A 60242-nucleotide genomic window follows, 5' to 3' on the forward strand; every position below is an offset into this window, starting at 1 on the left:
CTTGTTAGCAGACTCACTAGAAAGTCCTCTACCTCTCTTTACTGGCTGTGTTGAGATGTCTAAGCGGGCTCTAGGAGCTGAGGGTAGCCCCCAGCTGCTAGCCAACAAAAAAAGGGAGCTCTTGTAGATAGCTGCTATGAACCAAATGACAAATGTTGGAGATGGAGAGTTTTTTCCCTGATTAAGCCTCCAAAAGAGAACCCAGCATGGCCTACACTTTGATTGTAGCCTGTGATATGCTAAGCAGATGATCTGGCTAAGCCATGGCTCAAAACTTAACCCACAGAAACTGAGAGATAATAAATGTATGTTGTTTTAAGCCTCCAAATTTGTGGTAATTTGTTATGCAGCAGTAGATAAATAATGCACTACCTGATTTTAAGACTTATTATAGGGAGTTCCTGTGGTGGCACAGTGGTTAACGAATCCGACTAGGAACCATGAGGTTGTGGGTTCGGTCCCTGCCCTTGCTCAGTGGGTTAACGATCCGGTGTTGCCGTGAGCTGTGGTGTACTTCAAAGACATGGCTTGGATTCCATGTTTCTGTGGCTCTGGCATAGGCCGGTGGCTACAGCTCTGACTAAACCCTTAGCCTGGGAACCTCCATATGCCGTCGGAGTGGCCCTAGAAAAGGCAAAAAAGACCAAAAAAAAAAAAAAAAAAAAAAAAGGAAAAAAGAAAATGAAGAGGCAAGCCATAATCTGAAAAAATATTTTCAAAATGTACATCTGGTAAAGAACTTTATCTAGACTAGACTATATGAAGAATTCCTACAACTTAAGAGGGTAAATAGCACAATTTAAAAATGATTGACAGATATGACTAGACATTTCACCTAAGAAACTACACAAATGGCAAATAAACACTTGAAAAGATACTTAACATCATTTATCATTAGGAAAGTGTAATTGAAACCATGATGAGATACCACCATCCTCCCACTGGAAGGACTAAAATTAAAAAGACTGTGGGTACCAACTGTTCAGGAGGATGTGGAACAAATGAATTTCTCATACACTTATGGTGAGAATGAGGCAATCACTTTGGAAAACAGTTTGGCTACTTTTTTGAAAGTTCCTTAAGGAGTTGTCATTATGCCTCAGTGGGTTAAGAACACAACTAGTATCCATAAGGATGCAGGTACCATCCCTGGCCTTACTCAGTGGCTTAAGGATCCAGCGTTGCCACAAGCTGCGGTGTAGGTTGTGGATGCAGCTCAGGATCTGGCAATGCAGTGGCTGTAGCATAGGCCAGCTGGAACTCCTATTAGACCCCTAGCCTGGGAACTTCCATATGCCACAGGTGTAGCCGTAAAAAGACAAAACAAAACAAAACAATAAAAAGTTCCTTAAGTTATTTAAAAGTTATGCACACCTACTATAAGTCCCAGCCATTTGACTGCTGGATGTTTACCCAAACAACTGGCCAAAAGATTTGTAAACAAATGTTCATAGCAACTTTATTTATAATGGCCTCAAAACTGAAAGCAACCAAATGCCCACCAACATGTGAGTGAATAAACATATATCCACCTAATAGACACATAATAGACTACGATGCACCACTGACACATACAGCAACATGGGTGACTCTCAGTATATTTATGGTGAGATAAAGAAACAGCAAAAAAAAAAAAAGAATTTATTCTGGTTATATAAAATATTAAGAAATGAAACTAACCTATGGCAACAGAAAGCAGATTTGTGGTTGCAGGAGGGGACGGCAAGAAGAGACAAAAGGCAGTATTACCAAGGGGCAGGAGGAAAATTTTGAGGGTGAAAGATGTTAAGGGTCTGGATTGCGATGATACAAAACTTATGTGTATATATAAAAGTATATACACTATACTTATGTCAAAACTCATCATATTACCCACTTGCAATTTATCGAATGTCAATTAAACCTCACTAGAATGGGGAGGGAGTGGTTGGCAAGAAGGCAAGCTCTCTGCAGCCCTCGGGACCTGAAATTAGGGGTGATGGGAGGGGCTCGGCTGCGCATGTTCAGTCCTACCTCCACGCTCACCAATCAGAGTGGAGACCCGAGCGGCCGCCATGGTGAGATGGAGCCCCTTGAAGCACGTGCGGCGGGGCTGCCCGAGGCCTTCCAGAACTCGGTGGCCTTTGATCTGGAGGTCGCAGAGGCGCCATGGAAGGACTTTAAACAGGTAAGTGATTTAAGCCTGTGTTCACTTTGAAATAATATTTTGAAGATGTGTGGAAAATGGGCTCGAGAGGGTGGGGAACGACCCGTGGGTGAGTGAGTGGGGGGGGCTGTGGTAATTTTTTTTTCCCTCATTGGTCTCCTGATTCAACTATGAACTCTTGGAGGGATAGGAATATTTCGTACTTATCACCAAATTACCCCTTTCCCACATGATCCCCTGCCACATGGCCGGTGGTCAGTAGTTTTTGTTGGAGGTATTGGGTAATGTCAGGTCACACAGTTTGTTAAGAGGTCTAGCGCTTTTGGACTAAAACCCTGAGGCCTTAACTGCTAATGTAAAAAAAAAAAAAAAGGATTGGTACTCACTTTGGGGTTCTGTAGTCTAATCCATGCAGTGACTTTGCCAGCCCGGAAATGTCTGCCATCAATAATGAGGGATTTTAAGAGTTCCTGAGGTGGCTCAGAGGAAGCCACGAATCTGACTAGCATCCATAAGGACGGAGGTTCGATCCCTGGCCTTACTCAGTGGATTAAGGATCTGGCGTGCTGTGAGCTGTCGTGTAGGTTGCAGACACCACTGGGATCCTGCGTAGGCCGGCAGCTACAGCTCTGATTCCACCCCTAGCCTGGGAACCTCCATGTGCCATGGGTGCAGCCCTTAAAAAAAGAAAACAACAACGAATTTTCTAGAGTGAGTGGAGGGGGATTGTGTATTTTCAAAAATTCTGCAAGATGGGGGAGTTCCCGTCCTGGCACAGCGGAACCGAATCCAACTAGGAACCATGAGATTGAGGGTTTGATCCCTGGCCTCACTCAGTGGGTTAAGGATCTGGCATTTCAGTGACCTGTGGTGTAGGTCACAGAAGCGGCTCCGATCATGCTTTGCTGTGGCTGTGGTGTAGGCTGGCAGAAGTAGCTCCAATTTGACCCCTAGCCTGGGAACCTCCATATGCTGTGGGAGCAGCCCTAGAAAAGGCAAAAAGACAAAAAAAAAAAAAAAAAAAAAAAAGAGAACAAGAATATTACTTTTACCTTTGTGGAGGTTTTTTGTTTTTGTTTTTGTTTTTGTTTTCAATGGCCGCACCCAAGGCATATGGAAGTTCTCTGGCTAGGAGTTGAATCAGAGCTGTAGCTGCAAGCCTATGCCATAACCACAGCCATGCCAGCTCCAAGCTGCGTCTGTGACCTATGCGGCTTGCAGCAACACCTGATCCTTAACCCCTTGAGCGAGACCAGGGGTCAAACTCAAATCCTCACGGACGCTGTGTTGGGTTTTTCACCCACTGAGCCACAATGGGAAACTCTGTTTTTTGTTTTTTTTTTCTTTTTTACCTTTACCTTTTGAGTTGTGTTCCTTTACGTTCCAGTCCCATTATTTTCCCTCTCAGATGTAACTACCTTCTTGAACTTTGGATTTACTGTCCCTTTGCTTTTCTGTATTGTTTAATACATATATTTTTATCTTTAAATCATACAGTTTACTTTTTATTTGTTTTTTTGTCTTTTTAGGGCTGCACCCATGGCATATGGAGGTTCCCAGGCTAGGGGTCTAATCGGAACCGTAGACGCTGGCCTGTGCCACAGCCACAGCAATGTGGAATCTGTGCTGCGTCTGCGCTACACCATAGCTCACAGCAACGCCGGATCCTTAACCCACTGAGCAAGGCCAGGGATCGAACCCTCGTCCTCACGGGTGCTGGTGGGGTACGTTAACTGCTGAGCCATAATGGGAACTCCACTTCTGCATATTTTTCAATTTTATATAATTAGAGCCACATTGTATGCATTCATTTGCACCTTGTTTTGTCACTCAGTGTCATGTTTCTGAGATTGTATCAATTCTATTATCAGTTCTATTATGGACAGTGTTAGTATTGTTTTCAATATTTTGCTATTACAAACAGTGCTATTAAGAACACTCTTATGCATATCTCCTCTTGCCAGAAGCAGAAGTTTCTCTGGACCTAAATAGCTGGGTTGTATTTACATTTTCACTTTACAAAATAGTATGTTTGTTTTATCACTTTACACTCTTTCACCAACAATATCAGTATCATGAGTTCTTGTTATTCTACGCCCTTAATTTTTACCATCTTTTTTTTTTTTTTTTTTTTTTTGTCTTTTTAGGGCCACACCCATGGCATATGGAAGTTCCCAGGCTAGGGGTTGAATCAGAGCTATAGTTGTGGCTGGCCTACACTACAGCCACAGCAATGCCAGATTCGAGCTGTGTCTGTGACCTACACCACAGCCCATGTCAACGCTGGATCCTTAACCCACTGAGTGAGGACAAGGATTGAACCCAAGTCCTCATAGATGCTAGTCGGGTTCATTAACCACTAAGCCAATTTTTACCATCTTTGGTGGGTGAAATTCATGTCTCACCACAGTCCTACTTTGTATTTTCCTAATAAATAATGAAATTGAACTTTTTTTTTTTTTTTTTGGTCTTTTTGTTATTTCTTCGGGCCACTCCCGCGGCATATGGAGGTTCCCAGGCTAGGGGTCAAATCGGAGCTGTAGTCACTGGCCTACGCCAGAGCCATAGCAACACGGGATCCGAGCCGCGTCTGCAACCTACACCACAGCTCACAGCAACGCCGGATCGTTAACCCACTGAGCAAGGACAGGGACCGAACCCGCAACCTCATGGTTCCCAGTCGGATTCGTTAACCACTGCGCCACGACGGGAACTCCTGAACTTTTAAAATATGATTTTTCATTCTTCCTGTTCCCTCTTCTATGATATGGCTGTTCATTACTTTTGCCTTTAAAAATGTCTGTTTTTCTTATTGATTTGTAGGAGTTCTTAATATGTTGGATACTTACGTAATTTAATGATTATACATATTATGTATGTTTTGCCTTGTCTTCACTCTCTTTATATTGTGTTTTGATGAACTTGAGTTCTTAATTTTATATATTTTTTATTTTTTTGTTATTTTAGGGCCACAACCATGGCATATGGAGGTTCCCAGGCTAGGGGTCCAGTTGGAGCTATAGCTGCTGGCCTACGTCACAACCACAGCAATGCAGGTCCAAGCCACATCTGTGACCTACACCACAGCTCACAACAATGCCAGATCCTTAATCCATTGAACCGGTGTCCTCATGGATGCTAGTCAGATTCGTTGACTGCTGAGCCATGAAGGGAATTCCATGTTCTTAATTTTAATCTAGTTAAATTTGTAGTCTTTTTTGGCTGCCCTGCAGCATAGAGATCCTCAGCATGGGATCAGATCCGAGCTGCAGTTGTGACCTAAGTTGCAGCTGCAGCAATGTTGGATCCTTAACCCACTGTGCCGGGCCAGGGATTGAACTTTTGTCCCACCGTTTCCAAGATGTGGCCGATCCCGTTGTGCCACAGCAGGGACTCCAAATTAGTAGTCTTTTTTTTTTGTCTTTTTGCTATTTCTTTGGGCCGCTCCCACGGCATATGGAGGTTCCCAGGCGAGGGGTCGAATCGGAGCTGTAGCCCCTGGCCGATGCCAGAGCCACAGCAACGCGGGATCCGAGCTGCGTCTGCAACCTACACCACAGCTCACGGCAACGCCGGATGGTTAACCCACTGAGCAAGGGCAGAGATGGAACCCGCAACCTCATGGTTCTTAGTCGGATTCGTTAACCACTGCGCCACGACGGGAACTCCTAATAGTCTTTTTTTAATGGTTAATATATTTTTGGTTAGAATGTTGCACTTAAGAAATTCTTCTCCATCTCAAGTTGCTTATATTTTTTCCTTCAAGGCTTACTTTTCACAGGAATTGATTTTACAAAGTGAGGAAGGTTTTCAGTTTTATCTTTTCCTCTATAGATAATCAGTTGTCCCAGTTCTTTTTTTTTTTTTTTTTTTTTTTGTAATTTTATGGTTACGTGCATAGCATATGGAAGTTCCCAGGCCAGGGGTTGAATCTGACCCAAAGCTGTGACCTACTTCACAGCTGCAGCAACCACCTGATCCTTTAACCCACTCTTCTGGGCTGGGGATCGAACCTTCACCTCCGAAGCAACCCCAGCCACACAAGTCCTTAACCCATGGGGCCACAACAGGAACTCCTCAGTTCCATTATTGATTAGTTTATTCTTTGCCCAGTGATCTGCAATGCTACCTCTATCATACCAGCATTGTTTCCATGCGTGTACAGGTCTGTTTCCAGACTCTGTATTCTGTTATACCAGCTGATTTATTTAACCCGAGGCCACCACCTTACTGTCTTAATTACCACAGTTGTGTAATGAGATTTGATATCTGATAGGACAAATTCCTCCACCTTATTATTTTTCTTCATAAGTGTCTTTGTTATTCTTTGGGCTTTTGTTCATCTATAAACACTTTAAAATGGGCTTATCAAGTTATTTACACACAAATTCACACAAACCTGTTGGAACTTTTATTATGATTGCATTTAATTTGTAGATGAATTTGAGGACTTCCCATGTGGCTCACAACATAACTAATTTGTAGATGAATTTGAAAGTACATTTATATCTGCTCCTGTCCAATAAATATATCTGTTGCTATCTAGGGACAGTTTTTCTCTCCTTTCCATTTTACGTCTTTTTAAATGTTTTTCAATAGAATTTTTATAACTTTTTTCCGTGTAGGTCTCGCATAGCTTTTTTCAGATTTATCTTTCTGTGACTTGTTATTTCTATTATTATTGTAAATTATATTTTTAACTTGGTGGATTTTAAAGATTATTAATCTCTTATTCATCAGTCTTGCTCTTATTTTATATACAATAATTTGTCTATAGGTTATTTGGGGTTTTCACTTTAGGTAGTCATATCATCTGTGAATAACAACCTTGTTTTTTCTTCTTTTCTAGTCTTTTGGTTTTTTTTTTTTTCCCTCACTGTGCTGGCTAGAGTTTTGGTTTTTTTTAAATCGTAAATAGGTGCTGGAGTTCTCTTGTAGTGCAGCGGGTTAAGGATCTGGTGTTGTCACTGCTGTGGCTCTGGTTGCCACTGTGGCACGGGTTTGATCCCTGGCCCAGGAACTTTCACATGCTGTAGGTGAAGCCAACAAAACAAAACAAAAAAACACCCAATACGTAGGTGTTGAATTTCATTAGGTGATTTTTTTTCTGCATCTGTTAGCTGGTCATACTGTTTTTTTGTTCTTTAACCTGACATTTACGGATTTTCTGATGTTAAACACTTTGCTTTCTTGAAGTAAGTTCAACTTGGTCAGGATATATAACTGTATCTATATAGTATATACAGATATTAAGCAGTACGTATTACATTTAGCTTCCTATTATTTTGTTTATTTTTTACATCCTTATTCATGCATGAGACTAGCTTGTAATAGTCCTTTTTTTTTTTTTTGGTCTTTTTAGGGCCATACCTGTGGCATATGGAGATTCCCAGGCTAGGGGTCGAATTGGAGCTGTAGACAGTGACATATGCCAAAGCCACAGAAATGTCAGATCTGAGCCGTGTTCTCAGTCTACACCAGACCTCATAGCAATGCCAGATCCTTAACCCACCATGTGAGGCGAGGGATTGAACCTGCATCCTCTTGGATACTAGTCAGATTCTTTTCCGCTGAGCCACGATGGGAACTCCTAGTCCTTGTTTGTTTTGGAATCAAGATTGTACTGACTTGGGGAGTATTCTATATTCTGTTCTCTGGAAAATTTTGCATAAGATTGAAATGTTATTCCTTGAATGTTTGGCAGAACTCCTCTGTAAACCATTTGATATATTTTTCTTTTGTGGGAAGATTTTTAATTACTGACTCAATTTCTTTAATTATTCTAGAGATATTCAGCTAATGGCTTGAAAGTTGTTTCTATTCTTTTCTAATCTATTTCTACTCTTTTAATAGCTTTTTGAAGTTTTATGTATGTTTATCAAAGTCTAAAGTGAGGGAGTTCCCGTCGTGGCTCAGTGGTTAACAAATCCACTGAGCCACCATGAGGTTGCAGCTTCGATCCCTGGCCTTGATCAGTGGGTTAACGATCTGGCGTTGCCGTGAGCTGTGGCGTAGGTCGAAGATGCGGCTCAGATCCCGAGTTGCTGTGGCTGTGGCATAGGCCGGCAGCTAGAGCCCATTCAACCCCTAGCCTGGGAATCTCCACATGCCAAGGGAGCGGCTCTAGAAAAAAAAAAAAAAAAGTCTAAAGTAAGCCAACACCTTTATCCCTGTCCTAAACAATACAAGGATCTTTACAACACTTTAACTCTGATCACCCCACCTCCCAACTTATGTGTTGATGATCAGTGTTTTAGTTCTGTCCTACTAGTGAAATACCTCCATCTTCCTGACAACTGATATCAAATAGTTATCATCTGCAGATGTTCTCTTATTCTATGTTACAGCAGTCTTTTCTTTTCCTTCAGAGCACTTACTTTGAAATAAATGATCTTTTTCTTTCTTTTTTTGTTCTTTTTAGTGCTGCACCTGTGGCATATGGAAGTTCCCAGGCTAGGGGTCAAATCAGAGCCACAGCTGCCTGTCACAGCCACAGCCACAGCAACACCAGATCTGTGATCCACACCACAGCTCACAGCAACACTGTATTGTTGCCCACTGAGCGAGGCCAGGGATCGAACCCACATTCTCATGGATACTAGTTGTATTTGTTTACACTGAACCATAAGGGTTTTTTTTTTTTTTTATTGTCTGTGTCACTGTAATCTTCGTGAGGATAAGGAACATATATGCCTGCTTTGTTCACTGCTTTGTAGGCATTTAGTAAACATTGAATGAATGTATATATATTTTTATTTGGGAAGATCACTCTAGATGCAATTAGAGAAGGCATCTGAGAGTGCAAGACTAGATGTTGGGAGTTAGGAGGATGTTGCAGTTATCCAGGTAAGATTAGTGGTTACTGGACTATATAAGAGTAAGAGGATTGAAAGAGGTAGAATACACTTGATTTTATTACCATCTTGATGGGAGGACATGAGTTAAGTGTTATTTCTTAGGGTTTTGTCTTTGCTGTTTACTCTCCATGCAACACACCTTTGAGAGTTCTCATTGATGCTCATGGCTTCAGATACTCAGTATGCTTGTTAACTTTCACATATGGATTTTTAGAAAAAATGTCATGGCCACAACCTTGGCATATGGAAGTTCCCAGGCTGGGGATTAAGCGTGAGCCACAGCTGAGACCTATGCAGCAATTGCGGCAACTGAAGATCCGTTAACCCAACTTCTGGGCTGGGTATTGAACCCACACCTCCACAGCAACCTGAGCTATTACAGTCGGATTCTTAACCCACTGTGCCACAGTGGGAACTTCTCAAATATGGAAGTGTAACATCTTTTTTTGGTTCCATACCATGTATGAGAAATCTGTACTAGGATATCTTGCAGGCACTCAAGCTCAATATTTTGAAAATCACACTCATTGTCTTTCTTGCTAAACCTGCTTCTCTAGTGTTTTCAATCCTCTGACGATTCAGGATATGACACCACCAACCTCCTATTTGCTCAAGCCAGATACCTGTCAGGGGTTGGCTCCTGGAGTCCAACCTAGGAGGGAATAGGGATATAAGTATCTGTCTTTTAAAGGGTGTGGCTAATTTGCTTTCTTCTGAATTTTTAATTTTTATTTACTATTTTTATTTTTATTTTTTTGTCTTTTTAGGACCATACCCGCAGCATATGGAGGTTCCCTTGCTAGGGGTCTAATTGGAGCTGTAGCTGCCAGCCTACACCATAGCCACAGCAACATGGGATCCAAGCCGCATCTGTGACCTACACCACAGCTCACAGCAATGCTGGATCCTTAACCCACTGAGCAAGACCAGGGATCGAACCTGTGTCCTCATGGATACAAGTCAGATTCATTTCCACTGAGCCACAACAAGAACTCCTTTATTTACTGTTTTTAAAAGAATAAAGGAAGGTAAAGCCATAAAAATTAGTGAGATGATATGGAAAGAAAAGGAATCAGGGACCTGCCCCAGTGGCAGAGCAGAGGGTAATGGGAATTATTCAGCACTTATAAATGCTAAGCTTTGTGCTTGGCTTTTGCAGTTCATTAATTTATTTAATCCTCCTACAGCTCTGAGATTCTTACAGATGGGGAAATTACAATTAATAATGGGACTCTGCCTTGTGCATATCACTTGTTAACATGTGGTAGAGTTGAGATTTGACCTAGGTTTGGTTGCAAGTGTTTCAGTATGTAACTGGGTGGAATATTATAAGTCAAAGAGCAGAAACATTGTTATGGCTGTTGATAAAAATTGCCAAATTGCTTTCCAACATATCATACGTGTATAAATGCTAGTGTTCCAGTTCCATCACAGTATTTTGATCAAGTATGTAATAAAAATTTTTAATTAATAGATATAGAATTATTATTCTACATTAACTTTCTTATGAATGAATGATAACTACGTGGTCCTACTTGTGCAGATTCTCCTTTTCCTTGGTGCATTAATATTTGTTATAAATATTTTTCCAATGAGCTCCATTGTGCGTTAATAAGATAGTAAGAGTTTCTTCTGCCCCATTGCACTAATCAGTAGCTTGGTAACATCTGCACAGATAGATTCTAGGTTGAAAGCTGAGTTGTTAGTTTACATTAAGTGGTCAAGATAGGACATCACAGGTTGACTGCCATCTTTGGGGTTCATTTGGTATAATAGATCTACATCTACTTTTATTTTATTTTATTTTATTTTATTTATTTATTTATTTATTTTTGTCGTTTTGCTATTTCTTTGGGCCGCTCCCGCGGCATATGGAGGTTCCCAGGCTAGGGGTCGAATCGGAGCTGTAGCTGCTGGCCCATGCCAGAGCCACAGCAACGCGGGATCGATCCGAGCCGAGTCTGCGACCTACACCACAGCTCACAGCAACGCCGGATTGTTAACCCACTGAGCAAGGGCAGGGACCGAACCCACAACCTCATGGTTCCTAGTCGGATTCGTTAACCACTGCGCCACAATGGGAGCTCCTCTACTTTTATTTTAAAGAGGATGTCTTTCCTAGGCATACTTGGGTATACTTCAGTATCTTAGAGTTGTGTTCCTAGATGTGGATGTTCCTAAAATTCTCTAACACGCTCAGGGCCAGCCTGTTCAAAGGACTCTCCCATTCTTTGAGCTGAAGTCTAGGGTTTTGGAGCTTCCATGTGTGCTGCAAAAGACCCAAGGAAATAAGCTTGATTTGGGTCAGGTCCAGCTTGGGGGGAACTACACTGAAATTCTGCCTTGGATGTCAGAACCAGGGACAGCTCCTCCCATCTCTCCCCCTGCTGCCCCTCCCCTGGTGTAGGCTGGGGAGAGCGTGTGCAGATTTGTGAATGGTATACTTTCTCTAGCTCCTTCTCAAAGTTTCTTGCTTCATTCTTTACGATAGGATAGTACTACCGATAGTTCTTGATGTAAGTGCGGTTTCTCACCTTCATGCTCTCAGCTAATGCTGCTTAGTATGCCTTTCTCCTATCCTTCCTTTGCCTGGCTAATTCCTGCTCATCCTCCCGGGCCTGTTTAAGTAGGTATCTCTGCTAGGAAACCTACCCTGATTACCCCAGACTGGGTTAGACTTATCTCCTCTTAGTTCCCATGGCACCCATGCTTGCCTTTGTCATACTCAAAATTGCATGGAAATGATTGTTTGTGCTGTCCACTACAGCTCCGATTAGACCCCTAACCTGGGAACCTCCATATGCTGCAGGAGCGGCCCAAGAAATGGCAAAAAGACAAAAAAAAAATAATAATAATAATAAAATACTTAGAAATAGGAGTTTCCATCATGGTGGAGTGGAAATGAACCTGACTTGGAACCATGAGGTTGCGGGTTCAATCCCTGGCCTCACTCAGTGGGTTAAGGATCTGGCATTGCCATGTGGTGTAGGTCACAGACGCAGCTCAGATTCCGCATTGCCATGGCTGTGGCTGGCGGCTACAGCTCTGATTTGACCCCTAGCCTGGGAACCACCATATGCCACAGGTATGGCCCTGAAAAGCAAAAAAATAAAATAAAATAAAATACTTAGAAATAAATATAACGAGGGATGCTTGTCATCTACGAGAAAATCTGTAAAAATCAATAAGACATATAAAAAGGCTTGAGCTGGAGTTCCCTGGTGGCTCAGTGGGTTAAGGATCTAGCATTGTCACTGCTGTGGCTCTGGTTACTGCTATGGTGCAAGTTTGAGCCTTGGCCCAGGAACTTCTGCATGCCATGGGCATTGCCAAAAAGAAAAGAAAAGAAAAGAAATCGGAGCTGTAGCTGCCAGCCTACACCAGAGCCACAGCAACGCAGGATCTGAGCCACATCTGCAACCTACACCACAGCTCACAGCAACGCTGGACCCTTAACCCACTGAGCAAGGGCAGGGATCGAACCCGCAACCTCATGGTTCCTAGTCGGATTCGCTAACAACTGTGCCACGATGGGAACTCCCTATTCCTCTTTTTAAAAGGAAAATAACTTGGAGTTCCCGTTGTGGTGCAGCGGAAACGAATCCTACTAATATCCATAAGGATGCGGGTTCTATCTCTGGCCTTGCTCAGTGGGTTAAGGATCCTGCGTTGCTGTGAGCTGTGGTGTAGGTCGAAGATGTGGCTCACATCTGGTGTTGCTGTGGCTGTGGTGTAAGCTGGCAGCTGTAGCTCTGATTCGACCCCTAGCCTGGGAACTTCCATATGCCGCAGGTGCGGCCCTAAAAAGCCAAAAAAAAAGGGAAAATATCTGCTGCTTCTCTACTAGCTAAACATAGGTATTCTGTTTTTTAGTTAAAGATGATTGATTTTAATTTATTAAGAATGGGAATTAAAATTTATCAAAAACTTTATTACAATTATCATGTTTATTTTTATAAACCTACATATATGGTATATTATACTAATATATTTATTTTTGAACCATCCCTGAGTTACCCTTATGCGTGTAACATGCTATTCTTTTTTTTTAATTAAAAAGATTTATTTTTTAGCTTTTTAGAGCTGCACCCACGGCACATGGAAGTTCCTAGACCAGGGGTTGAATCAGAGCCAAAGCTGCTGGCCTATGCCACAGCCACAGCAATGCTGGATCCTTTAACCTAGGGCACCAGGCTGGGGATCGAACCTGTGCCTCCACACTTACCCATGCCACTGCAGTCAGATTCATAACCCTCATGGACACTAGTCGGACTTGCCACCACTGCGCCAACATGGGAACTCACATGCTGTTCTTTTAATAATAGTGTCATATAGTGTTTTGCTTAAAAGTGTTGACCTTGGAACCATCGGCCTGGGTTCATGTTCTCCCTCTGCTTGTTGCAAGCTGTGTGATCTTGGGAAAGTTACTTATCCTCTCTGTGTTTTCTTTCTTTTTCTTTTTTTTGTCTTTTTGCCTTTTCTAGGGCCACTCCCGAGGCATATGGAGGCTCCCAGGCTAGGGGTCTAATCGGAGCTGTAGCCACCGGCCTAAGCCACAACCACAGCAATGCGGGATCTGAGCCGTGTCTGCGACCTACACCACAGCTCACGGCAATGCCAGATCCTTAACCCAGTGAGCAAGGCCAGAGATCGAACCCGCTACCTCATGGGTCCTAGTCGGATTTGTTAACCACTGAGCCATGACAGGAACTCCTGTGTTTTCATTTTTAATAATAATACCTACCTGTGCTGGTTATTTACCTATTGCTTTATTAAGTAAATTCTTAATAATGTTAGTTGTTACTATCATGACTTTTTTTTTGCTTTTTAGGGCCACATCCGTAGCATATGGAAGTTCTCAGGCTAGGAGTAGAATCGGAACTGTAGCCACTGGCCTACAACATAGCCACAGCAATGCGGGATCTGAGCAGCGTCTTTGACCTACACCACAGCTCAAGGCAATACAGGATCCTTTAACCCACTGAGTGAGGCCAGGGATCGAACCCTCAACCCCATGGTTCCTAGTCGGATTCGTTTCCACTACACCACTATGGGAATTCCTACTATCATAATTTTAATCTCTTAGGGAATTCTGTAGTCTAGTATTTGAGTTTTGATTTCTGCATCCATATTCCTGAGATCTATTCTTATAACATCATATGATGAAATAAGTGGGTGTCTATCTGCTATTGTGAACGAATTGGGAAATTTTCCCTTTCTCTCATTTTTTTTTTCTGTTTTTTTCTTTTTAGGGCCATATGTGTGGCATGTGGAAGTTCCCAGGCTAAGGGCTGAATCAGAGCTGCAGGTGCTGGCGTACGCCACAGCCACAGCAATGCCAGATCTGAGCTGTGTCTGTGACTTACACTACAGCTTACAGCAACACCGGATTCTTACCCCACTAAGCAAGGCCAGGGATGGAACTTGCATCTTCATAGATACAAGTTGGGTTCGTTACCCCTGAGGCACGATTGGAACTCCGCTCTCACATTCTTGAACCATTTATATAACATAGAACAGAATTAATCTCTTTTAGGAATGGTTAGGAATATTAGACAGTAAACCTTTTGAGTCAGATATTCTTTGGTATTTTTTTTTTTTTTTATGGCTGCACCCACAGCATATGGAAGTTCCCAGGCCAGGGATTGAATCTGAGCCGCATCTGCCGCTTACACCACAGCTATGACAACGCCGGATCCTTTAACTCACTGCACCAGGCGTCCACAGCTACCCATGTCACTGCAGTCGGATTCCTAACCCATTGTGTCACAGTAGGAACTCTTCTTTGGTAATTTTTAATAACTGTCTCAGTGTCCTCCTTAATTGTTGCTCAGTTCTAATTTTTTATTCCTTGTTTTGTATTTTTTAATGAAAAAAGTATGAAACAAAATTTTACTGGGTATCAAATTCACTAGTCTATAGTTACATAAAAAATTCCCTTATATTTATTAAATCTCTGTGATGAGTTTTAAAATCGGGGGTGATAAATAGGTTCACTGCCTTGATTGTGATAATGGTTTCACAGGTTGATATATGTTAGACTTGATTACTTAAACATTTTATATATGTGCACTTTGTGTATGTCAGTGATATAATTTTTAAAAGTCTACCAATTTTCAAAAATTTTTTAAAAATACTGACATTTATTAATTCCATTGTTCATGATTTCTGATTTTTAAAATTGTGTCCTGAAATATATCAGAAATACATTTTAGGAGTTCCCATCGTGGTGCAGTGGAAGCGAATCCGACTAGGAACCATGAGGTTGTGGGTTCGATCCCTGGCCTTGCTCGGTGGGTTAAGGATCTGGCATTGCTGTGAGCTGTGGTGTAGGTCACAGATGCAGCTCAGGTCTGATGTTGCTGCGGCTGTGGCGTAGGTTGGCAGCTGTAGCTCCAATTCAACCCCTAATCTTTTTAGGTGTGGCCCTGAAAAGCAAAAGCAAAACAAAACATTTTATCATAGATAAAAAGAAATGGTACATGCAGGAGGTGTTGTGATTCATTTCTTTACAGCAGGGTATACAATTTATTTTATGTCTAATATACTATCTTGATTTCATTGTTTCTAGGCTGTTTTAAATATATTTTTTTAAAGGAAAATATAGATTGAGATAGTTTTTTTCCCTAGGCCATTCCTATTGTTTTCAGGCCAGGAAGCTCTGAGGTTTAGAGAAGGTATATGAGTGGTGAGACCTAGGCTCTGTTCCCACACAGCAGAGGCTCTTGGATGTGAATTAGCTATGGATTGAGATGCAAGGATTGAACTGGAAACAGAAGGAGCCATTAGCTTTCTGGGAAGGTACATCAAGAGTTACTGAAAGAAGCTTGCATGAAAAAACAAAATGTGAAGTTTCTGTTGTGGCTTACCAGGTTAAGGACCTAACCTAGTGTCAGTGAGGATGTGGGTTTGATCCCTAGGCTTGCTCAGTGGGTTAAGGATTCGGTGTTGATGCCTGATAAGGCATAGGTTGCAGATGGAGCTCAGATCCGGTGTTGATATGGTGTAGCTCTGATTCAACCTCTGGCCGGGGAACTTCCCTATGCCACAGGTGCGGCCATAAAACAAACAAACACAAAAACAAATGTTATCTGGAATTCCTTTATATGCTACCACTTTACCTAGCCAAGAGTGAAATCCCTGGTGATAGAGACACTCCACAGAGAGGCCAGGGTCAGGCTTGACTCCAGCAGCCACCTTGGAGGTAGATCAGAATAGTGATCTGTGCCTTTCCACAAACTTAACTGTGAGGCTTGGTATTTAGAACAGGGGATTCAGACTCTTCTTGAGGAATGCTGAGCTTCCATCTTAGTTGTACTAAGGCACTGGTCTTGGTTTTCTGAGAATGTTTTGATGCCATCTGTTTGATTCAGATGAACCCAGATTTACTGATCAACCTAGGCACATCTTGTGTCAGGCACTAAAGGGGGACAGAAATGTATGTGATATGGTCTTTGTTCTTAAAGAATTTAGAATGTAGTACGAGAGGCAGACAGTAATTATGGTAGCAGCCAATACTTTGCTTGCATTCTTTTAGGTACTGTTCTAAGTTTTTCCTTTTATATGTATTAATAACAGCCCAGTGAGGTAGGTACTATTTTCACCCTTTGAAACGGGGGAGGAGAAAATTAAGACACAGAAAAATTAAGTCATTTGCTCGGTGTTAACACAGCTAGTAAATGGCAGCACCTGGGTTGAAACCAGAACAGTGTGATTCTAGAGCCTTTGTTCTTAACTTTATATTGTTGGAGCACTAGTTCTCAAAATGTCCCCAGATCAGCAGCATCAGCCTCATCTGAAAACATATTAGAAATCCATATTCTTTGTGTCCCACCTAAGACCTCCTGAATCATAAATTCTGGAGGTGGTGCTCAGCATTCAGTGTTTTAACAAAGCTGATGCCTGCTGTTTGTGAAACTCTTCAGAGAAAAGCAAAGGATACTATGAAAAGTGTCAGAAATTAATCTCCTCCAATGGATAGTGACTGGTATGGTCTCTGTTAAGTTTCTAGCCTTCTGCACAGCATCTAGTGGAAAGTAGGTGTCAAACAATACATGCGGATGAATGCATATGAATGAAAATATGGAAAAGTTATGTTTGAACTGGGTCTCTTGCCACCTATCAGTTGAAGGGGACTGAATGGGAGTAATGTTCCCAGAATCTGTGAAACTAGCAAGGTAACGTACTTTTGGCAAGACATGATAAGGGTCTGCACCAGCACAAGGAACCATCAGAATGGCAAGGACGACATATGAGAGCAGTTCAGGAAGTAAACAAGTCAGGTCTTGGTAAACAGCTGGCTGTGTGGGTGAAGAAGCAAGGATCATTTCTGGGGTGAAGGTGCCCTTTGCAGAGACAGGAGGTACAGGACAGGCACATTTGTAGGGGAAAGAGAGTTTGGTTTGGGACTCTAAATTTGAAGGGCTGGTTTATCCAGGTGGAGCTGTCCAGCAGACATTTGGAAATATGAGTCTGAGACATGGTTGGAAATAGAGATTTGGAAGGATAGTTGAGCCATAAGAGTGAATGACACTTTTAAGGGGAAAGTGGAAAGTGGAATGAGAAGGAAGAGCTGGGTGTGGAACCATGGTGAACACTGTTATTTAATGCGTTGAAAGCAGGGGGGAAGGGTCCTTGAAGAAGACTGAAGAGGACATAAACAATAGAAGACCTCAGAAAATGCTGAAGCCAAGTGGAAGGCTCAGAAAGGAAGGAGAGGCACAGTGTCACATGCCGCAGAGAAATAGGGACTGAAAATTATCCTTTGAATTTAGACACAAAAAGTGTTTTAAGTGGCGTGGTGAGGGGCAGAAGCGGATTGACTGAGTTCAGGCGTGAGCTGTAGATGAGAAAGTGGAGACAGGTGCTTCCCAGGTCCCGCAGGTAGTGCTCGGTAGCTGCACTTAAGTTTGAGAATGTGACATCTTCCAGGGTAGGCAAGGTCTCTTTCACATCTGTGGTCTCAGCGCCCAGCACTTGGCCTGGAAGAGAGGGTGGCGTCAGTGAGTTCAGTGACTGGGGACGGAGAAAGGCTTCGCGGAGGCAGTCGCTTTGCAGCCGAAGCTTGAAGGATGAGGGTGATTGGGAGGAGAGGTGGGAGGCAGGGCCCCTGGGTGATGGGTCTCTCAGAGTGTGTGAGGGTGGCCCGGGAACGTGGTGGATATGCACGCGTGGCTCTGTGCGAAGGGGGAAGGCTGTGTATGGGCTTGGAGGGACCCATTTGGGGAAAAGACAGGGCCGGAGGCTGCTGCAGGGGTGTCCTCCCGCCCCGCCCCACTTAACGCTACCGCGCGGTGCCGCGGCGCCTCCACCGGAGCCCTCCCGCCGGGCTGCATGGCGACGGGTGACCGCCAGGGGCCGCTGCCTCCGGTCCCCGGTGCCCCCGCCCCTCTCCATTGGCCTTTGTTGCCGTCGGAGCGCCCCGTTTGACTCGTTCCCGTCCGCCCCCTGGGCCTGGCGGTCGCGCCTGCGCACTGGCAGCTGGCCGGGCGCTCGCAGGGGGAGCTGCTGCAGGCTCCGCGGCGGCGGCGGCAACGGAGGCTGCGGGGGTGGCGGCGCGAGCGGCCGGGCTTGGGGGGGGGAGCCGAGCCCGGCCCGGGAGCCTGAGCAGCTAGAGTGCGGGGTATCTAGACCCCTCACACTGGACTCCACAGTCTCTGGGCCGCCTGACCTCCGCACGGGTATATGGGATGGAAGCGGGACCCTCGGGAGCAGGTAAGGGCCCCCGGGAAGGGGGGACGGTGCATGCTCCAAGGACCAGGGTACTTCCGCGTAAAGGGCAGGATTTCCGAGTGAGGAAAGGTTTCCTGAGTGAAGAAAGGGGCTCTTAAGAGATGGGGGGCCCAGTTTGAAGGGGGCTGTGTGCAGTTCCGGGGGAAACCTTGTGAAGGGAGCTCTGAGACGAGGGCCATTTATCAGAGACTGTATGCACTCCTGGAGGTGGGAAGTGATCTGAGAGAAGGGCCTGAACACGCGTAAGGAGTCCTAGAGATCCCGGGAGGCCTAGGGAGAGGCACGGCAGGTGGCAGGGGGCGGGCTCCAGGTGTCCAGGAGAGGAGGGGGTCGACACAGATGGGCCCTGAGCTGCCGCATGCCGGGGGCGGGGGTTCATCCCGGCTAGGCTGGGTTGGGTTTGTGTCTTTTCGGGAGAAGGCGCCAGATCTGGGCTGTGAGCTCCGCCCCAGCCGGGCCTAACGCGGGGGCGAGGGTCAGGGGGCGGTGGGTGGGGATCCAGCCCCGGGATTCCCCCCCTTGAGTCTGGGGAGCTGGAGAAGAGGCGCCGGAGCATGCGCGGAGGTGGCAGCTGGAAGGGGCTGCCTGATGTGGTGGGGGCGTGGCCGCCCGAACCCCCCCACCCCCAATCGTGCCAGGTTTGGCTTGGAAAAAGGAGCGCGAGGATGGGGTGTATTCTCTCTTAGGTCATGCTGGCTTAGCGCAAATGGAAATGGGCCCCTTCCCCATCTTGAGGCTCTTGCACTTGGCCCTGAAAACCTTCAGTCACAGTTTGCCAAGAATGGATTGAAGGAAACTGCCAAAGTGCCTTATTCTGCTACTGGGATGAGGAAAGACTGAGATAGAAGCAATGTTTTAGGTTAGAGACGGGTCCTTCCTGAAGACAGGCCTTAGAAAATGTATTGGTTACTTAGGAACCGAAGTCAGGGCCAGGTTTGCCTAGAAGGGGTTGTCTTTCCGGTTTGCATGTTTCTGGTCCAGTAGTGAACAGAGTTGGGATCTTTTAATCCAAGTATAATGACCTCTCTATTGAAATGTCTCCAGAGGTGACAGCCTAATCTTTCTATACCTTAATGTTTTTATGGCTGCTATCCCCCACTGGGTATCTTTTCTTTTTCCTCTCTCTACTCCCCAGAAACTCCTAGGGCCATGTTATTACAGGTTGCCAAGCTAGCCTTTTGCCGCAAATAAGTTGTTTGGAGTAGGGGGAAGTTTATAGCCTTCACCCTGATGAGTCTCAGATCATAGCTTTAATGTCTCGTTACTCACAACCAGGAGAAAAGTAGGTAAGAGTAGAAGAGAAACTGAGGCAGAGCTGCCCCAAGAAGACCAGAGTCCTTGGATGGGCTGTAGGGTGGAGACACCTCCTGTGTCCTAGATAGGAGACCTTTGATGGGAGGAGTATGGACCTTTAGGTCTTGTCTCACCACTTCCTTCCATTTGATCTGGGGGTGGGAATAGGATTTCCACTGGGGACATGAATTTCATTTCTGGTTGAAGAATCATTGTCTTTTATACCACAGCTATTCCCCTCAAGGAAATAGCTCCTACCAGCACATTCAAGTCATCTATTCAGTGACTTCTAAGTACTTAGTGACTACTTTCCCCAAGACAAAAACAAAGCTGGAATGCTGGGAGCAACTGACTTGAGAAAACTACTTCCTTCTTCCCTTAGGCCCCTTTCTCCGTTCAGGGAACTCTCCTAGTTTTCTGGGCTGGAGACAACTTGCGACAACCTATGGACTAGGGTAGGAATGGGTCACAGAGGTCCAGATGGATTGCTGGGAGCTGGCACTCATTTCAGACTGTGAATGATCTTGTTGATCATTTATCTAATGATGAATGCCTAATGGACTCTGGAGTGATGAAAAATTTGACTTTGTTGTTGTAAATAAATAAGCTTATAGGGAAGAAACTGGAGCCTGGTATCTGGAGTTGGCTGTACCTTAATGGGGCAGGCTTTACTTGCCTGGTAATTGGAATTTATTCTGAAAGCTGTGAGTGGAGGGATTTCCATAACTGCCTCCTTCCTAGGCCCAGATGATTTTCTTGGAGGTCGGAGGATATGATACACAAAGCAAAGTATTGTTGCTGGCTTCATTGGGCTTATGTCCAGATGTGCCTTCTGTGCTTAAGTGTGTTTTAAGCACATATACTGGACTGGGAACTCCCAGGGTAGAGGTGGTGTCTGATTTATCTGTGGAGGCCCTGACAGAAGTACATGTTTATTTTTTGAATTAAATCAAATTCTAGTGTGAACGTAAATGGTTAACACATATGTGAATGTTTAATAATTTGATGTACTCAGTGTGTGATACTTTTTGGTGAGATTGGCCTCTTAGTCTTTGCTTATCAGACAGCTAACCTAGCCTTGAGTTTGTCTTTTGAATGGACAGTCTAGCTCCTTGGGAGGTATGTGGGCCTCAGAACTGCAGGGAAGGAATCCCTGAGCCAAGCCTTTCAGCTCTGATACTTTTCCTTCTCCCGGCTGGTTGGGGATGGGGGAGGGGGAGTGTCCTTTTCATAGCCCCTCCCTCCTTGCTTTTGTCTGCAGGGAAGGGCCCCGCCCCTTTCCCCCAAGGCCCAAGCTTTGTCCTCTGTGCTGGGGCCCTCATCTGCATCACAAAGTGGCCGTCTGTCCCTGTCTGGGTCTGAAGGGAAGTGTCTCCCTTTCTCAGACTAAAAGCTGGGGGCAGGGTGGGGTTAGAGGGGAACTTTGAAAGCCTTGCAGGGGGATCTGGTGAGGAAGGGGTTCTCTATTCCTCCTGCCTTCCCTATTTTGGGGATGAAGGTGAAGGTGGGGGCTCCCTGTTTTCCCCAAGCCTTCTAGGAGTAGAGGGTGCCTAAGGCTAAGTCTGGTGTGTAGTTCTGGGGAAGAGAAGGCTTTGAGACTTGAGTGTCTGTCCCATCCCCCATCATTTCTACCCAGCCCCTAGCTCTAGGGGATGAGTTTCTCCCAAGGCTCCAAACAATTATTCAGCCTGGGAGGCTATGGAGGTGAATGGAATATTAGAACATAGGGAGGGGAAGGGTGTCTCTTACCCGCTACTTCCACCAGGGTCAGGTTTGTCCTGTGCAGGATTTGTAATTGTTTCTGAGCAGTTTGCAGGTGTTTGTGTGCTGTGCATGCGTGTGTGTTCTTTGTGATGTGTCTTTGGATCTGTTTGTTAATTCATTTGATATCTGTATATTGGACCCCTCCTATATGCCTGGCACTGGAAATTCAGCAGTGACCAAGGCAGATACAGCCTTTATATCTTTGAAGAAATCAAAATCTAGGGTGGTGAGGGATATGTGTATGAAGGTAATCTATCCAGGCCTAAGTGTGTGTTTGGGTGTGTATTAAGTGTGTTTCTCTATGTGTGTATGTCTGTCTGTGGCTTGTGTACAATTTCCCTCCAGCTCTTCCTGGGGTAGGCTGCCAGGTGCTAGTCATTAGACTTTCACTTCCCCAGGTAGCTGATTCCTGTAGGCCTCTTCCCCCTAGGCTGGGCCTCCATTTCCCTGTCTGCAGAGTGGGGTAGACTTGACAGGTGGTTAGGAGATACAGCAGCTTAGCTCTGGGAAGCCTGCCCCTCCCATGAATGGTTCTGACCTCTTCCTGACCCCCCAGCTGAGGATATGCCCCATCCCCCCAGCCTGGCTGACTGTGAAAGCAGATCTCTGGTGATGGGAGCTTCTGGGCTGGTTTATCCCTCTCTCCTCCCACCTGGGCTGGTCCTCTACTGGCAAGAACAATAGTAGATGTGGACAAAGGGTTCTCTTGGGCAGTTTTTCTCCTCCCCCCTTTCCTCTCAAGCTAGAAAATAAAACCAGGGGCAGCAGTCTGGCTGGTGGCAAGAGAGGACAAAGTGGTGGGAGCTGGCTCTGCTCCAACCCTTTCCCAAGGACCTCCTCTCTCTTAAAATTGACCCCTTTTGCTACTCTCTGGGCCCTCTATGTGAAGGAACTGTGGACTTGGAGAGAATCTTGTATTCTTCTTCTCAGAGCCAGTAATCTCTTTCTTCTCCAGCATGCTAATGACTGCCCCTCCTTCCCAAGTCGTCTGCTCTGGCCTACTCTTGCCTCAGTCTCCTATATTTAGCCTGTCTTCATTCTCTTGCTTTTTCTTCTTTTGAACTTTTTCTTTATTGTCTCCCCAATGTTTCTTGCCCAGGCTCCCAACTCTTACTTTACCTTGCCTCAGCCCCTAACCTCAGCCTTTCCTTCTTCCCAATTCAAACATTTTTCTCCAGGTCCAGCCTCTTCACCAGCTCCCTGTTTCAGTTTCTCTCCTTTTCTTAGTCTCCAAACCCTGTACTTTTAGACTGTTCTGTTTCTTCAACCTCAGCCACTCTGTTACCTTAATTCTTTCTCAGACACTGCCCTCTTCCTTGCCCCTGCCCCAGTTGCTCCCCCCAGCTTGGCCTTCTTTGGCTCTTCCTCCTGCTTACAGTGCAGAGGAGCATTAAAATGCTGCTATTTCATGTTCAGGATGGTGACAAGTGAAGTAAGCATATGGCTGACAGATAATGGACTTTCTTGGTCTGTTAGATATCTGGTAGAGGCAGATGTCTTAATCTAGTAGGAAGAGTTTTGTTACTAGAACCAGATTTAGCCCCTGTACTTAATATGTGATCAAAATTATTACATATTCACTTGATGAATTTAATATAGACAACAAGGGTAATTTTCTTAACTGGAAAGAGTTTTTAAAAAGATGAGCCTGGGATTTCTCTTGTTGCTCAGCAGGTTAAGGATCTGGTGTTGTCACTGCAATAGCTCTGGTTGCTGCTGTGGTGCAGGTTCTATCCCTGGCCCAGGAACTTCCATGTGTTGTAGGCACAGCCAAAAAAGAAAAAAGAAAGAAAAAAAAAGATGAGCCTGGATTATTTCAGCCAGAGGAAGCCCTCAGTTGGGTTGGGCAGGGAGGAAAGAGGCTTCCTCTACACTCTGCTGCTCCCATTCTAGGAGGCCTTGTGCCTTCTCTGATCAGAGTGGTAAGGAGATTACCAGACTCTACCCTCATCAACCTCTCTATCTTGTAGCTGCGGGCGCCTACCTGCCCCCCCTGCAGCAGGTGTTCCAGGCACCTCGCCGGCCTGGTATTGGCACTGTGGGGAAACCAATCAAGCTCCTGGCCAATTACTTTGAAGTGGACATCCCTAAGATTGACGTCTACCACTACGAGGTGGATATCAAGCCGGATAAGTGTCCTCGCAGAGTCAACCGGTAAGTGATGCTCATTTAAGCCACCACGTCCAGGAATCCTTATATTCCTGAGTTTCAGAACCTTGAAAGAGAATCCAGAGAGATAAAAGAAAAACTAGTAGAGTGTGGTATCACCAAATTCAAGAAAGTTTTTGAGAAAGAGATTCTGAATAAGGTAAATGTTGAAAAATATCACTAGATTTGGCTCTAAGGAAATAATTAGTACCTTTTGCCCCAGCAGTTTCAGCAGAGGAGTTGGGCTAGTAATCTAATAGTGAGTTAAGGAATAGGTGGAAGGTAATGTGGTAGGGATAATGAGAATGATAGCTTTTTTCCTAAATAGCTTAACAGTGAAGCATGAAGAGGGGAATATGTTGGCTACAGAGTATTATAGAGGTCAGGTATAGTGCCTCCTGCATTTCAATATTTATTGAAATGAATAAATGAAAAAATTTTAAGAATGAGACATGGATATGTTTATAAACTTAAAGGAGCTAGTGTAGGAGAGGTTAAAGGTACAGGACAGAGAGGAAAGGAATGAGTGGAATGTCCTTGCAGAGGCAAGAAGGATATATAGAGTACACAGAGAGGTTAGCCTTAGAAGAAGCTATAGTTCTTAAAATTAATTTATTATTATTTGAAAACTATATATGTACAGCATAAAAAAATTAAATATTACAGAAAGTGTAGCAGCGAAAAATATCTCCTGTTACTCTGGTCTTTAGTCTCCAGTCCCATTCCCCAGATGCACTCATTATTACCATTTTTTGGGTGGTGGTGGAATCTATGGTATCCAGAAGTTCCCAGGTCACAGTAGTGACAATGCCAGATTCTTAACCTGCCGGGCCACCAGGGAACACCCTCATTATTACCGTTGTTGGGTATACTTCCAGATATTTTTCTATGCATATGCAGGCATATATGTGTATAGACCATCTTTTTAAATGCACAGAATATAGATTCTTATATACCTTATTCTGTACTTTTTTCCACTGAGCAATATTTTTTGGAAAATAATACATAGCAATACCTACATATGTGCCTCATTCTTTTGCATAGCTCCATAGGCATTCTACTGAATGGATGTATTTCAAGCTATTTATAAACCTATTCAGGAACATTAGCTTGAATCTAAACTTTTGCTACAATTGAAACTGTGTAGAATATTAATATCGATACATTTTTGCACTCAAATATCAGTATGTCTGTAGGGTAAATTCCTAGCACTGGGAATTGGTGGCACGATATGTTCTAAATTCTTGAGATAATGAACAAATAAAAATCATTTAAAAATAAAATAAATAAATTTTTGAGATACTGTTAGTTTTTTTAAGGTAAGTTGTACCAACTTATACTTCCATAAGCAAGGTATCAGAGTGCCTCTTCCCCATATCTGCAGCAGTTCAGCATATTGGCTTTTTAAATTGTTGGTGTTCTGATAAGCAGAAAATTATATCTTGGCCTAATTTGTTTTTTCTTTTTTCGGCTGCCCCACTGCGTATGGAGTTCCCAGGCTAGGGATCACATCCGAGCTATAGTTGTGACATAAACGGTAGCTGCGGCAATGCTGGATTCTTAACTCACTGTCCCCGGCTGGTGGTTGAACCTGTGTCATAGCACTCCCAAGACACTGCCAATCCCTTTGCACCGCAGTGGGAACTCCTATCTTGGTCTAATTTTAAATTGTGTTTCTCTGATGAGTGAAGTTGGGGTATATCAAGTGTGAGAGGGAAGGAAGAGGAAGAGATTTATATATATGTAAATGTGTTTGTTTACATACAGAAGGGGTATATCAAGTGTGAGAGGGAAGGAAGAGGAAGAGATGTATATATATGTAAATGTGTTTGTTTATATGTCTGGAAACTTGAGGGTGGCTTTGCCTACTATGCTCTACTCCTTTCAGAATTGTTAGACATGTTTTTTTGATACAAGATAGGAATGGATTTTGAGGTTAGAGGGTAGTGGAGAAGGTTTGACATAATCTTTGAGGATGAAGGTGATCAGGGATATGAAAAAGATTGCTGGGCAGTACTGAGGCCTAACTGGCATTGAAACCAACATTGGGAGTTCCTGTCATGGCTTAGTGGTAATGAACCTGACTAGTATCCATGAGGATGAGGGTTCAATCCCTGGCCTTGCTCACTGGCTTAAGGATCCAGCAATGCCATGAGCTGTGGTATAGGTTGCAGACGTAGCCCGGATCCCATGTTGCTGTGGTTGTGGTGTAGGCCGGCATCTATAACTCTGATTCGACCCCTAGCATGGGAACTTCCATATGCTGCAGGTATGGCCCTAAAAGACAAAAAGAACTAAATAAATTAATAAATTCCACCTTGTTGGTTTTGGTTCATCTTTCCAGTTTGAGATATTTTTGAACTATGATCCAATTATACTAGCTGTGAATTTGGTAAGGACCCATGGTTTACTAGTGACTCTTAGATCAATTTTGCAAGTTACTTCTGAACTTTGAAATAAGATTTTTGTGGGCCCTAAATAAAAAAAAAAAAAGAAGAAGCCAAGTGTTTACAGTTGCTTCCTGTGTACATTTTTAGTTTTTATTCAGTAATATTTGAGAGCTTTTGTTTAGAAAGTGAAGGGGTCAGTTAGTTGGATGGGCTGGAATTCTGAAGGACAGATAGATGCTCTGGAATCTAAGTGGCACAGGACAGAAAGTGAAATCTCGAAAGGGATGTTAATGGAAAGGAAATGAGTGGCAAAACTAAGGACTTCAGAGAGGTAGAAGAAACAAGGTTCTTTTCCACAGTTTATTCCTATTGCAATTCAGAGCTCTTGCCCATCTACTTTTTTGGTAATCACCTTGGGAATTGGAACAGCCTGGATTTTGTTCCTGATTCTGGACAGAGCCCTTCTCCCCTCAGACTTCCCCTCTGCCCAGAAGACACTCATACCCACTCTTTGAGGTCCTTCAGAGCCTTTTTGATCTGAGGACCAAAAAATATCACCTGGGAGGATGTTATAGATACACAATTTCAGACTTTGCTCTAAACCTACTGAATCAGAATCTGCATTTTAGATTTCCAGGTGATTTATATGAATGTTGAATCTTGAGAAGTATTGTCATAGGGTAGAGATTAGTAGCTGTTAGGAGAGAATATGGCACATTCCCTGGACTTTGAATTACTTGCAAAAGCTTGAAATGGTGGTCTTTCAGCTTCCACTGGCCTTTCCCATTCCCCACAGGGAAGTGGTGGAATACATGGTCCAGCATTTCAAGCCTCAGATCTTTGGTGATCGCAAGCCCGTATATGATGGAAAGAAGAATATTTACACTGTCACAGCGCTGCCCATTGGCAATGAACGGGTAAGGTTGGGAGTCAGGCTGGACCTGTGTCAGGAGTCTGGGGAAGGACAGAACTTAGGTAAGCCTGTTTGGAGCCTGGCAATCCAGAGATCCTTTTCATCTTTTGTGCTGAGAAAAGTGTATTATAGGGTGAGGGATGGGAAGGTGCTGATGTTTATTTAGCCTACTGTGTATCTGTCCCTGTCCCAAACAGACTGGGATTAGACTTAAAATTGACCTAAAGGACTTCCTGATAAGTGTGGTTGAGAGGAACAGACACACTGAGCCAAGTAGCTGGAGACAAAGGGGGCTGGATTTATTCTGAAGACCTCATTGTGAGCCCCTATCAGCTTAAAAAGCAGATTCTTGGCAAATCTGTGGGGTGAGGGGCAGTAGGGGAAGGGCAAGGAGTGTTGGATTGTGGGAAAGCATTGGCAATCCATTACCCTTTTCTCTTTCCTGAAGGTTGACTTTGAGGTGACAATCCCTGGGGAAGGGAAGGATCGAATCTTCAAGGTCTCCATCAAGTGGCTAGCCATTGTGAGCTGGCGCATGCTGCATGAGGCCTTGGTCAGTGGCCAGATCCCTGTTCCCCTGGAGTCTGTGCAAGCCCTGGATGTGGCCATGAGGCACCTGGCATCCATGAGGTACTGGGTGTAGTTAGAATCTGGGCTCCTAGTGGTGGCAGAAGTGCTGTGGGGGGAGGAGAGGAATGAGCTTATGTTAAGGACCCAAAGTGTACCTTTCAAATAAAAAATTCTTTGAAGCCCTGTCATATACCAGGCAAGTGTACATATACATTTAGATGGTTTAAAGCTTCAGCCCTGTCCCTTTTAGATATCTTTGGACCTCATCCCCTCTGTCCTTGCAGGGCAGAAAAAAGGGTAGAGACTTGCACATGGTCAGTCACACAACTAATAAAGGATCAGAGCTGGAATTAAAGCCCTGGTGTCCTGCCTTCCAGGCCAGGGCTCCTCCGTGCCCAGGATGCCTCACAGGGTGGGGGCCTGTGCCCGAGGGACCAGTTCTCTGCCTGTCCCTGCCAGGTACACCCCTGTGGGCCGCTCCTTCTTCTCACCGCCTGAGGGCTACTACCACCCGCTGGGGGGTGGGCGCGAGGTCTGGTTCGGCTTTCACCAGTCTGTGCGCCCTGCCATGTGGAAGATGATGCTCAACATTGATGGTGAGTGGGGAGAGCTATGGAGCCAGGGGCACCCTCAGTCCAGTGACCACACTCCCAGCCTCATCCCTCCCAGCTCTGTAACCACACTCCTAGTCTAATCCCTACGGCCCTGGGACCCCTCCCCCATCCCAATACCCTATAAGGAAGAGGGTGTAAAGAGCAGTGCCTCCATTTATTCTGAAAGACAGAAGCTGAGCTGAACTGTACCTACCCTGTCCCCACAGTCTCAGCCACTGCCTTCTACAAGGCGCAGCCAGTGATTGAGTTCATGTGTGAGGTGCTGGACATCAGGAACATAGATGAGCAGCCCAAGCCCCTCACGGACTCTCAGCGTGTACGCTTCACCAAGGAGATCAAGGGTGAGGACCCAAGCAGGTGGGGAGGGGAATCAGTGCTACTTTCTTTTTGGTCCTAAAAGGAAATCCCGCTGGGATATGTTCGGGGGAAAGGCCAAGCCCAGGCACATGAGCAACCTTTTCCAATCCTGACAATGAGTGTATGTATCCCAGGCCTGAAGGTGGAAGTGACCCACTGTGGACAGATGAAGAGGAAATACCGTGTGTGTAATGTTACCCGCCGCCCTGCCAGCCATCAGACGTAAGTTAACGGGACTGCAAGCTGTATCATTAGTGGAAGAGGGCGGGTATTTCAGCACCTTCCATTCACTGTCTCCACCCCTCCCCCCCTTCCCTGAGAATGAGCCTTATTTTGGAAAGTAAGCTGTGGGAATTTGGCAGCCCTTCCTTAACCTTCTCAGATCCATTGATACTTTCCCTACCATTTTTACCTTCTTGGTCTCCACCTTTCCTCCTTGGGCTCTGACTATAGAGCAGGTATCGTCCCCTAACTTCTGTCTCAGTTCTATAAATGTTAGAATCTCTCTCAACTTACTCTTCCTCTAGAAAACGCTGAGATCCTGGGCTAGCTGTTAGGGAAGTTGTCACCGATTCTGTCTACCTTCTTCACCTCAGACGGTACTGGACTATAAGTGCCTACTGTGTGTGAGGCTTCATGCTTGACACTAGAAATACAGATAAGATCCTGACCATTGTGGAACTTGTCTTGCAAATATTTGTCTTCACTCCTGGAACCCTATACTGCCTCTGCTTTCCCATGAGTGGCGGGAGTGCTCAAAGAAGCTGGATAGGGATGAAGTCAAGACTTGACACTTCCCATGGTTTTAGGTCTAGAAAGATGTTATTGAATGCTGGCCTGTGACACCTCTTTCCTTTCCCCCAAACAGGTTTCCCTTGCAGCTGGAGAGTGGACAGACTGTGGAGTGCACAGTGGCACAGTATTTCAAGCAGAAATATAACCTTCAGCTCAAATATCCCCACCTGCCCTGTCTGCAGGTTGGCCAGGAACAAAAGCATACCTACCTTCCCTTAGAGGTGAGGCTGCCAAGTAATGGCCAGGCTGGGGAATAAGCAATGCATCTGCACACTGATCATCAGATCGTCTGTTCTTCCATTGGGAGTCTCTCATCCTCCCTTTGAAGTTTGGAAAATTAACATTGTGAGAGGTCATTCTGTGAAATGTAGACCTCATTCATACCTGCCGAATTTTCTTCCTTACCCCCCCATCCTGCTCTCATGTTCTTTCAGGACTGCCAGGCAGAGGTGAAAGCTGTATTTACTGTTTAATAAGTAATTAGAGAGATCCCATTGTGGCTCAGGGGTGACGAACCCAACTAGTATCCATGAGGACGCGGGTTCGATCCCTGACCTTGCTCAGTGGGTTAAGGATCCAGCGTTGATGTGAGCTGTGGTGTAGGTCGCAGACTCAGCTCTGATCCTGCTGTGGCTCTGGCGTAGGCCAGCAGCTCCAGCTCCAGTTTGACCTCTAGCCTGGGAACCTCCATATGCCACAGGTGTGGCCCTAAAAAAAAAGTAATTGGTTCATTTAGGACAGAAATTTCTGATACCTACACTCATATCCTCTTAGTTTCTTTCCTTGTCTGGAGCTGGGGATCATAAATGACCTAAAGTGACTTTATTTTACAGAAACTGGAGATGAATGTTACCAGTAATGTGAATCCTACTTCTCCAATGATCAACTTTTTTGAAAAAATTTTAGCCCCAAGATTTGTCATATTTTTATGCTTCAGCAGACCTTTGAAATCCTGCAATTAAAGAAAGAATAATAACACTCTTTAAGTCATAGAATGCAAATGGAGAACCACTGGGTTGTGTTTGGTTTTTTATACACCAGCCAAAATATCTGAGAAACTATGCTGGTTGCTTCACTGTCTAGTCCAGTGCTGCTCAAAGTCTGGTCAGTGGACCAAGAGCACAGGTATTTACCTAAGAGCTTGTTCAGGGTTTTGGGATTTTTGGGGGGTGTTTTTTGGCTGCAGTGTGCAGCAGCTTGATGTGGAATCTCAGTTCCTAGACCAGGGATCAAACTCAGGCCACAGCAGTGAAAGTACAAATTTCCAACCACTAGACCACCAGAGAACTTCCACCTGAGAGCTTGTTTGAAACGCAAAATCTTGGGTTCCATCTAGACAAACTGAATCAGAATCTCTCTCTCTCTCTTTTATTTTATTTTATTTTATTTTTGGCTTTTTAGGGACCACACCTGCAGCGTATGGAAGTTCCCAGGCTAGGGGTCGAATCAGAAGTGCCTACACCACAGCTGCAACAATGCAGGATCCAAGCCTCAACTCTGACATACACCACAGCTCACAGCAACGATGGATCCTTAACCCACTGAGCAAGGCTAACGATCAAACCTGCATTCTCATGGCCTAGTTGTGTTCATTACCACTGAGCCACTACGGGATCTCCGTGTTGCTTGTTTATTTAACAAATATTTATTGAGCTCCTACCATGTGTCATATACTCTTAGGTGCTGAGAATTTAGAGATTAACAAGACAGACCAGGTCCCTGCTGTCATGGAGCTTACAATCTCGAAGGGGGAAATAGATATTAAATTAACAAATCAGATAGTTTCAGATGGTGGTAAGTGTTATAAGAATTATAAAACAGGATTCCCTGATGGCCTAGTAGTTAAGGATCCTGTGTTGTCACTGCTGTGGTGTGGGTTTGATCCCTGGCTGGGGAATTTGCACATCCTGTGGGCGTGGCCAAAAAAAAAAGAAAGAATAGAAGAAGAAGAAAACAGGTTGGGGGATAGATGTAAAGGTGGGGTTGTAGAGGCACTTTAATTACTGTGGTCAGGGAGGTCCTCTTTTAGGAGACACTTGTGCTGAATCCCAAATTATGAGATAGAACCAACCTTACTACAGCCTGAAGGAAGAGCCTTCCATGGAAGAGTTAAATAGCAAGTACAAAGGTGCTAAAGCAGCAGGGAGTTTGGCTCTTCTTGAGAGACTGAAGGACGCAGTGGCTGGCATGTAGTGTATGAGGGGAAAAGTAATACATGATTTTGGAGAGAGATCACATCACATAGACTATTGTAGGTAATAATTTTTTTTTCAAGAATAGCTTTACTGAGATATAATTCACATACCATAAAATTCACCACCTTGAAATGTGTAATTCAGTGGTTTTTAGTATATTCACAGAGTTGCACAACTATTAGCATTGTCAATTTTTTTTTTTGCCTTTTTTTTTTAAGGGCCGTGCTGCGGCATATGTAATTTCCCAGGCTAGGGGTCCAGTCAGAGCTGCAGGTGCCAGCCTGTGCTACAGCCACAGCAGTGCAGGATCCAAGCTGTGTCTGTGACGTATACCACAGCTGGATCCCTAACCCACTGAGCAAGGCCAGGGATGGAACCTGAGTCTTCATAGATTTGTTACTGCTGAGCCGCAACAGGAACTCCCCATTGTCAGATTTTGAAACATTGTCATTATCTCTATAAGAAAGCCCATAGCCAGTAATGGTCACTTACCGTTCCTTCTGCCCTCTTCATAGCCCCTGCTAATCACTAATCTGCTTCTGTCTCTGTGGTTTGTGTATTCTGGACATTTCATATGAACGGAATTATATAATATATGCCTTTTTTTTTTTAAATTTTTTTTTTTGTCTTTTTTTGCTATTTCTTGGGCCGCTCCCGCGGCATGTGGAGGTTCCCATGCTAGGTGTCCAATCGGAGCTGTAGCCACTGGCCTACGCCAGAGCCACAGCAATGCGGGATCCGAGCCGCGTCTGCAACCTACACCACAGCTCACGGCAACGCTGCCGGATGTTAACCCACTGAGCAAGGGCAGGGACCGAACCCGCAACCTCATGGTTCCTAGTTGGATTCATTAACCACTGCGCCACGATGGGAACTCCCAATATATGCCTTTTTTAACTGGCCCATTTCACTTAGCGTGACATCCTCGAGGTTCATGCTATATTATAGCATACATCAGGATTCCCTTCCTTTTTAAGGCTGAATACTTTGGGTGTGTGTGTGTGTTATATATGTACTGCATTTTGTTTATCCATTCATTCATTCATCGGTGAACACTTGGGTTGCTTTCACCTTCTAGCTGTTACGAATAATGTTGCTATGATTATAGATGGACAAATACTTGTTCTAGTCCCTGCTTTCACTTCTTTTGAGTACATACACAGAAGTGGAATTATTGGATCATATGGTAATTCTGTGTTTAATTTTTTGAGGTGTCACTGTACTATTTTCCACAGCAGCTGTACCATTTTATATTCTCACCAGCAACACAGAGGGGATTCGATTTCTCCACATCCCTGCTTTAGTCTTTTTCCTAGTTTGATTTCGTTGTTGAAATCATCTGTAAAGAGTGCTACAACTTAAGTTGCCTTCAAGAGGGCAACTTTATAAATTTTAACAATTCTGGATTTTCATTAAGTGTATTGACTAATTTGTGTATTTGTTGAAAACCAGGCGGTTTTGTCCTGGTTTTCCCTACCATTGTTCAGCATGAACTCTGGAAATTAAGAAGAGAACCAGTACTTACTGAGTATTGGCCCTGTGGGAGCAAGTTTTACATTTCATTTCATCTAAATCCTCACAACAGCTTCAAAAGACAGCCAGTATTTTTCCCCATGACTAGAATTAAAGAAGCAGAATGTTAGTGGCTAAGAATTCTGCCCAAGGTAACATCATCTAGAATTGGCAAAGCTGGCCTTCAAAATCAAGTCGTCCAAACCTGTTGGCTCTCTCTACTCTGCCAAAAGTCTTCCTATTTACAGATTCTTGAATATGTATATTGGGCAGTAGAATTTCATATATCACTAGAAAGTTTTTTCTGATCTCCGTTGTGTTCTCTTGGGCCCAGGATAGAGGAACAGGTGGTAGGATGTTCCTTACACCAACAGAGGACACTGTCAGCCAACAGAAACAGTGATTTCTGTAGTCTAAGGGCTCAATGATCACCTTTAGGCTGGAGCTGAAGAATTAGGAGCCACCACTAGTTCTCCTGGTGTGTTGTGGGCAAAAGCAACTGACTGCCTGCTACCACTGGAAAGCTGCCTACTGCTAGGAATCCAGTGTGTGCATATTGAGTTTTTTTAGTATTCACAAGAGCTCTAGAATGGGTTCTTTGGTAAAAAAATATTTTTTGCTACAGCTTACTGAATGTTTACTATGTTCTAGAACTGTACTTGGTTCTTTTAGCACTGTATTTAGTCTCCAGACCATTCTCCCCATTTGACATGTGAAACCTGAGCAGAGACCTGGCTCTGGATCCCAGGGTCTTAGTCACGAAGTGACTATATTGCCTTTGTATCACACATGGATATTTTGTAACTTACCTGTCTATGAACAAGGGATTTTGTAGTCCATTTCCTAGAACTGATAGCTAAGTTCTCTTCCCTTACTGTGGGGCTCGGGGTACAGGGTGGACTATACTGAAGCCAGCACTACCTGTTCTCATTTCCTTAGGTCTGTAACATTGTGGCTGGGCAGCGCTGCATTAAGAAGCTGACTGACAACCAGACTTCAACCATGATAAAGGCCACAGCTAGGTCGGCCCCAGACAGACAGGAGGAGATCAGCCGCCTGGTCAGTGGGGCTGCAGAGAAATGTATGCTTTGTTGCCCAGTCATTGGGGTCCCTGGGAGCATAGAGGCCTTTCTGCCTTGGCAGGACTCTTAGGAAAGCACAAGTTTGGATTTGTTGCCTAGGACTCCGTAGGACTGCTCTTGCTTCTTGACCCTGGAGCTACTTTGCTTCCTATTCTTCCTATATCTTTTTCCCTCCTGTATTACTTCCCTGTGTTATCCATTCCCACTTGCCTCATCTTCCACTTCCCGCCCCTTTTTTAGGGCTATCCCTTGCTGGCCTCAGCTGCTTTTCAGGGTTTTCTGCTTGGGACCCAGAGGGTGAGAAGTATTGCAAGGCTACTTCTCTCTTAAGATTCTCTTCTTTGGTCTTGCAGATGAAGAATGCCAGCTACAACCTAGATCCCTACATCCAAGAATTTGGGATCAAGGTGAAGGATGACATGACGGAAGTGACAGGGCGAGTGCTGCCGGCGCCCATCTTGCAGTACGGCGGCCGGGTGAGCAGGGTCAGGGCCAGACAACATCTCTGGGGCATGTGGGCGGAGGTTGGGTTGTATAACCAGGGGCCTTTGCTCCCCTACCCACCTGACTTTACTGAGGCTCACCTGGGCGCCCCCTCTGCCTGTCCTTAGAACCGGGCCATTGCCACACCCAATCAGGGTGTCTGGGACATGCGGGGGAAGCAGTTCTACAATGGAATTGAGATCAAAGTCTGGGCCATCGCTTGCTTCGCACCCCAAAAACAGTGTCGAGAAGAGGTGCTCAAGTAAGGAGGGTTGGGTTTATGGGCGGAAGGGTGGGAAGGTCCCAAGAGCTGCCTGACTTCCTCTTCTCCCAAGGGGCCAAGATTTGTTCTGAGGTCTCCTCTCTGACTCTTGACTCTGATCCCCTGTGCTATCTGGCTCAAACTTCTGCCTGCTTCTCTTTTGTCCATTTGTAGTCAGGAGTCTCAATAAGGAGCCGTATCTGTGTCAGAGATGATGTTCTTAGGGCATGAATCTCCTAAGGGAGACCTCAATTATTTTATTGTTATAATTATTAACATTGGTAGTAAACAGTAGTAGTGATGACTATAATGTTTATGCCAACATTGTACCTAATTTTTTGTTCTCTTATTTCATCTTCACAGTGAGTAGGTGGTGGTATTTCCATTTTCAGGAGACTGAGACTCAAAGAGGTTAAGTAACTTGTATAAGATTTGCATATCAAGAAAGTGTCAGATTGGGATCAGATTAGCGGTTTCAAAGCTTACATTCCTAATTGGAAATAAAGTTTAGCTGGTACTCTGAGCTGTGCTTTCCTGTACAAAGAATTTGTTCAGTCAGGTCCAAGTGACTTGAATTAGGTGAACATGAGTTATGAGGGCCTCTAAGTCACCTATGGCTGAGGGGCTGGGAATAGATGACAGCTGTGAAGAAGGTGATAATAGCCAAATGGTTTTAAGGAATGAGTTAGTGTAGTGATGATCTTGAGTGAGTGACGGAGCGAATAAGTCACTGACCTTTCCCTTGTAGTCTTTTTTTTTTTTTTAAACAGCTTTATTGAGATATATTTCAACTACCACAAAATATACCCATTTAAAAGTGTGTAGTTCAGTATTCTTGCAATCTTTCGAAGTAGTGGCTTCTTGTTTTCTCTGAATCTGGAGTAAGGTCAGTGCACTCTGGGGCTGACGAAGAACTGGTGGAGCTATCTACTTTGGGCAGTGATGCGAACTAGTAGAGATGTGTGCCCTGGTAGGTTTAGCTGGCCTTGGGATTTTTTCATAAGAGTTAGTTATAGCAGTCCCTGAAGAATGTGGGGACTGTGGCCTTCCTTCTCCCTTCTCCCCTCACAGATACACAGCTACCTCAATCACAATTACAGTTTCTCCTAAATGGCTTTTTCTTGCCTCCTTTCCAAGGTTCTTGGGATTTTAGCTTCATTTAGGCCAGGCTGCTCTTAGCCTTGGCCAAGTTTTGGAGGGCTGGCCTTTAGCAATATTAGAAAGGCTCTCAGCTCTGGGCCTTTGTGTCGCCTTGTTGGTAGCTCTGTTCTCTTCTCTCCCATTCCCATGTCCTTCCCCTCTATAGTTCTTTTGAGAAACAACTTATCGTTTTGGATATTTTGGGGTACAGAAACTGATAAACCTAGAATTTCAGAGTTGGAAGGAGTCACTTCATTAGACAACCCTTTCCTGCAGTGATCTCTAGATGTAGGAGGTAAAAATGTGACTTGTATACCTGGGTCAGTGGTACCAAGTAACATGTGATTCTGGGTTAAAGATTAAGATCTGCGAGTTTTTAGCTCTGACAGTGAATAAATAAGATGGTTGAGGAAGAATGTGCATAGTGAACAGAGGCTGAAAACAGAACACAGAGAAACTAAGGAAAGGAAATAGAGCATAGTTCCTACATGTGTATGAGAGAATGGGATCCCGAACACAGAACAGGCCATCCTTTCCACTGAGACATAAGGGGAAGGGATGAAGGTGGCCATGGAGGTGGAGAATCTGGTAATTGGCAATGGATAAGAGACTCCTAATAAGGTCAACTCTCAGAATTTTTCCTCCAGCTAAAGAGGCCCTGTTAACGTCAGCTATATCACATTTAGGATGGGGTTTTAAGACTTTCCCATCCTAGTATTCTCTTAACACTTTGTGGCCCCAGCATTGGACATAATATCCCAGGCATGATCTGGTAATAGAAGACATGAAGACACTACTTTCTTTCTTTCTTTTTTAAATTGAAGTACAGTTGATTTACAATGTTGTATCAGTTTCTGCTGTACAGCAAAGTGATTCACTTATGCATATATATGCACAATCTTTTTAAAAGATATTTATTATGGTTTATTATAAGACTTTGAATATAGTTTTCTATGCTGTACAGTAGGATCTTGTTTATCCCCCGGGAGTACCACTTTCCTTGAAGTAGAGACCCACTTATTAATGAAATCCAGTAACACATCGGCTTTTTCTTTTTTTTTTTGGCCAAGGCATGCGGAAGTTCCCCAGCCAGGGGTCAAACTCGAGCCATAGCAGTAACCCTAGCCACAGCAGTGACAGCACTGAGTCTTTAACCACTAGGTCACCAGGGAACTCCCACATTGGTTTTTTTACTGGCTATACTACAGATGTATACAAAGCAGAAAAGTGGAAGAAACATTGTTAGTAGTCCATCAGAGTTCTGGCTCTTCTTTACATGAAGTAGTAGGTTGTATATTTTATTTTAACATTTACTTTGAAAAAAATTTTAAAAATATAGACTAATACGGCAAACATCCATGATCTGTGTGTCCATCATCCAAAATATTGTCATATTTATTTTATCTTTTTTTTTTTTTTTTTGTCTTTTTAGGGCCACACCCACAGCATATGGAAGTTCCCAGTCTAGGGGTCACATTGGAGCCATAGCTGCAGCAACACAGGATCCAGGCTGTGTCTGTGACATACACCACAGCTCTTGGCAACGCTGGATCCCCAACCTACTGAACAAGGCCAGGGGTTGAACTTGTATCCTCATGGATACTAGTTGGGTTCATTACTGCTGAGCCACGATGGGAGCTCCTCTATTTTACCTTTTTTAAAAAAGTAGATAAAATATTACAGAAAAATTTGAATTCCTTTATATTTTCCATCCTAGTCCTGTACCTCCCATCTTTTTTTTTGGCTGTGCCCATAACATATGAAAATGATTGAACCCATGCCATATCTGTGACCCAAGCCGCTGCAGTGACAATGCCAGATCCTTAACCCACTGTGCCACAAGGGAACTCCCTGTTCCTCCTTGCTGATGCAGCCACTATCATGAATTATTATAACCTTCCTATCAATTTATATATTTTCTATACTTATATGTATATAAGTGATTTGAAATTTTATACAACAGTATTGTATTTATTTGTTTTTTTTATTAAATAAGTGATAAAACGTGTTTTTTCATTGCGTAGGCTTTTGAATCTATTATACTGATTTATATGCTATATAATGACATCCTCCAAACAATTGCTTTTATTCTCTATTCATACTTTGTTACTTTTAATCTAAGTGCAAGATTTTCACAAATTGATTTCCTGTTGTCCTTTTCAGTCTGTCATTTTATTTATGTAGCTTGATTTTTTTTTTTTTTTTTTTTTTTGTCTTTTTGCCTTTTCTAGGTCCGCTCCACAGCATATGGAGGTTCCCAGACTAGGGGTCGAATCGGAGCTATAGCCGCCAGCCTACACCAGAGCCACAGCAACTTGGGATCTGAGCCGCATATGCAACCTACACCAGAGTTCACGGCAATGCCCGATCCTTAACCTTCTGAGCAAGGCCAGGGATCAAACCCACAACCTCATGGTTTCTAGTCAGATTCATTAACCACTGCGCCATGACAGGAACTCCTAGCCTGATTTTTTTTTTTTAATGTACTGCATGTGTATCCTCTATTCCAACTTTGTCTTTCTTTCCTAGGGTAAAGCTCTAAAGCCAAAAGAAAGAAGCTTGTTTAATTATTTGCTCTCAGGCTTCAAAGAACCAGTAGGGGAGGAGCATCTCATTTTTACTGAGCATCTCCTGTGCTCTGATCATTGTTGGAAACATTTATTTTAATTTGAGCACAGAGGGCTTCCTCTTGGGCATCTTCCTATTGTTACAGACTTAGAGCACAGAACTGCCTGCTTGAGGGGGACAAGGTGGAGAACCGAGAATTCGTTCCCACAGGTCCCTTCTCTGGGCTCCCTCAGCTCTCTACTTATACCACTGAATATTTAGCAAGCTCTTTCTTATCCTACCCAACTATAAATGTGTTTTTTTACTGGATATGATGATGTCTCACTCATCTTAGAATCTGTCAGTACCTGTCATTATGCTCAACACCTAAAACGGAGGCATTTGGTCAGGGGTATTTAAGTGGAACTTACTGCTTCCTGTCATGACCGTACTTGTGCTGCAGGAACTTCACGGACCAGCTGCGGAAGATTTCCAAGGATGCAGGGATGCCTATCCAGGGCCAGCCTTGCTTTTGCAAATATGCGCAGGGGGCAGACAGCGTGGAGCCCATGTTCCGGCATCTCAAGAATACCTACTCAGGGCTGCAGCTCATTATCGTCATCCTGCCAGGGAAGACGCCAGTGTATGGTACGGTTCTCTTGGGACAGTAATTACAATGATAGGACTCATCTCAGGGTTCCTCCCTGGAAGATCCTATGGATGACTCAGTGTGGATTCTTGGCTTTAGCTAGCGGTGTTCCTTAGTGTCATTGCTCTTCTTATAGGAGAAATATCAGCCTGTATGAGGCATTTAGTCATCTCTGGTCCTGCTTACCTGCTCACACTTCCTCCCAGTAACATGTACTGGGAGCCTCTGTGTGCTGGTGTTTATGCCAGGCTAAGCTGAGCCAGATAGAGAGATGGTTCAGTCTGGCTTCCTCTCCTTAGGAGTGCATTGTCTATCAGGATATAGCGCAGCACACCCAAGCAGAATTTGTGGTGTTCTTGTTGGTATTCCATTGGTGGGAATGACTTAGACTTTGGGAGAGGTTTTCTTTTTCTTCCTCTTTTAAGAATGGGAATGATGGAGCTCCCACTGTGGCACAACGGGATTGGTGGTGTCTTGGGAGTGCTGGGACGTGGGTTTGATCCCCAGTTTGGCACAGTAGGTTGGGGATCCAGCGTTGTCTCAGTTTCGGCTTGGGTCAAGAATGCAGCTTGGATCTGATCCCTTGGCCTGGGAGCTCCCTGTGCTGTGGGGCAGCTAAAAATGGGTATGACTGTATACATCTCTGACCCAGTGCTTTTCTCTCACCTTTTTCTCCATCTCCACTTCTGCTTCACAGGACAAGATATCCCTTTCTTACTTAATTCAACCCATTTGTGCTCTTGTTTCTGTTCCATCCTTCCTTTGGGACCCTTAGACCACTTCAGATTCCCCATCCTAGAGCACATTACCACAACCATGCCATCTCTTTTAGCTTTTTTTCCTGTTTTCCTTTATCGAACTTGTAAAAATTAGTTCTCTACATTTTTTGCCTTCACTTCCTTACCAGCCATTTATTCCTTAGTGGAATTCCTTATTCCTTAGCTTTTTTCATCTCTTACCTCAGCCATTCCTTTAAACCTTCTCAGCAGAAAGTCACTAACGACCTTTCTCAGTTCGCCTCTTGACTTCTTAATATTTTTTCCTGTCTCTCCTTAATTGTTTTAGTCATTATTGGAATGCTTGGCATTTTCCAGATTTCTGTACTCTGCTCTCTCTTTCTGTCTTTCATTTTAGTGAAATCCTCATCCATTTCAGTTGTTTTAGTCATCAACTATTGTTATTCTATGTTATTGTGTATAATTAAAATCTTTTTACATTAGATCATTTATTTGAGGTTTTTTTTTCTTTTCTTTTCTTTCTTTCTTTCTTTCTTTCTTTCTTTCTTTCTCTCTCTCTCTCTCTCTCTCTCTCTCTTTCTTTCTTTCTTCTTTTTTTGCTTTATAGGGCCTCACCTGCAGCACATGGAAATTCCTAGGCCAGGGGTCTAGGGGTCCCATTGGAGCTGCAGCTGCCAACCTGTGCCAAAGCAACACAGGATCTGAGCCATGTCTGCAACCTACATCACAGCTCACGGCAATGCCAGATACTTAACCCACTGAGCGAGGCCAGGGATTGAACCCACATTCTCATGGTTACTGGTTGTGTTCATTACCACTGAGCCACAATGGGAATGCCCATGTATAATTAAAATCTTGATTCAGCCCTTGACCCCTCTGCAGTTCCCATCTCTCCCTTTAACCTCTCTTCTTTATTTCTGTAAGAGTTTATTGATCACCTAAGTGTGAAAAGAAACACTGTGCTAGATCCTGAATACATTGGTGAGTAAAACAGATGTAGTCTCTGCTCTTCTAAAGCATTTTGGTGAACCATTTCTTTAGTGGCTTGTCTTCTCTATCTACCAGCAAGCCCTTCTTTTTAATTTTCTGTGTTGGCATCTGGACCAGGGAATCGAAGGTCCACTTGCATTGTGATTGCCCTGAGGGTATAGAAGGGCAGTGTCACATTTGTCCAGTTCTAATCTAGTACCATACATCATCTTGTCCTTAGTATTTTTAACTCCTTCCTCTCTAGTATATTGATTCTGTTGTCTTTTTTTAATGTAAACTTTTTAAAAAAAGTTTAATTTACGTATAGAGATCTTAAATGTTCAGTTCAGTAAATTCTCACAAAACGTCACTGCAGGATACCCAGTACCTAGTTCTGATAGTAGAGCATCACCACAATCCCAGGCCACCGATCACTACAACTCCCTTTCGGTGGTAACCACTATTATTCTGACTTCTAACACCATAGATTGGTTTTTACTGTCTTTGAATTTATATAAATGGAATCATATATTGTATACTTTTTGTATTTGGCTTCTTTCACTCAACATTCTTTCTGAGATTTATCCATGTTATAAATGTTTTTCCATCACATGGTTATAATACAACTTACATGTATTTATCCATTCTATGGTTAATAACTTTTGGATTGTTTCCAGTTTTTACTATTATAAATAATGCTTCAGTGAACAATCTTTAACATGTCTTTTGAACATATATGCTTTTTTTTTTTTTTTTTGTCTTTTTGCCTTTTCTAGGGCCACTCCCGCGGCATATGGAGGTTCCCAGGGTAGGGGTCTAATCAGAGCTGTAGCCACCGGCCTAAGCCACAGCCACAGCAATGCCAGATCCGAGCTGCATCTGCAGCCTTCACCACAGCTCACGGCAATGCCAGGTCCTTAACCCACTGAGCAAGGCCAGGGATTGAACCCGCAACCTCATAGTTCCTAGTCGGATTCGTTAACCACTGCGCCACAAAGGGAACTCCTATGCTTATTTCTATTGGGTGTGTAACTAGGAGAGATTTTAAGTGTACAAATATATTCTTGCAACAGCAGCACATGAGAGTTCTAGTTACTTTACAACCTTACCAAACTTGGTATTATTACTTTCATTTTAGCCATTCTTATGGGTGTTTTGTGATATTGTGCTTTCAATTTGATTTATCTGATGATTGATAAAGTTGAATATCTTTTTGTATTTCTATAGCTCTTTCACTAGCTTCTTTTGTAAATTACCTGCCCAAGTCTTTTTTTTTTTTTTTTTTCTCTCTCTTTTGTCTTTTTAGGGCCTCACCCGCAGCATAGGGAGGTTCCCAAGCTAAGGGGCTAATTGGAGCTGTTGCAACTGGCTTATGCTACAGCCACAGCAATGCCAGATCTGAACCGTGTCTGCGGCCTACACCATAGCTCACGGCAGTGCCAGATCCTTAACCCACTAAGTGAGGCCAGGGATCAAACCCTCAACCTCATGGTTCCTAGTCAGATTTGTTTCTGCTGCGCCACTACAGGAACTCTGCCCAAGTCTTTTTTTAAATTGACTTCACTGCCTTTTTCTTACTAATCTGTAGATGTTCTTTATAATGCCTTTATTTAATATGTATATGTATTACACATATCTTCTCTGTTCTTTGGCCTGCCTTTTTACTTTCTTAATGAGTTCTTTTGTTAAACAGAAATTTACAATTTTAATGTAGTCTGATTTTTCAATATTTTTCCCTTGTGGCTAGTACTTTCTGAGTCCTGTTTAAGAAACCCCAAGGTAATGAAGATACTAGTCTGTGTTTTCTTTTCTTTTCTTTTTTTTTTTTTTTGTCTTTTTTGCCATTTCTTGGGCCACTCCCGCGGCATATGGAGGTTCCTAGGCTAGGGGTTGAATTGGAGCTGTGGCTGCCAGCCTACGCCAGAGCCACAGCAACGCAGGATCTGAGCCGCGTCTGTGACCTACACCACAGCTCACGGCAACGCCAGATTGTTAACCCGCTGAGCAAGGGCAGGGATCGAACCCGCAACCTCATGGTTCATAGTCGGATTCATTAACCACTGCGCCACAACGGGAACTCCTCTTTTTTTTTTTGTTGTAGTGCCATAGCATGGGGAAGTTCCCAGGCCAAGGATCAAACCTGTACCACAGCAGTGACCCAGGCTGCTGATGTGGCAAATGGCAGTTCCTTAACCAACTGCACCACAAGAGACCTACTGTGTTTTCTTTAAAAAGTATTAATTAATTAATTGATCTTTTTATGGCCACGCCCGCGGCATATGGAAGTTCCCAGGCTAGGGATCAAATCAGAGCTGTAGCTACTGGCCTACACCATAGCCACAGCAATGTGGATCTGAGCTGCATCTGTGACCTCCACCACAGCTCATGGCAGTGCTGGATCCTTAACCTACTGAGTGAGGCCTGGGATCAAACCCACATCCTCATGGATGCTAGTCAAGTTCTTTACCACTGGGCCATGAAGTAAATTTTTTTTTTTAATCTTTCGCATTTAGAACTAATCTGTCTTTGCAAGAAACTCTGTTGCTTTCTCCGTCCCCTGGCAGTGGTTCTTCTGTTGGTGCAAAGCCTAGAATCTCAGCCTCTTGCCCACACCTAGAATCAGCAAATATATTCAGGGCAAAAACAGCTACAGCAGCTGGCTCACCTATGTGAGATTCTTTCCGTCTCTCTAGTGTTAGCTGTTCTAGTTCTTGTTGTCTTAGCACCTCACTGCTGCCTTCAGAAAGATGATTTCTGTATTTTATTTGGCTCTCCTCAATGTTCTCTGTAGAAACACTGATTTACTATTAACTATATTTCTTGGAAGTAGTAACGACCCCTTCATCTTCTTAAACATGCTCAAGTCTCTCCCATGGAGAACACATTAAACCCTTCATTGATCCTACATTTGTCTCCTCCTTGGTACTTTATATCACCAAAATAGTTTTTGCCTCTATATATTAATTTTTGTTTGCTGTCACTAAATCCAGAATTCTGGTCTTCATCTATCTCTTAGAAGCATTTGACTTGGTTGAATAATTTCTCCTCCTTGAAACACTGTTCCTTGCCTTGGCATTCATGATATAACACTGTCTTGATTTTCTCCTTAGTTTTCTGGATTTTTGTCCTTTGCAGACTCATCTTCTTCCTGTTGTACAATTATTGTGAGTTCCTCAAGATCCAGATCTAAGCTTTCTTCTCCTTTCATTCTGTTCTCTTCCTTGATGATCTCAAGACCATGTCTTCAATTACTACCTGTACCTAGATATCTCATAAATTTGCATCTCCATTTCAGACTACTCTTGAATTTTCAATTACTATATGCAGTTGCCTGATTGATATCCTCAATGGGATAACCTAAAAACACTTCAGGGAGTTCCTGTCATGGCTCAGCGGTAACGAACCTGACTAGCATCCATGCGCACACGGATTTGATCCCTGGCCTCTCTCAGTGGGTTAAAGATCTGGCATTGCTGTGAGCTGTGGTGTAGGTCACAGATGCAGCTTGGATCCTTTGTTGCTGTGGCTGTGGTGTAGGCCAGCAGCTATAGTGCTGATTCAACTCCTGGCCAGGGCACTTCCATATGCTGTGGGTGCAGCCCTAAAACGCCAACAAAACAAAACAAACCTTCAAACTCAAAATGTCTCAGAAAGAACGTATGATCTATCTGTTCTATTACAAAAATCTAGAAACTCAGAAGTTATGCATAAAAACTGCTTTCCCTTACTCACATATATGGTTTCCAGGTCCCTTAAATATCTCTTGAATCTGTTTTTCTTCATCCTGATGACTGCCTTCTTAATATAAGCTACCCGCATTCCTTCTGTAGATCACATTTTAATGACCGCATTCTTTCTCTTACATGGTGGTTCCTTTACTCTCCTTTGTAGTTACTTTGGCCTTTCAGTTTCTCAAACACATGTTGCTATGTCCTACCACAGTGCATCTTTGCATTCTGTACCCTCTGCCTGGAATGCTCTCTTCCATACTCTCCCTTCCTTCTAAATTCTTTTCTGTCTTTAGATTTCAGGTCAGTCATTACTTGCTCAAGAATCTTTTCCTAGCTAAGTGATTACCCAACATAAATGCTCTCATAGCTGCATGAAGCTTTCTGTTGTAGCATTCATCACTGTTGTACTTTTCATGGTTTTTAAGAGTAATCACCAGGTAGTAACCACTGTAAGAGTAGGGACCCTATGTGTTTGCGGTTGCATTGTGTTCTCTTGCATCCCATAAACTTGCAGGCATCTAGTAGGCATTCAGTAAATATTTGTTGAATGCACTCATCAGTTCTCTCCCTGCTTATAGCTGAAGTGAAACGTGTTGGAGATACACTCTTGGGAATGGCTACACAGTGTGTGCAAGTGAAGAATGTGGTGAAGACCTCACCTCAGACTCTGTCCAACCTCTGCCTGAAGATCAATGTCAAACTTGGTGGCATCAACAACATCCTAGTCCCACACCAGCGGTATGAACTCCATAGCCCACTTGCCCTTGTTAATAAGCAAGGTCTCATACTGGGGGATTGATGAAAAGATAGGACCCTGTCTAGGCACAGTGAATCAGACACAAGGGAGAGAGAACCGGTGTGGGTGCTAAATGGTGCCAGGAAGAGAAGACCCAACTCCTCACCATTCATTTTCTCTTTCTTGTTTAGTTCTGCCGTCTTTCAACAACCAGTGATATTCCTGGGAGCGGATGTTACACACCCCCCGGCAGGGGACGGGAAAAAGCCTTCTATCACAGCAGTGAGTGATACTTTTCAACTTCCTCATAAGCTTCTCCTCTTTGCTCTGAGCCCCCAGGACTACACATGATTTCCTTCCCTCAGCTCTGGCACTTGAGCCTTCACAAGATCTTTGTATTTCAGCTCATCATTTCCATTAACCACTCCTTTGGTAACTTAATAAAACTAACTCTGTTTGATGTCTTCTTTTCAAAGAGAGCAGTGAGAGTGTAGCCTGTGGCCAATGACTTGGCCTCATCTCTGTCACTCTTTTCTGTGTTTGAGTTTCCTTCTCTCTGTGCCCACTTTTGGGATATGGCTACTACCATATCTCTTCTCTGGAATCCCTTTTAAGGGAGTTATTTGGTTGTTGGGATTGTCCTTTACTCTTCCCCATCCCTACCCCTGATCCATTTAGTAGATTAGATAACTCTCCATTTGCTCTCCTGACTTCTTTGCTTGCTGTCTCATAGGAGCTTCTGAATTGCTAAAGGGCCCAGGCCTTCTTTTTACTTCTCTTTCCTCATGTTTCTCTAGGCAGACTGGGCCTATCTCAGTAAATGCAGGGTAACCCTATACTTTGCTTACCTTTACTTTCCTTGTGGCCATTCATCCTGGGCTGTGGCCACTGTCCCCTTAGAAAATAATATTAATGTTTGCACCACCCTCAAGAAGCCTTTTCACTATGGTTCCTAGGGTAGATTAGCACTTGAATTAAAACTTGTGTTTCGATGAGCTCACTCTTTGAGTTAGTAGTGCCAAAGCTTCACATGCTTCTACAAGGGGTAGGAAAATCAGACTTATCGAGTACCTATTATGGGATAGGCCCTGTATAAGGTGCCTTCTGTATACCACAACAGCACTGCAAGTAAGTAGTATTCTTAACTCCATTTGAGAGGAGAACAAGAAGATCAAAGTAAGTAATTTCCATATTTGTGATAGTATAGATGTTGAAACCAGGGATTATTGAATGCAGAAAAACCCACTCATTTGATTGCATAGTTTTCTTAATAAGAAGCCTTTTCCCAAACCCACAATCTAACATGCTGGGAGGGTGGAGGTTCTAGGAGCTGATCCTGTCCCTTTGATTATCAGGTCGTAGGTAGTATGGATGCCCACCCCAGCCGTTACTGTGCTACTGTGCGGGTGCAGCGACCGCGGCAGGAGATCATTGAAGATTTATCCTACATGGTACGTGAGCTGCTCATCCAGTTCTACAAGTCCACCCGCTTCAAGCCTACCCGCATCATCTTCTACCGAGATGGGGTTCCTGAAGGCCAGCTCCCCCAGGTAGGGCCCACAATAGGAAAAGGAAACCTTCACATTGAGGCCAGGGGGCCAGATAGTAGTAGAGTACTGCTGCCTTTTCTAAGCTTTTGGTACTGGGAGGTACTGCTACTTAGGGAGGGAGATTAAGTGGAATAGACTTGGAAGCAGACATGACAACTGAGAGATGGTGTGTACAATCACCGATAGACCTTTCTTGTAGTAGAAGACCCTCCTCAGTGCCTTTTTACTAGTTCATGTTGAAGACTGATTCTTCAGACCAGTGGTTCTCAACTTTGGCATCCATCAAAATCTTTTGAAGGGCTTATTAAAATAGACTGTAGGGCTCTATCCTTAGTTTCTGATTCAGTGAGTCTAAGATAGGACCCTAGAATTTGTAGTTCTGACAAGTTCCTGGGTGATGCTGCTGGTCTGCAGGCCACATTGCTGAAGGTCAGTGCTGTTGACCTTCCTTCACAATGTTCCTCCAATCCTTTCTCCCTTCTGTTGTGTAGCTACTATTCTGAAGTGGTCTCCTTGACTACTATTTAATAAATAGTAATATAACTATCATTTATTGGGTATCTCTTATGTGCCATGAACTGTGCTAAGCATTTTGTATGTGTTCTATTTAATGCCTACAATAGCCCTATGAAATAATAATAATAATTACTATTCCATTTGATAAATGAGGAAACTGAGGCTTGAAAATGTTAAATGATTTCTTCGGTGTCACTCAGGGTAATAAGTGGTGGAACTGGGATTCAGACAAATTAGTCTGATTCCAAAGTCTATGGTCTTGACACTATGCTAAATTTCCTCAAAGTTATCCAGTATTTCCTAAAATACCAGAGAAATTTATCATAATACGTCTGTGTTCATAAATGTCTAGTGACTTCATATAGCCTGGGGTTAAAATTCAAACTACTTAGAAAAGCAATCACAGTTATTAAGCCCATACTAGGTTTTTTAATGCTTTCTCTTAATAATTTATTTTAGTCTTCACAACAGCTTTGTGAGGCTGAGCTTATTGATAACTATAGTTGATATGGAGAAAATGAGACTTAAAAGGGTTAAGTAACTTGGTTGAGGCAATACAAGTAGATAAAGTTTGGGTTTAAACCTAGTTCTAATTGATTCCAAATATTATTAACTTTAGCCATACAGTTTTTACTCCCTGTATCTGACATCCAAGGCCACAAGGCAGCTACTGCCTACCTATGGTTTTTCACCTGTGGTAGCTAGTCCCTCTTCTTATAATACTGCTTTTTTGTAGAACTGAGTTCATCTAATCCCTCTATACCTATTTCTGAACTGTGTATTTGCTCCTCTATGGTGGTCCCAATGCTGTATGCTTTTAGAGCTCATGAGCAACTCACATTTTCCTCTTGATTCTGAAATTGACCTTTCTGTGGGCATTATGATTTCTCTGTAAATCTTGGTTCTGTGTCTTGATGTTAGGTTTCATTATGCATAGGAACCAGGTAGTGTTCTCTGTTGATACTAAGCCTCCAAGCTAAGGTTTTATAGGAACATGTCAGGTGAACTGTCTACAGGCATACCTTATTGTGCTTCGCTTCATTATGCTTCACCGATATTGCATATTTTTTACAAATAGAAGGTTTGTGGCAGCCTTGCATCCAGCAAGTCTATCAGCACTGTTTTTCCAATAGCTCACTTCATGTTTCTGTGTCACATTTTGATAATTCTTGAATATTTCAAACTTTTTATTATTATTTTATTTGTTATGGTGGTCTGTGATCAGTGATCTTTGGTATTACTGTTAAGATTCACTGAAGGCTCAGGTGATGGTTAGCATGTTTTAGCCATAAAGTTATTTTTAATTAAGGTATGTACATTGGAGTTTTTTTTGGACATAATGCTACTGCACACTTAAATAGACTCTAGTATAATATTAATGTAATTTTGATATCCACTGAGAAACCAAAAAAATTTTTATAGTGGTCTGGAACTGAACCCACAACATCTCCAGGGTATGCCTGTATAAGGCTAATTTTGGCAGGAAGGGCTCGTCATGTCTAATGGTTGGGTGTCAGCTTATAAAGGGAGTCTGAACAAAAAGCCATATTACAACCCCATAGAAAGATGTGTAAACTCAAGAGGAGCTCTATGTCTCTTTGTCTCCCTCCTCACCCTGTGCCTAGATCCTCCACTATGAGCTGCTGGCCATTCGTGATGCCTGCATCAAACTGGAAAAGGACTACCAGCCTGGGATCACTTATATTGTGGTGCAGAAACGCCATCATACCCGCCTTTTTTGTGCTGACAAGAATGAGCGAGTGAGTGAGGGATTGAGGAAGCCACCCATACCCTCGACTTGTCTCCCTTCTCTAATAAGGAAGAAGCCCTTGAAATAAAATCTGAGAATTTAGTCCTTGGCCTGTCCTTCCTCCCTTGCCCCTTTCTTCCCCTTAGCTCTTGTGGTCCTTCCTCTGCCACTTGCTTCCCTTTGTTTCCCCCTTCTCCCCTCCTTCCCTTATACTTCATCTCCCTCCTCCTAGCTCCCTGGCCTATAGACCCCATATATAGACCAGCTCCCAGAGAAGGGAAAGGGAACTGCCATTTATTGAACTTCTCCTATGTGCCAGACACTGTACAAGGCGTCTTCCTCACAGCAGCCCTGTGAGGTAGGTACTATTATTATCTCCAATTTAACCTTAGAAAGGTTAAGTGACTTGCTAAGATCACACAGCTAATAAATGGTGAAAGCAGCAGTTAAACACAGGTCTGTGTAACTTTAGAAGCCTGTTATTTCAATACCCAATACCCTCTGGGAATAGCAACTTTCACTTTACTATTGGGATTCTGGTGGCGTCAGATTAGAATTGAGTTGGGGCCCTGGTTAGGGCCAGGCAGGTCTTGGGATCTTGGTTGTCTTTGTCTCTATACAGATTGGGAAGAGTGGTAACATCCCAGCTGGGACTACTGTGGACACCAACATCACCCACCCATTTGAGTTTGACTTCTATCTGTGCAGCCACGCAGGCATCCAGGTAGCTGGGCTATGTCCTGGGGTTTCCAATGGGTCAAAGATTAGTCGATTATTCCCACTGCCTCTAGAATGTATCAGTCATCACTGAGTGGCATTCAGATAAGGATTGTTCTCTTAGTAAGCCTTTCATGCACTTGAACAGAGGTGCACTTTAAATGTTTAGGCAGGTTGCCCATAAGATGGATGCTTTATGACATAGGTGACTTTGGGTTTGCCTGTTCATGGGTGGATCTTCCAATCCAGCCATACCCTTGATATGATCCTGTTCCTTAACATCATTCATCCCCTCTGCCCAACCTGGGGCCCCTCACCTTCCTATCTTCCCAGGGCACCAGCCGACCATCCCATTACTATGTCCTTTGGGATGACAACCGTTTCACAGCGGATGAGCTCCAGATCTTGACGTACCAGCTGTGCCACACTTATGTACGATGCACACGCTCCGTCTCAATTCCAGCACCTGCCTACTATGCCCGCTTGGTGGCTTTCCGGGCAAGATACCACCTAGTGGACAAGGAGCATGACAGGTGAGGCCTGGGATCAGGCTGACTTCCTTTTTGCTTCAGCCTCTGGTACCAGACCCGCTCAACTTTCCTTGGGTAGAAGGAAAGGAGTATGTCCAATTTGGTGTCCTTGGTCTTAACTGCCCAAATCTGGGTTGGGGTTTTCTTTTAAACTGGAATGGGAATTGGTCCCATAGGGGTGGAAGAAGGGATTAGTAGAGGCTCGGTTCACCAGGAAGGACTTCTTTCCTTTTTCCTTTTCAGTGGAGAGGGGAGCCACATATCGGGGCAGAGCAATGGGCGGGACCCCCAGGCCCTGGCCAAAGCCGTGCAGGTTCACCAGGATACTCTGCGCACCATGTACTTCGCTTGAAGGCAGAACGCTGTTACCTCACTGGATAGAAGAAAGCTTTCCAAGCCCCAAGAGCTGTGCCACCCAAATCCAGAGGAAGCAGGGAGGAGGGAGGTGGGGTAGGGAGGAATGCAGAAGGCCTTGGTACCTTCTACTTCTATACAGGGGGCGAAAGGGTGGGGAAGAGGGCCAGTAAGCCAGACCACCAGCCAGAAATCTCTGATATTCACCTCACGCCCTCCACCCCTCACCTCATCTTGTCACATCTGGCCCTGACCCCACTGGACCAAGAGAGGCAGCACTGGTGCCCACCATACACACAGGTGTTTCATGTGACTCACAGTGCTAAAGACTCATGCCTGACAGCTTGGTAAGGTCGGCTCTGCAGCCCTGCGGACAAAAGCTGGTAGGTTTGGGTTTGATACTTTAGATGGGAAAGTGAGGGGCTTGAGAAAGTGGGTGGGAGGAGGGAAGGATTTTTTTAGGAGCCTTAATCAGAAAAGGTCTAGATTTGTTTAAAAAGAAAAACGAAACCAGATTCCAGATCAATATTTTAGGATACTAGATGTTTTAATGGGTTGAGAATCCAGTTTGTAGGAAGATTTTTAATGCTGATGGTTTTGGTTGCCCCTCCCCCAGCTGCCACTCCCCTTTCCCTTATTCCTCTCGCCACCTTTTCTACCCCGCCATACACGTCCTCCCTGACAGACATCCAGCCCCTAGTAAGACTTAAGGCACTATGGCACTTAGCTCTGAAGTGACACGACCCTGTCTTCCTTCCGCCTGCTGGTGGGTAACCAGTGCCTTCCCTGTAACGGTAATGCTGCAGAACTGCAACCTTTTGTACCTTTTTTGGGGGGTGCGGGGTGGGGGTGGGAGAGGAGGCAGGTGGGGCTGAAATACCCCTAACCCAGCAAGCCTCCAGCCAGAGCGCCAGCTGTTTTTCATTTGAAGGAATTGACTTCCATATTCATTGAGCTTTTAAAAAGATCACAACCTCAAAATGGTTAAAATCCATTGACATTTGCACTTTCAGACATGACAAGTCTCGGAGCTGCTGAGATGACTGGCCCCTGGCCGTTCCTCTTATGTCTCCTTTCTTTCTGTCCCGTCCTCCTCTCCGGTAACCTGGGTCTGGAGTTACTTTCATAGCATTTCTCAACTCTTGGCTTGTTTTTTCCCTGATGGTCAAGTCTCTTTATGTTTCAATATTTTTTAACTGAGGTGTCTTAAAACAAATGACCCTTAGGTCTAAAGTAAGGAAAAAAAGCAAAAACTAAATATTATTTTTATACTACAACTTGAGTCTATTGCCAAAATCTGGAAATCCCTCCCATGCCCAGTGAGTTTACATCCCAGAAACATTGAGCCATCAGAAGGAACTCTTGACCTGACCTGTTCTTTGGCCTGGCTAGGTAGGTGGTGGTTATTTCCCCAAGGTGGGGCTTGGGCTCCACCCTTCCTCTGTGCAGATAATATCTTTTTCTGGCTGCAGGCTCCCTCTTCTGCACTGCCCTGCACTCTTTTCCTGCAAGTGCATCTACCCTTCCTCTGGGCTGTCCTCTGACACTTTGGTTCATCCTAGATTTCAGCGTGTCCTGTGGATAGACTGGGGATTTTGCTGTTCCCTATTGCTTCTGTTTACACAAATGAATTTTTTCTGGTTTCCCATTAGGGCATGTGAGTGGGTGGCATGGGCTTTTTTTTTTTTCTTTCTTTCTCCCCCATCTCCCTGGATAGAGATGGGGTTTGGCTGTCTTGCAGAACCGGAAAAGTAGGGGGTTCTAGCTCAGTGCCTGCTGGCCTTGAAGCAAGGCTCCCTCTTTCCTTGACTGTTCATTTTTTCCTATCCCACTGCTTGGGATAAGGAGTTGCAACTTCAGTGGAAATTCCTCTTTTTGAGGAGCTTGGGCTTGGGTTTGCCCCAGTCTGGTGATGAAGCCATGACACTTTAGACCTAGCTCAGGCCTGGAGGCCAGTCAGAGGAAGGCCAGTCTGAATATGGGCCTATGCAGTTAGAGCTACAATTTCCCCTCCCCAGCAGCCCTTGTACAGACCCAGATTTGCTATGCAAAACAGTCTATCCCAGGTTCTGTTCTGGTTGGCTACTTTGTTCAGCAACTTCACAAAACGTAGCACAAACATTGATTATGGTGAAGGCATCAGGACTTTTGAGTAACTCCTCCTTTATTTCTTTCCTACTGGCTACAGTGTGGGGTGCCCCATGGGCACAGCCCAGTTGAAGAACAGAATGGAGGGCTTTGGGAGGAGGCAGCTCACTGGAGAGCCTACATTCCTTACACAAGTGCCTAAAGAGAGTGATGCCAACACTCCATCTGCCCTGTCCATCGCCTTCATATACTGTCTACTTCGTGTTCAGTCACCCTTTGGGGAGGGGAGCTCTCTTGGGACAGTGGGCTCAGCGTGTTGTCTTCTTGGGTGCATTTTAGGGCTGAGATCAGGGCAGTATTCCTGTAGAGTCCAGTCATTCACCAGCATTTGCAGATGTCCATTACGAGTTGGTGGTAGTCACCTACTCTCAGCAACAAGTTTGTGTTCTTCCTTTTTCTCTCTTTGCCTCACTCTCTCCAGTTGGGTTTTGAGCTGAGGCCTGAAATGCATTTTTTAGCCCTTTGGCATTGTGCATGCCATGTAAGAAATAAAAGCAAGAGAAACAGCGTGGGCAAGGGCAAGAATATGACTTCTTGCTGTGATATTCTTTCTATCCTTAAAAAAGAAAAAAAAAATATCTTTGAGACTTGAAAAATACCCTTGACCTTGAGGAAGGTGGTACATGCAGATTGAGAAATGGTGTTGGCAACAAGCTTTGGCTTTTTTCGATTTGGTTAAAGTGGTGCTTCTTTCTTAAGCTCTGAGGAAGCCCTGGGGGGACCCCAACCTCATCCTCTTAGACAAGTCTCTTGCTCCCTTTCTTCCACTCTTCTGCGTTCCTTATACTCTTCTCTCTTTCCCTGACCTCCTTTTATTTATTTTTTTATGTTCACTCAGCTTGCTTGCTGGCCTGCCTGCCTGTCTGCCTATGTGATGATGAATTCTCTGCATGGCTACAGTGATCCTGCTGTTAGCTGGCAAGGTCAGGGTTAGCTCCTTGGCTGCAGAAGACCAAGAATCTGCATCCTAAACCCAATGATGTCCTCCCTGGGCTGGACTGCTTTCAAACTTACATGAAGGCATAGCAGAAGGCCTGCCCAACTGGCATGAAATCAGAAGGGCTTCTGGCAACTTCCATACCTATCCATTCTTTGGAGTTGGTTTCTCTTATTGCTTTTTCTTGATCTGGTTTCATTTATTTACCTGGGGCCTTCCTTTTCTGAGGATGTTCTAGAATCAATCTACTTGGTTATTCAGGGTTAAAGGGTTAAGGGATAGACATGGGGGAAGAAGGAGAGAGATGGGAAGAGAATGGAGAGAATATGGCTAAAATCTGGGAAAGGAGAGCACTGTTCATTGATCACTTTTCCAGTCCAGCCTGAATCATTGGGGCATTGAGATGCTACTGCTGGCCTCTGGGGATAAGCGGGGGCTGTTGTTGCTGGGAACTTAGGCTTAGATCAAGGCTGAAGAAGAAGGTACCTGAAAGTATGGAACCTCCCTAAAAAGCTCCTGTTTCCCACCTACTCAATAGCTCCTCCATAGCCTCCTCTTTGGCCAAGCAACGATGTTCTTGGATAGTTTTCTTTTTCTTGTCTAGAGTTCTATAAATGAGGACAACAAGATGGGCACCCAAGGGAACGCTGGCTTCTTAACTGACCCATGGGATAGCTTCGAGGCTGGTGGACAGTGTTTTAGATCTGGCATCATGTGTAACAAGGATGAAAGTTCCTTCCCCTTCAGGGTAGAAAGTCATCTCAAACAAACTAATATGCAGTTTTGGAAACTACATTGGGGGAAGCTATTTTTATTTACATTGATTGAGCCTAGGCCAATCCAGGATGGTAGCTGGTATGCCTTCCTTCTTAATGTCTGATCATGGTAGGATTATGCAGGGCACTCTTTCCTTTTTGGCCTTCTAAGCAGACTGGGGAGAAGGGATTCTCTGGTTTTTCTCTCCCCTCTCCCCCCATTTATTAGGACTTGCCTTCTCCCTGGGCAGGGAGAGAGGCTAGGTTGGTGCTCTCCCCTTACTCTACTCCTACTGACTTAGAACCTCTGGCTGCTGTTTGGGAGCCCAGGAAAGGGAGTGGAGAGAATGGGCTCAAAACAAAAGAAGATAAAACAAAAAAACAGAATAAGGTGGGGAAGGCAGATTTTCTTCTTTAAAATGGAAAATAGGAAACCCTCCAAGGATTGTGCAAGTAAAGACAATGTGTCGAATGCACTGACTCCCCTGGTGTAGTAGCAATAAGGAAAAATGAAATGACTCTCCTGTGCGCACAGTCCAACCTGATTGGTGTGTCATGTTGTACTTAAAGCAGCCAACTGGTGGGCATGTGTGACTACTCTGGGTTTCACTTTAGTTTCTAAAATTTTTATCCCTCTCAAGTCCAGCATGGATGGGGAAATGTCCTTGGAGCCCCACAGCTGTGTACTTGTTTGCATTTGTTTCCCCTTGAGACTTGTGTTTGTGTCCTGCTTTGAGCTGTACCTTGTCTAGTCCATTGTAAAATTACCCCAGCAGCTGTAATGTACAGTTCCTTCTGAAGCAAGCAGCAGCAGCAGCAGCACAATTCTGTGTTTTATAAAGACAACAGTGGCTTCTGTTTCTAAAGTGCGGTCTCTCTCTCTCTCTTTTTTTTTTTTTTTTTTTTTTTTCTTAGCAAAGCAAACTATTGGGATTAATTATATCTCTGATAGATTTTACATTAGAATAATAGATTGTTAAAGAGCCAAACCATCACTTTGTAAAGGAGGGAAGTAGGTAAAACAAATTCCAGTATGTTGAAACTACAGCCTCTATTTATTCTTCATTCAGCAAACGTGCAAAGTACTGTGTTCAGCAGTATTTTGGGGGAATAGGAAGGCACAGTCCCAAAGTGAGGAAAACAGTGTCTCTTTCCTTAAGGAGCTTAAAAAGTTTGGTTGGGGATATGAGTAGCCAAATGGTTTTCTGGTACCATTTAGACTACCATTTAGTTCTTGTTTTGAGGACTAAAACAAGGCTATAAGACTGTAGTAATGAAGATAGGAAAGGGCAGATTTGAGAGACACTCAGGAGATAGAATTAATAGGACACAGTGGATAATGGAATGGGAAGAGGAGTAGAGGCTGACGCTCACTCTGCTTGAGCAGGTGAGTATATTGGGACATTACTCTAGCCAAGATTGGGGGTAAAGGGGAGATGATAGAAGGAAGGTGGTGAATTTTGTCGAAAGACATTTAGCCTTGTATAGACTGAGTTTTGAGGTTCCCATGGGATAACAAGGTTAAGATTTCCAGTAAACATTTGTGTTTTGGTGCTCAGGGAAAACTACAAAACTGCAGTTATAGATATGGGATTTGTACTCATATAGATGGTAGTTAAAACCATATGAGTGAATAAGATGGTTTAGAAAAAGAGTAGAGCAAGGGAAACCTAGTGTACCAATCTAGGAAATGCAAGTTATAAGATGGGGGGAAAGAAGCCGAACCTAAAATGACTATCAGATCGCTAGTAGATATCTTGTATGTTTCTGATTGATTTAATGAGGTGGGAGAATAGTCAAGAGAATGGAATAGAATTAAAGAAAGATGTGATTAACAGCATAAAAAGTGCTGCAGTGAGGAGGGGTATTTTTTTCTACTTAGTTTACCATCCTCCAACCCATCTTCTCTGGGATCTTATATAGTCATTCTCCGGTATTTCTTGAAAATGAGCATTGAAAAAAGCTAACTTAAGGCTAAGACTGGGACTTCCAAGTTGCTCACCACAACTACCACCACCACCTCCACCTCCAGCTTCCTCCTATCCTCAGGAGATAACTTGTAAAAGAATGAAATAAACAAACCTAATTTTGTTCCTAACCAGGTGTCATAGATGGTGTTCCAGTGTACTCAGTAGCACTTAGCAGCTTGCTCTGTTCACTTTCATGACTTGTTTTCCCCAGAGCCTGTGAACTCCTAGGAGCAGAAACTACATTCTGTTCATTTTTGTCATCTCAGGGCCATAGCATATATCGGGGGCCAGTATTTGTGAGTAGAATTGAAATGAGCTTAGAAATCTGTGGTTTATGAATACAGAGTGGGAGGATCAAGAAGTGATATTGAGGATACAAGATGGACTCAGCATTCCCGAATGTTCAGGTAAGCAGAAACGTAAGCAGATTATATTCACCTTTCCTCACTCTCACCCCAACTTGGAGGTTCTATGATTTTGTGTCTTAAGCTGTTGGTGCAGTTGTCATTCTTCCCTGGTACTCCTAGAGCATTGTTATCTGTGTATTGGAGGAAAATGGCACAGAGAATGATTCTGGCACAGGGCCCAGTGAGAAATTTTCAGTGGCAGCCAGTTTATTCAGAAGTGGGCCCAACATTCCTCTGGAGGCCAAGTGTTGTGGACTTCAAATTGTGGAGCTAACCTGTGGCAGCCACCTGCCAGATTCCCTTGGGAGCAAGCCAGCCAGACCAGCGCTCCTTTTCAGCAGCAAGGATTAGCGAGGTTGGTTGGACTTGAAGAGCAAATTGGGACATGGAGGAGATTTCCAGTTGAAACAAGACTTAAACTTATGGCCATTAATGAAGCAGAAATCGCTTAGAGTGAATGAGATGGTGTTCATTATGGCACATTTTTTTATCATAAATTTCATTGCCATAATGGTTGATGTTAAAAAGACTTAAGGATTTGGCTGTTGGTTGCTACTCAGGAGGAAAAGATGATGGGAACCCAGGGCTTGATTTGTCTGGTCCTAGAGCTCAAGTTTTGAGTTAAGGGTTGTCCTAGCACACCTGGACACCCCTTTTTAGTATTGGGTGAGCAGCCTTTTCTTTGCCTTGTCAGTTGGCATCATATACTCTAGCACAGTCTTGTCTAATAAGTGCCTTTGGGGCGGAATGAAGCTGTGTATTTGTTGGGTATTCCTTGGCTTAACAGACTCCAGAACCACATGGCAGTTAGGGCATGACAGCTGAAGGAAAGGGTCATAGTACAAAAAGAAGAATATTTTCAAGTTTTGAGCCTGGGCCATTCTCAGACTGCTGTCTGTACTACTTGAATGGAAAGTAGCACTGAATTGGAAAATTAGCTCTCCTTTTTTGTTTATAGTTTTTGAGGCATTTATTCCTTTGGCTATAGGCTAAGGAAAGCCAGCAGGCTTAGAAGGTGCACAAGAGAAGCACTCTTTTAAAGCAGCAGTGTCACGGAGGAGCTGGAAAAATGCACTTCCTGGGGATGAGGTGAATTTAGAAGTTGTCTTTTTTTTTCCTTTTTTTTTTTCTTTTTAGGGCTGCATCTGTGGCACATGGAGTTCCAAGGCTAGGAGTCCTATCAGAGCTACAGCTGCTGGCCTTCGCCACAGCAATGTAGGTCACATCTGTGACCTACGTCATAGCTCACGGCAATACCAGATCCTTAACCCACTGAGCGAGGCTAGGGATTGAACCTGCAACCTTATGGTTCCTAGTCAGATTAGTTCTAGTCAGATTAGTTTCCGCTGTACCACGACAGGAATTCCTAGAAGTTCTCCATTTAAATACCATAACTGCCTTTCTCAAGATACCATATTCAAGGGTTTTTAGGCCACTGTGGCTTACCCTACAGGAATACACTCTGCTCTTGTTCTGGAGTGCAGCAGCTTCACCACTATCCACTTGGCATTGTCTTTTTGGGACAAAAAATTTGAGGGACCTATCCAGGGAACCCTCTGTCCCTCTTCCCCACCTTCTGAAGGCAAGGAACTTTCCTTGCAAAAGAGGTATTGGGAGCTCTTAGCCAGGTTTTTGGAAAAGGCCTGTGGGTTGTTAATGGATGTGAACTAGAAAAGGAATAGGGGCTTTTGTACCTTGAAATACTTGGCTGGGTGTTTTGTACAGTATCCATTATTATTTGGTTGTATCTTCACAGCATTCATGTGAAGTAATTTATTCGTTACCTTCAGCTGCATATAACGAAAGCCGATTAAATTGGCTTAAATAAGGAAACTATCACATTACAAGAAGTCCTGATTTAAAGTGGCTCTAAGGTTAGTTAGTTCAGTGGCTCATTGATAATGCCACCTTAGCAAGTTCTTGCAATCTCTTTGCTGTCCTCTCTGTTGGTTTCAACTCATGTTTGTTACCTCAGGGTTCCAAGATGGCTACTATTATTCCAGGAAGGAAATGCTGAAAGAACGAAGTCTAATTTTTTTTATTAGTGTTTCATTTTAAAGAAAGGAAATCCTTGGAAGCCCCAGGAAATCTGGCCTCGTGTCTCATTTGCTAGAAATTGGTCATCTTCCCACTATTCTGTCATTGGCATAGCAAATGAGATCATCCATCATGAGCGGCTTAGATTAATTACAAGTTATTCTGTGAGTCATATGGATTAGAAAGACAAGTCATGTTTGCTAGGCAAGAAAGAAGGGGGTAAGGACTCTTGGTTAGGCATCCAGCAGTGTCTGCTCTATGAGGAAAAACTGTTGTTTGTTTATTTAACAGATGAGGAATGTGATGTTCAGAGAGAGTGAATTTCCTAGAGTCACAGATAGTAGCAGAGGGCCTTCAGTGTCAGCTCTGACTGTCCCTAAAGCCAGTATGTTTTGTATTGTGTTCTGCTGCAGTACAAAGTAGCTTTCTGCCATGTAAAAATTGCTTGTGTAGGAGAAGAGATCTCAAGTGTCATGTTGGCTAGCCTCAGCCCATACAAGAGGAGAGAGGATTCTATCCAGTTGCTTTCCTCATCCAGTGATGTTTATCTAGCACAGTTAGGAACACAACTTTCAGAGGGCACTGATTTCTGTGCCCCTGAGATTTCTACACTATTTTATAGTTCTCCCTTCTGAGAACAACCATATCACAATGGATGAGGGCAGAGTTTTAGCCTGCTTCCTGAGCCCCTCTGTGAAGCCCACTCACCTATTCATCCATCTACCTGTTCCACAAGATATTTATAAAATGCTGCTGTGTAACAAGCAGTGGCACTGTTCTAGGCACTGGGGCTTTGTCATTTAAGATACAAAGAGACCCTGCTCTTATGTCCTTAAGACTCACTTGGGAATCCAAAACTATGATGTGCATGTGCTCAGAGGAGAGCTCTCACAACTTTGCTTTTGGAAGAATCAAACTTTTTTGCCTTCCTATTTCCTGATACTGTAAC

The 60242-nt window shown here is 43.9% G+C and overlaps 1 protein-coding gene across 15 annotated transcripts; it reads left to right on the forward strand.

Annotated features, from left to right (window-relative positions):
• The first annotated feature begins 2030 nt into the window (after window positions 1-2030).
• AGO1 (argonaute RISC component 1) lies at window positions 2031-56977 on the forward strand. 15 transcript variants are annotated; one of them, XR_014804825.1, is made up of 20 exons: window positions 2031-2167; window positions 23763-23946; window positions 27127-27247; window positions 27692-27873; window positions 28273-28409; window positions 28634-28768; window positions 28919-29006; window positions 29653-29800; window positions 34226-34345; window positions 34722-34853; window positions 34980-35113; window positions 39264-39448; window positions 45465-45624; window positions 45814-45904; window positions 46978-47172; window positions 49314-49448; window positions 50061-50162; window positions 50489-50688; window positions 50929-51422; window positions 54026-56977. XR_014804825.1 is itself a non-coding variant. In XM_084958181.1 (19 exons), the coding sequence occupies exons 3-19, from the start codon at window positions 27143-27145 to the stop codon at window positions 51035-51037; spliced, it is 2349 nt and encodes a 782-aa protein (XP_084814307.1). In that variant the 5' UTR covers window positions 2031-2167; window positions 23763-23946; window positions 27127-27142; the 3' UTR covers window positions 51038-56977.
• The last annotated feature ends 3265 nt before the right edge of the window (window positions 56978-60242 follow it).

The sequence above is a fragment of the Sus scrofa genome, chromosome 6 (genome assembly GCF_054392235.1).
Source record: "Sus scrofa isolate SSC_HxYL_T2T_F1_AM1 chromosome 6, Sscrofa_HxYL_maternal_Yorkshire_Landrace_v2.0, whole genome shotgun sequence".
Taxonomy (NCBI): Eukaryota; Metazoa; Chordata; class Mammalia; order Artiodactyla; family Suidae; genus Sus; species Sus scrofa.

Bases quoted from the DNA above. Each gene is read 5' to 3' on its own strand.
- AGO1 (XM_005665209.4), top strand. From the start codon at position 18,693: ATGGAAGCGGGACCCTCGGGAGCAG. The intron at 49,449-50,060 runs GTGAGTGAGGGA...GTCTCTATACAG, and splicing joins GTGCTGACAAGAATGAGCGA to ATTGGGAAGAGTGGTAACAT. The intron at 50,689-50,928 runs GTGAGGCCTGGG...TTTCCTTTTCAG, and splicing joins GTGGACAAGGAGCATGACAG to TGGAGAGGGGAGCCACATAT.